The 72,089-nt window shown below is 41.8% G+C and overlaps 4 protein-coding genes across 5 annotated transcripts in view; 2 read left to right on the forward strand and 2 right to left on the reverse strand.

Moving 5' to 3' along the window:
• The first annotated feature begins 8,384 nt into the window (after positions 1-8,384).
• Positions 8,385-30,905, forward strand: LOC149302671 (ras-responsive element-binding protein 1-like). The gene is made up of 10 exons (XM_089482276.1): positions 8,385-8,513; positions 10,224-10,313; positions 10,951-11,114; positions 16,920-17,064; positions 17,503-17,639; positions 21,118-21,307; positions 22,745-25,457; positions 26,712-26,876; positions 28,852-29,592; positions 30,424-30,905. The coding sequence occupies exons 1-10, from the start codon at positions 8,400-8,402 to the stop codon at positions 30,903-30,905; spliced, it is 4,941 nt and encodes a 1,646-aa protein (XP_089338402.1). The 5' UTR covers positions 8,385-8,399.
• Positions 30,906-50,584: 19,679 nt separating this feature from the next.
• Positions 50,585-55,996, reverse strand: LOC149302672 (translocon-associated protein subunit alpha-like). Of its 2 annotated transcripts, XM_089482283.1 has the most exons (9): positions 55,924-55,996; positions 54,708-54,820; positions 53,584-53,677; positions 53,168-53,430; positions 52,865-52,941; positions 52,429-52,507; positions 52,071-52,164; positions 51,762-51,776; positions 50,585-50,652 (listed from the first exon to the last, which is right to left on the reverse strand). In XM_089482283.1, the coding sequence occupies exons 1-9, from the start codon at positions 55,994-55,996 to the stop codon at positions 50,585-50,587; spliced, it is 876 nt and encodes a 291-aa protein (XP_089338409.1). The 2 variants fall into 2 exon arrangements, with proteins under 2 accessions (XP_089338409.1, XP_089338410.1); XM_089482284.1 differs by lacking the exon at positions 51,762-51,776.
• Positions 55,997-59,887: 3,891 nt separating this feature from the next.
• On the reverse strand, positions 59,888-67,014 carry LOC149302673 (pre-mRNA-splicing factor RBM22). The gene is made up of 11 exons (XM_089482282.1): positions 66,961-67,014; positions 65,878-65,931; positions 64,935-64,964; positions 64,529-64,661; positions 63,912-64,012; positions 63,284-63,456; positions 62,423-62,623; positions 62,068-62,232; positions 61,697-61,785; positions 60,412-60,537; positions 59,888-60,015 (listed from the first exon to the last, which is right to left on the reverse strand). Exons 1-11 carry the CDS (start codon positions 67,012-67,014, stop codon positions 59,888-59,890), a joined length of 1,254 nt encoding a protein of 417 aa, XP_089338408.1.
• Positions 67,015-70,483: 3,469 nt separating this feature from the next.
• LOC149302674 (serine/threonine-protein kinase RIO1-like) overlaps positions 70,484-72,089 on the forward strand; it is an 8,144-nt gene continuing 6,538 nt past the window's right edge. Inside the window, exons 1-3 of the mRNA XM_089482333.1 lie at positions 70,484-70,772; positions 70,952-71,021; positions 71,870-71,912. Coding sequence (XP_089338459.1) covers positions 70,484-70,772; positions 70,952-71,021; positions 71,870-71,912 — 402 coding nt within the window. The remainder of the gene's footprint in view (positions 70,773-70,951; positions 71,022-71,869; positions 71,913-72,089) is intronic.

A 72,089-nucleotide genomic window follows, 5' to 3' on the forward strand; every position in this document is an offset into this window, starting at 1 on the left:
AATGTTCGCTGTTACCCTAATCTCCACTGTTTTATACTTTTCCCGATTTATTGTAATTTTCTTTTTGGGAGACAGTTCCATAGATTTGATGTCCTTGCCCTAGTTTTTGGTTTCTGGGGTTTACAAGTTTAATAGAATATTTTTTTGACAAGCCCAAGTTTTTTAAGGAAGACAGATTAATCTTCTATTTCACAATGAAATCTTTCGAAAATCCACTTATGTACATGGAAGCCATTTTACAATTATATATATTTTATATATTTTTTATTAGGTTGGTATGTGTATATAATCGGTATATAATATGGCCCAAGTTAATTTAGTGTGTCTGTGTATATCTATAAATGTATAGATTTAGATATATGGTATATGTGTGTGTATATATGTATACACACACACACACACTACCTCTGACCTATGCATGGCAATAGTTTAAGCTAGGGTACAAAATAAATTTCCCATCACTTCCTTCTCATGCGATGGTGAGGAACTTGCACGCAAGCCTAGGATACGATTATAATTATGCTATACACCATCTGAGCTGCCGAGGAATTCTAGGTAGGGCTTGGCACACAAACCCTGCCTCCCTGTATGTTGAGCTAAACACCTCCGATGACACATATAAACGGAATGTATGCACAATGAACACACAGTGTAGCATCTCTTGGATTTTCTAACTGAGATGTTTAGGTACTTTTTTTAAAACCATCTGTTTTCAGAGATTCGCATATAATGTTTCTTTTTCTTCTTGTACCAGTATTTTTAGCTTCATCCAGCTTGGTTTCCATCCAGTGTCCAAATTGTGCTTATCTATGTGGCTTGGCTATGTCGGCTATAAATTAAAATGTATGCATTAGAAAGGCTATTAACATAAACCGGACAATGGACCAGAACCCCAATGTGTCATAGACAGGAAATGGGGCTAAGGGCGCATCTTGTGAAACCATCACTCCCGATGTCACCAGGGATTTCTACATATCACACCTCCTTTTCCATGATATCGTTATTTATTTTAAAGGGAAAAATAGTTGTAGGATTTGTTCCAAAATAGCAGAGTGGACAACAGGAGATTTTTCAAAGTAAAACTTGGATGCTAAGGAGGCATGGCTGCCGTAGTTTAACTGTAGAAGACGACTTAACTGGCAGATGAAGACTGTTCTGCACTTGGGGAGGGAAGGATACAGAACATTAAATGCTTCAATTCCAGGGCCTGCCGTGTTGGCCAAGAAAACAGCTTCTTGGGCATTCCTAAAGCTGAAAGGCTTGTTTACGAAAGTGTGTAATCTTACACTTAGAGCCAGAGTAACCAATAGCCTAAAAGTGCTATTATTTGGATGAGCATGCCCATACCATAAACTATCTTATTGTAATGGATGTTAACAGTAATTAATGGTGCCTATTTGTGTAACTCTGTAGGTAGTACATGTATAGTACTAACGTGCTTTTTGTGTGAAGCTAACTTGTTAAAGAAGATGTACAGTTTTGTAAGCTTTTAGGACCACTGATGTCCTGAAAGCTCATGTAACTTAACAGTTATTATCTTAGACTAAAGACTCTGTTTCATATACAAATGTATACATGATATAGGAACATATTACTGTTGTGTACATATCCAGTTTACAGCTACCACGTTAGGGTTAGCCGACAGGTAGCTCTCCAGCTGCGTGTTTTACCACCCATGATAGTTGAGCAACAAAACAAATGGTTTGTGTTTCGCAAAGGTGAACAACCTGCTGGGGGATTTAGTAAATGGCATGCCATGGATTACTAGACATTGTGCAAAACTGAGGTGTTAACACCAACAGCAGCTGGGGAACTTCAACATTTAACTGGTGAAAGAAGACTGCTAACGGAGTACGGTGATGGGAAATAAACATTGAAAAGGATTACACAGATTTAAATCACTTTTTACTGTAGGAGTTAGATAAATTAATTAGATAATTTGTGTCTTTGAACATCTCTTTTCGTTCCCATGTATTCCTATGACCTTTTGGATTCCAGATCCTATAGTAGATACGTTTTCAAGATTTCAAAAACACTATCCTGCCCCATTAAGACAAAAAAATGCTCATGTCTTATAAAGAGGTTAGCTCAAAGGCCCCAAAACATCTTACAGCTGCTAGGTTCTCCAACCCGATAAGGTTAAGTGACCCTAAGTTTCCTGACCTCTGTGAGTGCTCAGAACATCAAGTTGCTGAAGGGGCTTCTGGGAAGATGCTTCGCTTGGGCAGTTTTCCAGTTTAATATTTAAACCAGCTGAAAAGACCACTTTAGCCAAGAGCGGCACCCCCGATGGCAGCAGGAAATACAGCTCCAAATTGCTACACCATCATCAGTAGGTAGTCCTCATCACATTGCATGCATCCATGCCTAAATTGCTGTTCTCCTTTTAATCTATACGGTATGTGATAATGTCCAACCAAGATTTAGAATATTTGGAGGTAAATTAAGCAGGTGCTTTCATGATCTTTATATATTTTTCCCCATCCTAATAATACACTGTGTGACCTAGTAAAATGGCTTTGCCTTCTACTTCTCACTTAAGGTGATTGTAATTACGTGCAGCATTCTGACAGATAATAGGCCAGTACGAACCCTGTAAAGACTGGTCTTCATCCTGATTGGCTGGATTACAGGGTGTTAATCTCCCCAGAGTGCACTGGTTTTCACACATTCCATAATTGAACACCGCATAGAGCAGCTCAGTCAAGGAAAGACCTATTTCAAGAAAACAGTTCTGATGACATGCCTTAAAATAAACTTCACACGCTTACCTTGAAGTGACCTTTTTGACCTACACTACGTTTATATTTGTGCCAAAGAAACTGTATTCTTACTTGGTAGCTCTTGCTGATGGCTATTTTTGACACTTCTTAAGCAGCTTTAAGGTTTTTTTGCTTAACTTTATTTCCTGAAAGAATTATGTTTTGTTTCTAGGTTTTGGTAATTCACCTAGCACCCCCTAGTATACAATTATTAGCTTTTTATCTTTTTTTTTTTTTTTTTTAATTTATTTATTTTTTTAGGAACTGTAAAGGTACATTGTTCAAAACATCTTGGAGAACTAACACAGTTCTTCTGTGAATTTAGGCAGCCCCGGTTACATTGTGTTTAAATGTCTATTTTAGAAAACATTCTTGCTTTACGGCATTTTTTTCACACCTGCCTAACACTTTTGCACAGTACTGTGTGTGTGATATAATGTATACGCAGTTAACTTTTAAACAGATGCTGTGACTGTGTACAGGTGGGGTGTGCCTTTTTTGTGTGCTAGTATTGTAAAATTAATACTAAACGTACAAGGAGAGAGGTGTCCCTATCAGAGTGGCATGTCTGCTAAGGATACACAATAAACAGAGCATCTGCAGAGCTAGCAGTGGGTTTACGGTACCTATTGCTCCATCCCACTTGTAATCATTAGCTCTCTGTTAAGTATGTAAGGCAAAGTACATTTGATGGCGTGCCCTCCCTGCTTCACCCTCCTCCCCCCTCACCTTCGTATTATCACTTTTTTTTTTTTTTTTTTGCCATGATGCTTTTGTCTGCTCTGAACTTTTTTCTCCAGCCTGAGTTTATAGAAGGAGGTGTTGGTGTGAATTCGCCCTCAACAGTATCTATACAGTTTTCTTAGGCCTAATTGACGGTCAACCATTGTTATGCCTTTTTTTTTTTTTTTGGCACACTTAACATTGGGTGATACTCATTGTTTTAAATGTGTCGCTTTCTGGAAGGAAATCCTACTTTCTTTTTTTTTTTGTTCTCTGTTGCGCTTTCATATATCCTACGGAAAAAAGAAAATGTGATGCAAAATACGCCTTTCATATTTTTATATTCTGCGGCAGCTGGATTAAAAAATATTTTTTATTAAACAAAGTGCTCTTAACGATACCCATTGAGTTTAGAAATGAAATCTATGGCCGCAAACGCACACATTCCTCCAGCCCAGCTATGGGGAGGTTTAGTGAGTCCATCAAGAAGCACGGACCTACTGCATACCTCTGTCACCAGTTTATTCACTCTTCTTCTAGCTTTCTCTAAACCAACCAAACAAACTGGAATGACGGAATTTATTTGATTTACTTGAAAGACAAAAAAACTGCTACCCCTCCTATAAAAAATATTATATATAAATCATCACTATATTGTTTCAAGCAGAATATTTTGATGGTGATCAATCTAGCTTTTTTGTTTTTCTTGTACTTTATCTTACACAATGTGTTCTACTATATGTATTTATTCTGTTTGTAGCACAACATTCAAGACCAAGCATGTTCCTTTATGGTCTGTTAGCCATATTGTTGTTATGTACATCTGGAATACAGGCCGCTTCCTTTGAAACGACACATTGCTATCGCCTTTTCCCTTTGCAGCACCAACAAGGGTTTAACGTTGTGATAGAATCCTTCATTTTTAACTAACATCTTTTTACTCCCCCACCTTCTTTTTGCACCTCCCTCTCTTTCCACTACCCTTCACAAAGAAAGCAAGTTTTGTGAGGCGTGATACATTTCGAGGACCACATCAGCTCCAGGAGATGAAAGGAGAAGCCATGGGTATGCCATTTCCTGTGTGTTTTCACACAAACACACCATGTCTGCTCCCATCAGCTCTCGGACTGATGCTTCATTGAAATAGTCCTCCGAACCAGATAAGGGGGGAAAAAAATACAATTGTAAATAGTGTTGTTACCCAACACACATGATGCATGCCATGACTTTCTCATTGATTATTATCAGGACCGAGAGATTCTTAGTGGACAGTTTGACTGTATCCTCCCTTCTTTTTGTACTTTACTTAGTAATGTGTTCTCTCAGCCTTAAGCCATCATATGCCAAACACGTAGGGTGGCAACGTGTGAAGTTAAAGGCAACCAACACAACTGTGTGTATCGATTGCCATTTCTTTTTTATTAGCGGCCTATATTAAATCAATCTCCGGTGGAAAAACGCATATAAAATAAACATGTTGGGAAAAGATGCCTCTAGGAAGATCCAACGTTGGCCAGCACAGTAATGAGGTGCAAAACAGTTTTCTATCTACTTGGATCCTGACCATCTCTGTATCTTTTTTATGTTATGAAATGCTCATAGCTATATTGTTGGAACACATTGTGCTGTGTCCATTGAGCTATGTAGTGTTATTACACAGAGGTATTTTCTTTCTGTTGAGGAACTGCAATATGTTGTGTGTTCTACCCCTCCTCTTCAATACATGCTAAATACCCTCATTCGGGCAGCAGCAAATGATTGCTTTCCTGGCTGCCTGAGCTGCACAAAATATACAAAGTAAGGCCTCTGCTTTCTGTTGTCTCCTTTCCCTGCATGCCGTGGCCCTTCTGGAGAAGGTTTAAAAAGGATGCTGCCAGCAAACTTCTCTACTGGGCCCTGTCAGCCTTAGAACTTGCAGCAGGCTGGGAGCAGTTTGGTGGTTGAAGGTCAGTTGGGATATACTTCCTGAGTAACTTCCTTAGTTAATTATGTGATCTGCTTTGTAGAAGTTTCACATTGATAATTCACTGTCCATAAGTGTCTCTTGGTAAGACGCACAGATGAGACGTTGGTGCTACACATAGATTGCTGGAAGAGAAGCTGTACACGGAGAATACGTTTGCACGCAGTAAGCTTCACATGCTGTGATGCGGGTGTGACCCATTAAACTAATTAATATGTACCTAGATGGACTTTTTTTGTATTTGTGGTTCTAGCCTGAAATGAAGGTAGTGTTTTTTGGGGGGTTTTTTCCCTTAACACAAGTAACCCAATGTGCGAGTGTTGCCAACTAGTTTGTCAGTAATTCTTCTTCAATACAAGGAGACCATGCTTGCCACAATGAAACATGTGGTCTTTCCTCAATAATTAAAAAAAAAAAAAAAGTTTTTAAAGCGCTTTTTTAATTAGCTTTTCTTAAATGACTAATGGCTTCCCATTTTGGTATAACTTAGCGTGTCATGGCTTTACATTTTTATGTAATCATAGAGATGATCAACTCCTGATTAATACAGTGATACCCAGTGTCCTCATGGTAGCAGGAGGTTTTCCATGCAGACATAAATAACCCTACTCTATGGATGCACAAGAAGAAAAGTGTAAGAATGTAAGCGTGTGTGTGTGTAGTGTTTTGTGTTTTTTGTTTTTTTCCTTTTGATGTCTTTTTTTTGTTTGTTTTTAATGCTGGTCCTCACGTGTCGGCTAGAAACTTGCTGCTTTGTGAAAGACTGAACATGTAGCCATTTTCAGCTTTAAGTGGAGCTGTGTGCACAAACTCAGCAGGGAGTCTCTGGCACGGAATCAGTTAATCTTTCATTAAACAGATACACAGGAGAAAGGCACCTTTGTCAGCTGCTAAAAATGCTGCGGACAAGTGAAAACAAAAGGCCCCGTGTCATCACAGCTTGGTTAATTGGCACCCTTGTGTACGGGAACCAGGATGTTTAATTCTTACTTTGCCTCACTGACTCCCCCTGGGCACTTGCTCAGGACTTTAACCATTTGTTTGCCAGAGATGCAGGAGCCATTGGCAGCTCAGGAATTACACATATATAACTATTCTTTGTGCGGCACATCCCTTCTTTCTCCACTATCCTCTCCATTCTCGGCTCCAAATACTTCTTCCCACTGAAGGCACAGTTTCCACAGTTCCAAAGGGCAGATGTACTTTATATGTGCGCGCATTGGTTTCATCTTCTCCATGACTCAGAGCTGTGGCTGAATTTAGTCAGGCACCACTTCCCTTCTCGCTCCTCCCATCTTCACTAGCCCTCCCTGCATCCTCTTCTTTTCTGCCGTGTTCTTTTAAAGTTGCAGCACTAACATGATGTGTGTGATCTATTGCTTAGCGTATAGCAAACCATAAAGAAAACCAGAAACACCGAATTGAATAAAGACGAGCCCTTGTGTTGCTTCCCTTCTTGAAACATTATGCAATGCTCATATGTTGTGTAATTTTTTTGCATTGCATATGCATATTATGGAAATTTAAGTGGAAGTCAGTGCCGTATGATCAAGACTTCTTCATCAAGTGTTTGCGATGAGGAGGTCCATTTGCTATGCACGGTAACCACCCAACCTCCTCTCGTTACCAAAAAATAAAATGAGTAGTCTCTAATGTGGTTGGCTTTGCAGTAAGCTGATGTGCTGCACATCTCTAATGTATTTGAGGAGCATAGGATCTGTGGTATAGCACGGAGAAAAGCAAGAGACGATTATGTTGAGAACAGTCTGCTCTGGATGCTGCACTCCGTCACATTCTCTCTTTAATAAGGAAATCCAGCCAATAAATGTTTTCCTGTTCTTCCTGAATGGGAGGCAACACACTGGTTGTAGCTGCAGTGGCTTCTTACTTACAGCTCTCGGAATGTAGAACCTTAACTACTTCAACGTTTTTTACTTTCTATAGTTTACAACATTTGTTGGTTTGGAAGCCAAGTGAAGTGCGTACCCTCTGGCGTATTTGGGAAGCGGGACATTTAATGTTGTATTAAACCTGACAACGCAATAGGACACTCGAGAGCGGACTGCCGTACTCCCCTGCATGCTGACTTTAAACCATGTCTTTTTATACGTACAGTCGGTACTATGTATAGTTCACTTGTGTTCTTCACCTCCCCCAGCTGGTTGCATTGAAGTGTTGCTGCAAATGCTAGTAGCAACATTTCCCAAAGTATGCTGTCTGCTTCCTCTTACCACAATGTTATTGGATAGGAACGTTGGCACAGAGAGGGGGACTTCAGATTATAGATATATGGATGTATAAAAATGTGGTGTTCCTTTTTTTTAGGCAAAGTTAATATTTTGACAAGGGTTTCAGTATCCAAATTTTGTAAGCGTGTGAAATACTTTTGTTTTATAAACCTGTAAGTTGTGACACTTATTAATGTACCGGTATTTCAATTTCCAGTGAAAGGTTGTGCCCCTAATGATCCCTCATTAGACCTCGCCAAGAGTACACTGGGAAAGAAAAGCACCGAGCAAGTTGCACAGCCCACTACCGGTCACATGGCTAAGGAAAATGGAGGTAATACATCTTGCACATTAATCCATACATGGCTAAATGTATGTACTGGAAAGTCTGTGGGGTCTGTTCACTAAGAGTACATGAGTGATGTACCAGGAATAATGGTTCTGATGCTGCACTCCATTATAAATGGAACATGGACCTTTTTTGGGACCAGCTTGGCCCATCCAGCAACAGAAACTTGTTGGATGCCTCTCTAATTCAGATTCTGGCAGACTCCATAGAAATTTGATGGCTACGGTTTAACTTCTGTGAACTTTGCGCTGAAAGTGTTGCACCCTTTTTTCGTCTTTTTGACAGAGAAAGAGCCAGTGAGTGCTAACGAACCACTCAAACCAGTTAGCCTTGTCAACGGGTCAGAAGTTGATGACTTGTCGTCTGTTAATGCAATGATGTCAGCAGTAATGAATCCAACGAGTGTTTCTGAAAATGTCGGGAGCCTTCAACACACTAAGTCGCCAGCAAAGTCTCCTGCTCCCAACCGGATTGGCAGAAGAAATCAGGTAAGAAACCTATGGTAAAGCGCGGCACACCATAAGATCCACACTGACATATACTATATACATCATCGCATCTATTTCATTTTACCCACACGTTATACAAACATAAGTCACAAGATGCATACCAAATTGTGGCAAGAATGATATAACAAAAAGGCAGACCTTGCTTGAGATTCCCCAATGTTTCAATAGCACCTGGTACCTTTCTCAGGGGATGGATCTGAAACTGGTGGTAAGCATACTTTCTGAAGTCCTGCAAAAAGTGGTGAATGATAACGTGTAATAAACTTCCCTTCAAATATCACATTCCACTAGACTTGCGAAGAAAGGTAATTTGGAGTCCTCCAAACTAACTAATATTGTTATGTTTGTATTTATTTAAACAAGCTTATTTTACATCCTGAGAGAGGAGTATTTTATCCCTCTGTGATCTATACAAGTGACTATTAAAGTTCTGTAAAACATAAGACATCACGATACTCCCAGCATTCTGTCTTCTATGTGCCGTCTTCACGCTATATATTGATATGTGACGCCGGTCACCTATATGTAGCTTTTACGAACTAGTAAACCAGAATTGTATGATGCGCTCAGCATCATTTATGGTCACCTCTGCTCCAGTCGCTGAACGCGATGACTCGACGTTAATCTTTCGAACATAAGAGGTCGTTTTGTTTTTATTTTCTTGGTGTCTGCGTGTGAAAAACTACATGGCGTATTTTCCATTGATGGCAACTTTTTACCTTTGTGTTTGCGTTTCTGCTTGTATCAGAAGCCTGGGTTGCATAATTGTTTTTATTTGCACTTTTCATTTGCTTTTCTAGGCCTGCCTCTAAAAAAGTGTTGCTATATTTGAACACATGTTACAGATCACACTATATTGGTTGGTTAAACGCCGCCTGTGTGTGACACACCACTGGGACAGGGGCTTTAATCCGTCCCTGTGCTCTGGAGGGAGCACTGGCACGTAATGCTTGACATTATGGTATGCAGTCTACTCTGTGCTGGTATTAGGGAAAGTTTGGAGCATGGTTAATGATAAACCCTAGAGCAAACAGTCCTTTGCTGTAGCAGGGCTCGTATTATGTGCAGATTCTGCACTTCAAGGTGAACTAGCAATCACTCACGTTACCAACTGTGTTATCGCCTTTTTTAATATGCTGTTGTTAAGCCAATGGTTTGCCAATAAATGCATAAATCTTTTTCTGTAATTGTGTATTATAAAGAGTATCAATATACAAGCTTAACACGTTTTATGATTTACCCTGAAAACATCTTATGTGTATGTGGGGTCATTGTAGCTTTTAAAAAGATGGTACCATAGATGGGTGAAATGTTCCTCTATGGAACCTCACTGCTGGCCTGGACCTTCCCAGTTATAGATATGGTCACAAACCATAATGCATTTTTTTTCCTCAGTCCAGTCCTCGTAGACGGCTCCATAGGTTGGGGGCACATTACATTTAACCAGAAATGACTGATGAATAAGTTGGAGCCTTAGTTGGTTTACGTAGCAAACTGAAATGAACACATTTTAAGACATAACAAAGATACCGATGGTACCATCATCTATTTTAGAGTCAATAGAATATTTAAGAGGAGGACATGTCACTTTAAGCAGATTCATATTTCATATGATGAATTTATTTAAATGCATAGATTTGCTAGGAATGGATTGTTTAACAGCTCATTTTTGTGTGTTCTTTGTAATAGGAATGCAAAGAAGAGAAATCTTCATACACCTGTCCCTTGTGCGACAAGATTTGCAATTCCCAGCACCAGCTGACTATGCACATCCGCCAGGTACTGACCTTCTGCATTCATATTACCTACTAACAATGTAAACTCTCTAGAGTGCACAATGAATAGTCTTATCCATGATTGGTGAGGATTTCTCATGGAGAAAAAAAATCCATTACAAAATGGAAGTCATTGCAATAACTTTCTCCAGCTGGTAATATCATTTAAAGCATAGAAGCCATATACTTCATGGAAAAAGTAATACATTTTTCATCATTTCCTGCTTTTGGGTTTGGAAAGAATGTCTCTCCGAGTGCCGTAAAGGAGTTCCTCTTTGTTTTTGTACATCTTTGTGTTTTATATATATTTAAACAAATGGCATATACAGTAAATGTCCTTTGTTATGTCTTTTATACCACAGTTTGTAGCCTTTAACATATATCAGGGACTCGATTCTTCATGTAAAAAGACTAATTAACAAAACACATTTTAAAGTGTTGGGATCTTATATCTGATTCTGAGCTCTACCTTCCCTCATGTCTATGCAAACAGGGAGGAATATTTCTGCTTGCCTACAAACTCACTGTTCAGTGAATAAACCTCATAGTCTCCAAAGATGTTATAATGGAGTACTTATAACTTGAAGCTCACAATGCCATATGGAAAATGTATATTGATTGGCGATTGTTTCTTTTTGTAGCATAACACGGACACTGGAGGGACGGACCATAGCTGCAGTATTTGTGGGAAGTCTCTGAGTTCAGCCAGCTCCTTGGACCGCCATATGCTTGTCCATTCTGGAGAAAGACCATACAAATGCACAATGTGTGGGCAGTCCTTTACCACCAATGGAAACATGCACCGGTGAGTGACACTTAATAGTTAACTAAGGAGAGTTCCAGGAACATGTTCCACCGTACTAGATAACAGCAGGTTTCTAGCTGGCTGGAAATGGATAAACTGGAAAGTGTTACTTTTTATTCTGCTATGGAACGGAATACTTAACCCACTTTAAAACAAAACAGAAAAGTGTTTTGATGTTCAGGTTGCTAAGTATTAATGCAATGATGATATTGGCAATTCCATGTACAGAAATGAAAAGTTAGTGGAGTCTCCGTGAAGTAAGTGCCAGGTTTCTTTAATTAAGTACCAGGGAGAATACAATCCTGTGATTTATGGAAACAAATGTGGAAAGCAGCGTGATATGATGGGTGGAGCGCTGAACTTTAATTCTTCTTCTGAAAACAAAAAGAAAGGAAAACAGAATTGAAACCCAGCCTTTCAGCATTAATAACAGTCTCTTATTGTAGTGGTACAGTCCCTGCTACATCTAGCTGGTACAAAGGAAGACATAGGACAAGAAACTATAATAACGGTGGTATATCACGGGTCTATCAGCAGGCTGATGGGCTTAGATTATTACCGTATTTGCTCGATCATAAAACGACCCAGATTATAAAACGACCCCCCCCCAAATCTGAATATTAATTTAGGAAAAAAAGAGCCTGAATATAAGATGACCCTATAGGAAAAAAGTTTTACCACTAAATGTTAATTCATCTAAACTATTTTTTTTTTAATAAAAGCTATGATTGAGAAAAATATTTTGGTTTTATTTCCTTCTATTTTCCAACCTGCCCCCCAGTTATGCACATCTGCCCCAGAAATGCCTTATACCCCCTATATGCCACTGTGCCCCATGATATCCCTTTTAACCCTCTAAATGCCACTGTGCCCCATGATATGCCTTTTAACCCTATATGCCAATGTGCCCCATGATATGCCTTTTGACCCCCTATGTGCCACTCTGCTCCAGAAATGCCTTATACTCCTATATGCCACTCTGGCATTTAGAGAGAGTTAAAAGGCATATTATGGGGAAGAGTGGCATATAGGGAGGTTAAAGGCATTCAGGAGGCAGAGTGGCGTATAGAGGGTTAAAAAGGCATTTCTGGAGGCAGAGTGGCATTAAGGGGGTTAAAAGGCATTTTACAGAGAACTCTGCCTCCAGAAATGCCTTATGCCCCCCATTTAACACTCTTCCCCCCCCCCCCCCCCCAAAACTTACCGGTGCTTTTGACTTCCCTGTCATGTAGCCGGGGCAGCGTGTAGATCCCACGCACTTACGCTGCAGCCGGAAGGAGGCGTGGCTAGCAGCGCGGGTTGTCTGCGTCCATCGCGCAGACCTTCCCCGACTGTCAGAGATCAGAGAACTCTGATCTCTGACAGCCGGGGAAGGTCTGTGCGATGGACGCAGACAACCCCCGCTGCTAGCCACACCTCCTCCCTGCTGCAGCGGAAGTTGTCTACGTGAATCGCGTAGACATCTACACGCTGCCCCAGCTACACACCAGGGACTCAGAAGTACCGGTAAGTGGGGGGGGGGGGGACACAGGAGGATCCAGGTCCCCTGCAGCATTTGCTCTGAAAAAACCCTCGTCTTATAATCGAGCAAATACGGTATTTTGAAAAATGGTTTGTTTTACTGATTCATGGCGGCACTCTCCGTTTTATACATGCTGTGGTGCCGACATGAGCATCCGAACATTCAGCAGAATGCTGACTTCTGGGAATAACCAGGCAGCATTGCTGGACCATTATAGTATTTAGACATTAACAGGGCGAGGCTTAACATTCTGCAGTCAGGGCTTCCTCTTGACTCATATCACATGTGAGTCACTCGGTGATCTCTATTCAAGTAAGCAATCTATTCATGCATCATCATGTTATACCTACTATACAAAGCAGGGAGAAAGGGAACGTTGCGTTGAATAACTGGCCACCCTCAATACATCGAGCCACTGTGACCTGTGTACTTCCGCAAGCCATTATTTCCAGTGACCTTTTAGCTAAATTGTCTCCTCCTCCCCTACACAATAGGCCACATGTAATATCAGCAATTAATACCAGTCATCGGCTATAAGTGGAACCTGTGTAGATGATCATCATATGTCATTAGTCCAGCATATTACAAAATCAGGAACGCAGTATCGCTGATCAGTAATCAGTAATGGATCCAAAATGTACCTGAATAATGACTGGAACTTACCCAGTTTATATCTTATTTTAATGTGTCTTTAATTTAAAAAAGTACGGTATTATGAATTATGGGTTTTTATTACATGGCAAGTAGTAGACTGCTTCTTTTATTAAATATTTCATTATCCTGGGCATGCAACACATACTTTAATGTGGAACTAAAGTTGCAGTCAAACTTTGCGTACATTGGCCTGTTATTTTGTACATGTGAAATGTACGGGGAAATAGAATGTGTTGTACGTGCCATTTTACAGTCCGTGTCCAGAAGTGAAGGCTGGTTTGTTGCCATTCAGTATGTGGACTTCGTACAAGACATTTCTGCTGCCTCCTCTTGTCCTATTGCAGGCACTGTTCACTGTTGTCGTGAAATTATAAGGGTTGTTTTGAACACCTTTTGCTAAGCAAAAACTAGTGGTTTGCTTTGTGGCCAACTCCTTTTTTTTTTTTTTTTTTTTTTTCCTTCCCTCTTGTTTACTGTTCTTTGGTATCTTGACCCAAAAACGGGTGTCCAGACCTTGAGGTACAATCAGGCCAGCATCACTGGTTTTTCAAGCAACATGACTGAAGCTGATTAACTGTGTCTGTGTTAAAGTAGGGAAGATCAACAACCCTTCTCTAAACAAAGTTGGGCAGCTGTGGCCTTCTTCCTGCCACCAGACCATAAATCCTGTCATGTTCAGATGGTTTAGCTAGCCATGATTTGTAGTCAAACCACAGGTGGAAAGTTGCCTAGGTCTGTTCTAGAGCTCAGGAGCCATGTCCCTCCATGGGAAAGTGTCCACCATTTGGTATGATGAATGTCCTTCATCTTGATGAAGCATGACCATAACAACTACCAAAGGTGTTAAATGAGGGGAACCTGCAGTGATCAGCATCAGCATTTTCATCACTCGAGCTGTCGCGCATCTTTTGACAAACAAAAGGTCTGGGCTGGGATTTCACCTCATTTCACACACAGCACAGAGGTGGAGGGGGGAAGAGAGAAAAGACTGTGTGAAAACTTGCCTGACCTGTTTTTACTGTACAGGCTAAAACTAGCAAACAGAAGAGTATCCTGTTTCACTCCCCTTCTCTCTCCTAGCTGAAAAGGTCATTTTCTTACCTTCTAATGTGTTTAGACAAACAAGGTAGAGGATCATTGTGCACCCTAGTGTGCTGTGCTCTCCCATTAGTCCTCCTCCTTTAATTTTCCAGCTCTGTATCGTAGGGAAAAGTGCATACTGGTGTCCTGGCAATCAGCATTTCCTAATCCTTCAGTCGCTGATGGTCTGGCCTGCCAAAGGACTGCAAGACATTCCTTAGCACGCTACGGTGCTACTCCCCCAAATCGCTTGGTGCCGTTAATTACTCGAAATTGTTCCACCGCAAATGTTAGCAGATCTTATTATGCCTGTAGACTGTTCAGTCACGTTTCCCTTACTGTTTAACAGCAGTAATTACTTTGGTCTCCACCAGCCTCGCAGTAGATGTCCATATGTCTGTGTATGCAGTATTTGTATCTTATATAACACATATGGACTTAGTCCCCAGCAAGACCCAGATGGATTTTTTTGTCTCATGAAACATTTGGACCCATGTTCATTGTGTATCCTAAAGGGTCAGTCCCTGTGTGTTCCTCCTGTGAGAAGAGCCGAGGTGACCCTACACAATGCATAGTTTACTATCTACCCATTCAGCTCTTGTTGCAGGGTGTGTTGTAGTATGGATGTATATTCTCAGGATGCTCGCTATTACCCTGAGTAATTACTGCATGTCAGCATTAGTACTGACAAGAATAAAGTATAAAAATGAGAAGATATTTTTTTTTTCCTTTGTGGGAGTTGTTTGACTTTTTTCCTGACTTTTTTCCGTGAGTAAGCCTTAGTTTGCTTTTCACAAAGATCTTCATGCTTAGCTGCAGCGGGGAGGCTGATTCAGACATGTTATGCGGTTGGCTCACCTCACAAACTTGCAATGTACCAGGGCTGGATGCTTTGCATGTTTGACATTAGCTCCCCTCCAAGGTAGATCTCTTCACTCAATACTGGGTTTAATCAATCCCACGGTTGCCCAAGGGAGGAGCGTGACTCAACTCGTAGCGTAAAACTATAGAGTCTGCCTGAGGATTATTCAAATTGCAGCAAGTTACGGGAATACTGCATTCATCCATCCTTTCAAAGGCACTCTTCTTTAGTGTCTGAAGCTAATAATATATGCCTGGGGTGTTAACAACCCAAAATATTGTTGCGGCTATTCTGCTATTAAGCCCGGTACCTGGTAGACACGGGTGTATACATATCCTGTTTAGTTTGGCTTTGTGTGATTACAGCCATGTTTTAATCCTCCCTCACATTCTTGACCCTGTGGCTGCATAAATATTAATTTACGGCTCAGTAGCTTCACAGTTAAGTTCCGAAGTCAGCCGGTTGCCTTTGCACTACATGGTACGTGGCTGCCATAGTGCCAGGATGCCAGCTGAAGTTTGATACAGCCCATCACTGTAGGTTATAAGCTGCAGCTGTTTCAGCCTGTGGCATCTCCAGGGCCGTGATAAACAGCACGGTAATAATTTCAGTTACTTCTTGGGGGGGGAATCATTAATCTGCTGTACATGCCAAGGACCAGGCGAACTAACTGCAAATGCTAAGAAAGGGTCATTGTTGAAAAGTTTGCAGTAAACCTATGTGACCATCGTGACCATCATCGCTTTATTTTTCTTTTATTTCTCTTGTCATTAATTTTTTTTCTCCTGTTTATCACTGTGGATTCTGGAGCATCCCAGCAGCAAGGAGGAGTTTATGTGTGTTTCCTCATTTCAGTTCTTCTTTTGTGTCCCCTAGAGAATCTGGCAATAAAAAAAAAACATGCTAGTGGTACAACATAGGGGCACACTTAATCCTCAATTACCAAATCCCTCCTTATCCTCTTAAATGTTTACTCAGCACATTTGTCACAGGTTTTAGGATTAGGTTGTATGAATGGCGTTTGGCATCATCTTGTGTATTCTTGTGCTGTTTGGTCAGCGGTGTGGCAGACCCTTTTCTCTCCTTAAGCTTGTTTGGCCAAGCTGCCTTCATCCCCGTGAATGTGTAGGATGCCTGGGATTTGGCGAATGGAAAGCAGAAAGCCAGAGCAAAGCCAAATAAGGAGACTTGGCTGACGGAGATCTCGCATGAAATGTCTGCTTTCTGTTCGCCAGGCACTCGGCCTGCACACTCCCTTTTCTTTATCCAGATGCTGGAAGGTTGCTCAGGCTCGCTCGTCTGGACTGAAATTCACCTGAATTGTTACCGTCTTGTCCTTCCATTAGCATTCAGCAGAGGGAACAGTTAATCTGGTCCTGTTAGTGTTTTGTCTGTTTAGTTTTATTCATTGTGTGTGATGCTGTTCCATGTATTGTTACAAACTTCCCTTTTCTAGTTTCTCTCCCTTAAACAGGCCTGCCACCAATTATTATTAGCTGCGTATTTGAAAAGAGCTGAGCCATGTGCTGCTAGAACTGCTTATCAGTGATGTTTACTCTTCTTAGGACAATAAAAGTATGTTGAACTGTGGTCCTCTGATCCCTCTGGTCTTCATATGTATATACTACAGCATGCAAACATACCGACACCTGTTTTGTTAAGTACTATACGTTTAATATCTATTCAGGCATATGAAAATACACGAGAAGGACCCGAACGCCCCAGTGACTGCAAGCCCACCCTCGCCACAGAAACGGAGGAGACTGACAACCAAAAGGAAATCCATTCCTGAAACCGATACCGATAAAGAAGAGTCTCCACCAGCAAAGAAGGTCACTATACAAATGTCTTCCTCTGCAGGGGTTTCTAGTTATTTCCTGTCAAAGGATTGGAGTGTGGTAGAACTACTAATAATAGTACCTTCTGATCAATTTTGAGTAGTCCAAGTTCTTTAAGATATCAAAACATAACAGCGGCCAATTTGGTTTACGTATGTAACCTGCTTCAGAGATCTGATTTATGAGCCCAATAACTTGAAGGAAACCAAACTTAAAATCCGAGTCCACTTGTAGTCCTCTGTATTCCTGTCCTGGATGCTGTTATCTGCATAGGTAATGTGTTTAGCATGTGCTAAAATATTGTATCCAGCATGTTAGCTCAAAAAGCAAAACATGTGATAATATGATGGTTAGAGGAAGGTGTAAATTACACACAGAAGGGAGTACTTCTGTGTCATGTGAATGATGACATGTTTTTTTTTCCCCCTCAAGGTTGTGGAAGAAATTCAATCTGTGGATCCGTTGAAAAAAACAGAAGATGTTGTCCATTGCCCTCTGTGTTATAAAGAATTTACATGCAAGTCTGGTCTGGAAAGTCACATGGAAACACACCCTGAAGCCTCGCTAAAGTAAGACCATGATAATGGCTAACCTTGATAATGCTTGTTTGTATAGGTTGGAAAGCTCATTTGTGCTCCGTATAATTATTTTACTTGGTGTATGTTTCTTCCACGATGTGCTGGTAGATATTTCACTTGTGCCAATAGATTTTTGTAAGCAAGCCAGACTCTGAATAGGCAATGTTGACATGACATACCATAGTATGATGGGTAACAGATCGGACCATTTCCTTCCAACATCCAGATAGCGATCACCAGGGCCACAGTAGGCTGAGGGCTCCCTTCCTGTTATCGCTTCTACCATGTTAACAAAGCTGCCCAAACAGTAGCATAGCCAGGTGGATCTTTCCATTCCTGGAGCAACACAAGCATGTTGAGCTCGCAAGGAGAGCAGAGGGATTTATTCACCAACGCAGGAGTTTGCAGGTTCCACTCCTAGACTTCAGTATTCTTAAATTATTCATGCAAGCCCTTGCACGAGAAACATATCAGTTGGCCCTTTGCAAAAGTATATTAGAACATTTGTCAGGACAATAAAAATGCTTTAACTACATATTTTTTTTTTGTAGTAATAGCCTGTGTCCTGCCCTGTTAGATGTTAAGCTGTGGGCTTCAGTGACAGTAATATAATAATCTAAAACTGAAGCCTGTCTTGACCCTTTAGGATATGTTAATTAGCTCATGCAGACTCGGCTTCTACTACGTGTCACAGTTCTCTAGATATAAACAGTTATTAGTAAAAAGCAGAGTGATGGTTTAATGTAACAAAGTGCTGACTTGTGTGGTTTTTGACTGGTGTGTGTGTGTGTGAGGCTGGGATCTGTGGTTGTGTTGGAGCCTTGTGAGATCCCGAGTATGGGTCAGACTAAAACAGTAACACGGAGACTGGAATGTGTGTGGCAGAGTGCCCAATCTATAACCAGCAGCCTTAAAATAGGAAGCCTTAATGATATGGTTCAGCCCATCGAGCCGAGGGAAGTATGTGTGCGTACATGTGTAAATAAGTATGTATTTTTATACTGAAAGAAGACAGAACAGCCTGTTATGTGAAGTGCACGCATTTATTTCCACGCCATTATCCCCGGTATTTCTTTAGTGTTATGAAATGACACCTAATTGTAATGAAATCCCAGCCATAGCCTGCGCACGGAGAATCTGTATTTTATTATCTAATTCTGAAATACCTTTTTATAGCTAGCACAAACATATCGACAGTCCATTAAATAAACAAAGCTCTGAAGTCGCTGTGATATATGACCAGCATACACCCAATGGACTGTAGCTTGCACCCCCCTGAGAGCTTATACAATATCTGCATGTCTGGTTAGGGTAAGCAATGTGACATGTCCATCTTTCATTACTTTAAACTTTCAGAAGCTAAACAAAATGCTTCTGTTTGATGTCCTTTCACAAGGATGTGTGTGTGTGTATAATATATCCATATCCATACACGCATATAAGTGTGTATAAACTAATATATATATATATATATATATATATATATATATATATATATATATATTATTATTATTGTTAGAGGATTAAATATACTAAATGCAACACAGGTGGCAAATTGAAACCTTTAGTGAGGATACATTTACTAGACTCCAGGTAATTGGCAGCTCCCTGTTAAGCTGAGCAGGTATTGGTAATGAAATAATAGCAGGGCTCCCGAGTATTCGCCTTGCCCTACATGTTTGCTTAATGGGTGTTAGACTACGGAGCTGTGCTTCGGCAATAAAGCTAATTAGATAATTAGTTGTCTGTAAAACCACCAGGGAGCAGCAAGTGTTCCCTTCTTGTCCCAGTGGAAGATGCATGTTGTGTATATATTCTGCCATTTCATCCACTAAATACTTGAGATGCGTATGTGGAAGGTATCTAAGCTTTGGCATGTTGGCTGAGAGCCAACCAGGGTAATATTAACTTTGGATCAAGATAGCTGGGGAGGCTAACCCATGAGACTATATTTTTGTTGTTGTTCGATGTGTATAATTAAATGCAAACCATTTACAATTCTTTTTTGCCTTGTTTAGATTACATGAAATGCCAATAGTATATGGTAAATTTTTAATTCCTAAAAATAGGGCTTTAATAAACTCATGAGAACTCTTGGGTCCTTCGGTTAGTTCAATAAACATTTCTGTTTTGATAATCACAAATTAAAATACCTTACAGTATTGTTTTATGAAAATATGGGAAATCCTGCAAGACATTTAAGATGCTACAGTCCCTGTTGCCTTGTGTACTTTTGCAGCGGGCTTACAATCCTCTACATTGTCTTTGAAGAACAGTTTACAAGCGAGGTGGCAGAGTAGCTGAGTGAGAGCATGTGGAGAGCGGGCTTTGGAGTTAAATGCCCCTGTGAAAATAGCAACTCCAAATGCTTCTGGGTGATGTCTTTTCACTCGGTCTTAGTTTAGACCAGAGTTTGAAGACATGTCAACAGGTGCTGAGTGCTAGCCCGAGAGGCTTTTATTACATCCCTCTGGCTATAGCTGGGTTTGTTTTTCTTTTGTGCAAGATCTCTCGTGGTGAGAAAACTGTCTCTAGCACTTATGCTGAAGAGCAAGTTGTACACTTGGTCTTGGGGGAAGGGATAAGCGTTGATAGAGGGGCTTAAAGCAAATCTACGTCAAGAACGAGGATCTCCAATGGCTGCATTATCACCAGCATTTTGTTTCTCTGCTGCTTTAGTTCCTTTTTTATGTTTTTGTTTTTCTTCCATTCTGATGTCCATTGGATTCTCACAATGCCTCCTGTGACTTGATGGAAGCAGATCTATCTATATATATATATATATATATATATATATATATATATATATATATATATATTTATATATATATATATATATATATATATATATATATATATACACAGCTAAATTAGATGTAGCGGCCCATCCGTTGGTTAAAGTATGAGACAGGCATTCAAGGTTATCCCATGTATCATATTGTGCACAAATGCACCTGTAAGACATCATTACTTTTTTGTTTTGTATTACATGACTTACACCTTTCCTAAAAATAATCCTGTGGCCTCCCTTATCCAAAAGAACGTGTCTACATTTTTCCTTTAACCTTCTGTGCTCTGGGACACTAGCCTGTTCGGCAAGCTAACATGTCAGTGGCATGGATGGACCGTGGCTTGGTCCAGCTCTGAACTGACTAAAGCTAAACTACTGGGAAGATAAACAAGCAGTGTTTCTGAATTGAGAATCATTGCCCTAAAACATGTCCTTGGGGTTTGGAGGAGATGAAATGTTGAACCCTCAGGGTAATAGTTGAGTTCTTTTAGAAAGTTAATAACAGCCGATCGAATCAAAATGTTTAAAAGAGGTTTCTTAATGGTTTACAAATACAATTAGTGCTAATTTGTTGTATGAATTGCGGGTTATTGTCTGGTTGTATTGCAGTATGTGTGTGTGAGCACGGTGTGCCTTCTGCTGTGGATCTGATGTCTGCCCTCCTTTGCCTTTTTCCAGGTGTGACATTTGTTGTATTTCATTCCGCACCCACCGGGGCATGCTGCGCCATAATGCTGCGATCCACAGGCTGCTCCCCAGGGACTCGTCAGGAAAGCCTTTTATCCAGAATAACCCTTCCATCCCTGCTGGATTCAATGATCTGGGCTTCACTGACTTCTCTGCAAAGAAGTTTCCTATCATTTCTCAGGTAAAAGGCACAGACAACGGAGGAAAGAAATGACCTTTTTATGACCAAAGTTTGCGAAAACGTGTATTATTTACAAACTTGCTTCATTCCTTTTTATTAATGGAAAGTCTAAAATATAACGGATACATAGGTATTTTGGAGGACATAAGATTGGATACCTGTCAATTAGATATTAAATGTATTATTCAAGGCCTGGAAGAGTAGATTGTGTTGTAGGGCAGGCCAGGACACTCCACTGGGTAAGAGTAGTATGGGAGACGGTTTGTAACATAGATCATAAGCTAACATGTAAGTAGGCCTGTGAACCTCATGGTTTTGTCGGTGTTCCGGCAAACTAGGAATGGTTGGCTGGAGCTCTGTGTATATAGCCAGTGGAAAACAGAAGCTCTGTCTGTATGTCTGTATCACCATAACCATTGGACACGGCAAAGCTTCTATTTGCTTTAAACTGCATTCCACTTTGGGATCTAAATACACGTTTTCATTGCTTCTTCTGTTTGCAGCACACGTCTTTTGTATGCAGCACACGTTCTAAAAATTATAATTGGCGTGAAATTATGTTTGTCTTACATGTATACTTGTACTTTGCCCAGACCCTAATGTTGATGCAACCTTGTGGCTAAAATCCTGCACCTCATAATCCATTAGGATTTTAAGATGGCCAAATGCTATGGCAGCATGTCATTCGTGACACATGACATTAAACTGACATTTATTAAACTGGGAGGCATATGATGTGCCTCATCCTGGGAAACTCGGGCATTGATCAAGGTTATGCCTAAGTAATTATTACTAACTCCAAGAACATACTGAGAGAGCTAATCTCATGCTTTAAAGGCAGGGGAAGGATTTTGCAGAAACACATCGCATCTTGCCTTAAGCTGCTATTTAGTAAGATATAAAGGCAGGTTGTCCGCTTTATGCACTGTTTTTTGTGCAGTAGGCTTTCGGTTAGTGATGTAGAGTACCGCAGCCAGACATGCAATGCTCTTTGGGTTTCTATAGCAGTAAAGGGCTTATCATCATAATCCCTTGTGCACATGGCTTTAAATGGCATATGGAGGGGGGGAAACCCTGGTTTGCCCTTAGACCCAGGTAGTTGTTAACTCTTTCAGTTACAAAAAAAATGAGGAGCTCAGGTAACAGTCACATAGTATAAAGAATAACTGATAAGGAACAGGTTATCACTTGATTCTCCTTGCCTTCAATTATGGGTAATCGGCTTTAATACAGGAATGTGATTTCCATATCCCTACAAAACACTTTAGAAATTATGCAGCAAAATGACTTTATTGTTTGGATCTTTGTGTATTGGAACAAAGCTATATAGTGATCTATATTTTCCTTGAATATTATTTTTTATATTGTGTTAGTAAAGCAATACTGTTTTGCTCATGAATATCTGTTCTTACTAGTGTTCTTTCCTTTTGAGAATAGGTCTGGTGTGAAACGAATTTAAGGAGGTGTATCAGTGAATTTCATCGTTTCATTTGTGAAACCTGCAATAAGGCTTTCCCGATGTACTCTGCTCTGAAACTGCACATCAAGACCCATGGAGAAGGGCAGGCCAAAAGTGAGCACAAGGCAGAAAACTCAGCTGGAGAGAACCAAGAACAGAAAGCTTTCATGGCAGCTCTGGGCCTGCAGTACACCAAAGACATCAAGCCTTCTAGTCCGAACGAGAACACACCAGACTGTTTACAGGCCATAGCCCTAGAAACTCTGAAGAGTAACCTACCTCAGGAATTTGGTAGCATGAGCATGCTGAATTTATCTCCTTTAGAAGCCCCCTCTGTAAGTGGTCCTTTCTCAGTCTTGCCACCGACAAAAGAGAACCTAAAGCTGCTTAATCTGCAGCCTTTTCAAAAGGGCTTCACCATGCAACCTGACAACAGTATCGTGGTTAAACCCACCTCTGGTGAGTTGGCTGATATTCAGCAGATACTCAAGATGGCTGCTTCCGCACCCCCTCAGATAAGTCTTCCTGCTTTTGGTAAAACGCCTCCAGGCAGCACACAGTCCATATTCAAACATATGCCTCCACTAAAGCCAAAGCCACTGGTGACTCCTCGTACACTTGTTGCCACCTCTACGCCCCCTCCCCTTATTAACACTCAGCAGGCATCTCCAGGCTGCATCAGCCCTAGCCTTCCTCAGCCACCCTTGGGGATTATAAAGAACACTGTAGAATCTGCAACAAGCGCCATATTTTTGCAATCCAGGCCTGGAGTCAATGGCATCTCTTCTTCTCAGAACTCCCAAACACCAAACAATGATGCCTTGAGTCAACGAGACATAAAATCCCACCTGGAACAAGACAGTATTATGGAAGCTTATATGCCTTTAGATTTGGATTCCAAAATCAAAAAGGAAGTGGGTGAAGTGAATCTGAAATCGATCATTCCTGGAGCAAACAATAAAAAAGCTCCCCAATCAAGAAAAGACTTCCATCCTTGCCGTTTCTGTGATCAAGTGTTTTCATACTCCGGTGTTTTGAGGGCTCACATACGCACTCACCTGGGGATTTCGCCCTATCAGTGTAACATCTGTGATTATATTGCAGCTGACAAGGCTGCACTAATACGTCACCTGCGAACACACAGTGGTGAAAGACCATACGTATGTAAGATTTGCCAGTATCCTTTTACTGTCAAAGCCAACTGTGAGAGGCACTTGCGTAAGAAGCACCTTAAAGTCACCAGAAAAGACATTGAAAAGAACATTGACTATGTTTCAACAAACACAGCAGAAATGGTGGATGCACTGTGTTCTCCTGATACTGTGTGCAAATGCTGCGGGGAGGACATGAAGAATTATCGTGCTCTTCATATACACATGAGAACGCATGCCAACTTCCCAAAAAAGAAACCATTTGAGTGCAAAGACTGTGGCACAGCTTTCTCTGCCAAAAGAAACTGCATCCATCACATACTTAAGCAGCACCAACATGTGCAAGAGAAGGAGATAGAAAGTCACATCTTGATTAGAGCCTGCAGTCCTGAGCCTTCCAGGTCAGACTCCCCACTTTTGGAAGACAACACTTACCTTAAGAGGACATCTGCCACAACCTACCAAGAATCACAGAGTGGGTTTCTACCTGTGGGGTTCCCTGCATTCCCCTTAAAAGTTGAAAATACTGCCGGTTTCCCCGTGGACCTTAATGAACCCTTGGATTTCTCTCAAAAGAACAAGAACCCAGGTAGTTTCCAAGTAAAGCAGGAACCTGTCTATAGCAATTCTGTTGCCTCATTTGACTCCATGGAGCCAATTGATCTGTCCATCCCTAAACACACTAAACAGGACAAAGATGAGTCTCCAGTTACAACAAAGACCCAAGACCAAGCTCTGGTGACCATTGGGCAGAACTACAACTGTCAGCCATGCCCAATCTCCTCAAGTGCCAATGAAATTGTAGATAAATCTGTATCCATCTCACATTCCAAACCTGTGAAAAACACTTTGCATTTAACTGTACCTATCATTTCTCCTGCTGTGCTTGGCAGTGCAACAGTCCTGCGCCCTTTGAGGCCTAAACCACCACCTCTTTTGCCAAAGCCTTTGATCCCTAAAGAGTTGCCACCTCTGGCTTCAATCGCACAGATTATTTCCTCTGTATCGTCTCCCTCTGCTTTGTTAAAAAATGAAGTTACCACTCCTGCTTCTCAAGTTGCTGCCAACAACTCAGCAGCCACTGACAAATCTGGTGCCTCCAAATCCAAGATGACAATCCCTCACAAGGGACCTACAGCTCCTTGTGAAGTTCCAAGTATGGTTGGAAGCCCATCTGACACCACCACCTCAACTGCTGTAGCTGGTGAAGCAAAGAAACGAGGTCGAAAGAAAGGAACTAAAAACAAACCCAAGGTACCCACTGGTCTGGATCTTGAGTCAAGTGGTGAATTTGCAAGCATTGAAAAGATGTTGGCCACAACAGACACTAACAAATTCAGCCCTTACCTCCAGTCCACTGAAGATCTCAAAGAGGCTGCAGACCACAATGGAACTAGTGAAGATGAGAGGGATAGCGGTGAAGATAAAAGAGCAAAGAGAAATTCGTATTCCAACTCTGTGCAAAAAATCACCTGCCCGTATTGTCCTCGTGTTTTTCCGTGGGCAAGTTCCCTGCAGAGACACATGCTTACGCATACAGGTAAGATAATTTTGTTTGTCTAATCTCTTTAGAATAATTCATGTATGGCATTTTCCAGCACTAATGTTTATGTAAACTTGTAGTATGTTTACACTGTGGGTTATAAGAACTAGTTCTGGCCTTAACGTGTAAGCTCAAACAAACATTTAAAGATTGGTGGGGATCTGTTTTACTTATGCAGTAGATTAATTCAGCTATAAAAAAAATTATACAATATTTTGGTGGCTTTGCTGGTCATGCCAGTCTTAAACTGTAAGGAAGACTCCAGGAAGCCTCCAGTATTTTAGAATGGGTACATTTGTATGTGTATGTCTGTAGCATGACAGTCTTGTCACCAAACCATATATACACATATGCAATTGTAGTTTTGTGCAACTTTTGTTCCTTTTTATGTTCCATAAAGCTGACGTAGCTATATATAATAAATGTACATATATGTATGCTTTATCAACAATATATTATAGGCCTCCTGCCAGTGAAAAAAGTCACACAGGTTTTGAGGGACCCTTCTGCTTTCAGTTGCTGTTTGGCAAGGCAATTAGGGGGTTAGCAGGCCTTTCTCCACAAAGGGTTAAAAAAAAATAAAGCCCTTTCCCTGTCTGTGACTCGGTAGTCATTGACCATGTATTTTTAGGAGTCTGTTAATTTATTGATAGTGTCTGCTTATTGCCTGTGGTCTTTGTGAACAATTACATTTTGCCTTGAAATTTTCAGATGATCAGAAAGGAGAAGGCTTGAATTTTCTTGTTGTGTTTTTTTGGTTTGGTTTTTTTTAACCCTTTCCTGAAAACTTGAAGGCACAGATACCCGTGTAACTAGGCAGAGTGAGGTCACATGACAGATTGAGAGTTAGGATTGGGGCATGCGATCTGCTAATGCAGATTTAGCTGTTAATTAGCAGCAAAACGAACAACTTGAGGCAGATTAAAGCAGAGTGGGTGCTCATAATGCTGCTATTGTGTCTAGCTGAGACAAGCTCTTTTGTTTCCAAAGGATATACTGATTGCCCTCCCTTCTTTCCCCTTCGGCTGCCTCAACCCACATCACTCATGACTGTGCTGCCATGAATATAGCATAATGTTAGGACATTAGGAAACCTGGAGACGCACACATTATCTGATAAATTATTTATTTATCCTTGTAGGCCAGTTGATTCCTGCTACAGATGGTCTCAATGTTTTTGACCTGGTTGTTTGGGGAAAAAAAGTCAATCAGATAAAGCCATCTTTAAGCATATTTTTCTCCCTGCTTCAGGTCAGAAGCCCTACCCCTGCGCAAAATGCGATGCCTTCTTTTCTACCAAATCTAACTGCGAACGCCACCTGTTACGCAAACATGGAGTTGCCAACCTGTCCTTAAGAAGAAACGGTCTTATGTCCCAGTCTAAAGAAAGTGATGCTGGATCTCAGGATAGCACAGGTAGCAAATTGGGCTTGCGTAGAATCCGAGATGGGATATCATTGGGACTAGACTGAAAATGGCAGCAAACAAATATAACGCAAAAACTTTTAGAATAGTATTCTAGAACGGATCTTTGGAAGTTGGTGTCGGGGTGATGTTCTACACTTTCCATCTTTGGCATGGAAGGGCAAATGTTTGTTCTTCTTCGTTGTGCTTTGCATCATTCTCTATCCCTGCTATCAAATGATCCCACTTTTTCCCCATTGTTCTTGTCAAAAGAAAAAAAGCAATTAACCATTTAAATACCTCACAAGAAGCTGGTCTTTTTCTGCACCAGCGCGGTTTAATGATTTGCTGTCTTAGGAGTAAGACATGCATTGATTGCACATAGAGCAGGAGGCCTCTTAGATGTCCACTGAGTTTTATCTGTGTCTCTAACTTTTTGACATTTTATTACACTTTTTTTCTTTAATTGAAGATTTTTCTGCGCTCTCCTTGTGCTCAGTGATCCCCTTATTAAAAATGCAAACTTGCAGAGATAATATTTTATGCATTTCAATTTTTTTAGCTTTTTCCCAGGGGTATACCATGATGTGCCTGAGCCTATAGTAGAATATAAATGACTTGTCCCATACAACTACTACTTACAGCTCTACAATCCTCAGAGATTGATTAGGGGCACACTGGCTGTGACTCATGGGAGTTCTATGAGTCACTAAGGTATTATATGTGAATAATAGGAAAACACATACAAATACTACTTTATAGATCATTGGTGAGACCTCATTGAGAATACAGAGAAGAGCCTCTACATGTCCTTACTAACAAAAGATACGAGGCGATGTATAGAAGCCTTGGAATGTACACAAGATTGAAGGGAGATGTGGAAAATTAACATATGTTAAGGGGTTAAATAAATTTTTTTTTAAATAGAAATAGTTTTTCCCTAACTAGGGGGCCTAAGTTAAATGAGAAGATTGAAATCTCAGATTCTACAGAAAGGGGGTAGTAGATACTGGGAACAGAACATTACCAGGAAAGACTAAGGGATCATTACATTGATAGCTTTGAGGAAAGAAGAGAAAGGGGAGATGTGACAGAAACATTAACGTACTTAAAGAATTTAAAAGTATTAGAACAAGAGGCCATAGTCCTAAAGCTGGAGGTTCAGAGGTTAACTTTTATCGTAGGATTGTTTTACTTCAGCGAGAGGGTGTTAGATAAATGGAACAACCTCCCATTAAAAGTGGTAAAGGCTAATACAGTGAGGGAATTTAAACATGCATGGGATAGGCATAAAGCTATCCTGATTCCAAGAAAAGCTGAAGTCTGATGGGATAAATGTTTATCTGCTGTCATGTTCTATGTTAAGTGTATATAAACCCTTGTTTCGTACATGTTCTTGCAGCCGCACTGCCCCTGTTGTCCACAAGGGGGCAGAAAGAATCCTAACTTGTGGAAGGGGTTCAGTCTGGCTCCTGGTGCTTCAGTTGCAGTTTCTGAGCTCAGTGCTTTGTATTGCAAGCACAGTGTGTTTAGTTGGTTTCATAAAACACTTTCATGCATTTATTATATTCACAAACTTATCTTTTAAGAGGACAGTCTCTTTCAGTCAGTATCTGATGGTGTAATATTGTAGACTATATTGGTACTAGGTTGTTTTACTTATTATTATTATTATTATTATTATTATTATCTTTTATTTATATAGCGCCAACAATTTACATAGAGCTTAATACAATACATATATTCAAGGGGTGTGACAAGACGAGAATTGACCGACTAAGACAAACAGATACGTTAGGTGGAGAGAGCCCTGCTCGCAAGCTTACAATCTTGAGTTTCTTATTTTATTTGTTTACATCCTCATGTAGAAGCTAAATTAATCTCAAGAAATGTTTAAGAAAAATATGACATTCCCTTAAGTCTCTTATTCAGATGAGTTTAGTTTTTAAAAATGTGATCACTAATGGCTTCTGGTGTTTCATTACAGACAGCCAATCTGATGCTGATGCAGAGATGTCTGCTACTGAGGGTGACGCGTTAGACCTGACTTCTGGGGACAGGGATAAGGCTGAGGCCGCTCCACCCTCAGAAACCGAATGTGGATCCAAGAACGATCAAAAGGAAAGACCATCGCTAGACAATAAGGAGGAAGCCAAAGAAGACTCAAGTGAATACAAAGAACACTTGGAAGATGATACTGTGAGCAACAAGAGCCTTGATCTAAATTTCGCCAGCAAACTAATTGACTTTAAATTGTCTGCTAGCGATCAGACTGCTGGGAGCAGTAGCAATTCCTGTGATGTTTGTGGGAAAAGTTTCAAGTTCGCTGCCACACTGGGAAGGCACAAGAAGGCCCATACCTGCGAAGATAAAGGAGATGAAAAGAGTAGTGAAGATGAAGGCAAAGGTCTGTCTGATTCTCCCTGTGATCTATCTCAGCACGGTGCAGAAGGTGGGGACATGGAGGAAGAGCCAGTGGACTTGAAGGTGACTAGATCTCCTACCGAGAGCGAACATTCAGGAAATCGGAAGGTGGATGGTGAGGCAGGTTCTGCAGAAGACAGTATAGAGAAGATGGCCTTGGAAAAAAGTGATGATGACCAGGATTCCAAAGCTAACGAAACAAAGGTGTCTTCTAAAGCAGACAAAAGGAAAAAGATATGCACCGTTTGCAGTAAGCGCTTCTGGTCTTTGCAGGATTTGACGAGGCATATGAGATCCCATACTGGTAAGTGAAATGCGTGTGTGCGAACAAACACACTTATCTTAGGGCAGCTTTATCTCCCTCAATGATAAGAACTTAATGTTTTGTTATTTCAGAATTTCTAATGTGTAGAACCAACAAATTGTGTTGTTAGTATTGATTTATATTCACAGTTGCAGGTTTTTGATTAATTGCACAGCATAATGCTGATTGGTAGCATGACCTACACATTTGCCAACATACAGTTTCTTTTCCATTACTAAGATGGTATTTGCTAGACCTTGTTTCTGTGTGTTTTTTTTTTTTTAATCCTAAAAATAAAAGAAAAATGCATTTAATGTGCAATCACACTGTGTCAGTGAAATCTGAATAGCATTTCACACTAGAAAGTTACTTAGGTGCATCCTGTAAGGTTATTATGATAACTGAGTGTTTACTTTTGCTTAACCACCCCTGTGTGCTCATAAATCCCAGGAGTATCCATTCACACTCAGTGACACTAATAGTATTTATTTAAGCTTATAAAATACATGTGAATACAAGTACGTGACTATACCTTTTTGTGTGCTAATGCAAACCTTAATTTGTGTTGTTTAAGCTGTGCATTTCTCTGAATATCGATGGCAAGATGCAGATGTTGACCCCAATATTAATCCTCCTGTTTTTGTGCAACTATGTTTGGATTTTTTTTAATTACTTTTATTCGAAGAGGGAGGCTCAGTGATCTAGCTGATTAGAGAAAAAAAAGTATGTCTCGCTAAAGTGTCTCTGCCTGTGCCAACAATGTGATCTGTAGACATGTGGAAGTCGTTTAAGCTTTTTCAATTTACCATTTTTCTCCCCTTTTTTTCCTAGGTGAAAGGCCTTATAAATGCCAGACCTGCGAACGCACTTTCACTCTGAAACACAGTCTGGTGCGACATCAAAGAATCCACCAGAAAGTTAAAGATCTGAAGAGCCAGGGGAAGGAAAGTGACAAGGAAGACAGACAACTAAGGTGCGAGGAAGAGAGTGATGCCGAGTCCATGCAAAGCAGTACACATCACACATCAGAAAATGAATGTGATCCGCTACCCAGCCTGAACCAATCAGTAACCAGAAGCAGAAAAAACCAGGCGGTGAACGTGACTGGCGAGGAATCATCTCAAAAAAGTGAAACTAGTTCAGGGAGGAGCACCCCAAAACAAGTTCCAGGGTTAGATGGCATTAAAGATCCTGAAAGCTGTAAAATCTCTGATCGGAAAAGTCTCTTGGGTCTCTCGGAGTCTGAAGATCCAGCAATAAATCACATTCTTATTGCAGCGGAAGGTGCCCTTGCCCTAATGGGTGCTAAATGAGCCAGAGGTTTGTGGAACCCGACCACACGTTCTTCACCCCAAAATAAAATACCGATTTTTGTCTGATCTACCTTTTTTAAGAAGTTCCTCCAGCTACGGAAGAGTATGGCAGGCCATATCAAGTGCCATAAGCTTTCATTTGAATGCAAAAAAAACTTTATACTGGTTTTGAGTGCCTTACTACTTTATGTCTTTGGTATCATAGACTTTTTTTTAAAGAAATGTTTTTGATGATAAAATGACTTCTTTAAAACTTATTCAAACAGAACTTTTTTTCCAGTTAAGCGTTGAAATGACCGTGCCTGTGTGTAAATGCTTGCTCCTGCACATCGCTTTCTTTTCTGAAGTGGACATGTGATTGTAGGGAAGCCATACAGTAATACAGCTAATAACTGGAAGAAAACAGATTTGTGAATGGACAGTCGGGGCATACCTTATACAAGAGCACAGCTTGTGTTTCCCCTCTGACCTCCTAGTTTTAGGGTTTGTTTTCCTTTTTTGTCTTTCTCCTGAAAACATGAACTGTTATGAGTATTTCGGATATGTGGATGAAAGAAATTGGCATTTGCCGTGATCCAGGAAAAAAAAAATTCAAAATAGCTTTTGAACTTCACAACTTGATTCCACTTACAAAGGTTCCTGAATGGTGTCATTGATCAGTCTTTGTTCTACCTCGGAATTAATACACAGAGGATTCAGAGGATGGATTCTGTCAAAACCATGACTGCACCCTGCCTATCTCTCAATTCTGTTTGCTTGAATACAACATCTTACTAGTTTCTGCATTTTGCAGAACCGTTTGGGCAATATTTGCCTTCAAAATTTACCAAGTAACCTTTGTGGATCCTGGTATTAATATATATATGTATATGTATAATATATAAACTTTTTTTTTTTTTTTTTTTGCTTTTCAAATCCTAGCCTTCAGCAGTTCTCTTGCATTGCACCATTCCTACAGTACTGTAATCAACCCTGTTTTCAATTTATATAAAAAAAAAAAAAAAAGACTTGCACATAATAGGCTGACTTCAGCCCGGCTTGTGTCCGGCTGTGGAGGGAGGATGATGGTTTCTCCTAAATGTTATACCTGTGAAAAGTGTGGCCGTTAGTCGGACTGTGAAAGCAAAAAGGGTTCTGTCTTCCTGGTGATGAAAACCATGCCTCCCTTCACCTCGCTGGCACCTTGCATTTCAGCGAGAACATACTACTGGTAAAATCCGAAGCTTGTAAAAGGACTGCTCCTGAGGTATTTGGGTTGGCGCTTGAAGATATGTGTATATGTGGAGTATGTATGTGTGTATGTATAATATAATGTACACACTTAGATACACATACATGTATGGATTGTTTGTAATTTCACATGTATTCTGCTGTAGCAGTGCAATTTGCCTTTTTGATCTCTAGGCTTCTAGGCAAGTGATGGTGGGAGATAATTATGTGTAATTAAAATTGATGTTGTATTTGTGTATGTATTATTGTGTGTGCATTCATATAACATGTACACACGTGCATATATACACACATACACGTGCTGTTACTCACTGTCCTGTAATGCCGTACAATCACATACTCTATTACTGACTGTAGAATATTGCATTGGATATTTCCTAGCATGGTTTGTGTGGATCCTTTTTAATTTAACCCCATCTTTGTGTTAATCATTTTATAAACTGATTTGGCTCAAGTGAACCAGGCCATTCAAACATAGTTGTTTTTTGTTTTTTCTTTCTACAACTGAACCAGAGTTGCGCACAAATTCTGGAGCCTGGCATCGCAATTAGAAATCATTCTGATGGGGAAACTCAAAGAAAAACATCGGGCATTTTTTTTTTTTTCTCTGAATATTCTGGTTAATCCCAAGATCAAACCTATAGCTTTTGAACGGCATATCCCATCACCTCTCCACCATACACTCCCATATAGCCCCCTATGGTAAAGCAATGCTTGACAATCAAATGAGAAGGCCAGGATGGCACTGTTGCAGCTAATATGCCTTTTGTGATTAAAGCTCAGGGTGACGGGGCTGTAAGTATTGAGTAGCACAAAATGGCTAGTTCAGGTGAACAAAAATCAATCTGAACCAATGATTATTTTTTTTTTTTACAAAGTGTTCTTATTAATTAAAATTAATTCAGAGGCATCCTTGGATTTTTTAGATTTTTTTTAAATACCCCTTGAATCCCTGTTGCACATTTTTCCTTTGAACTGATATATTAATGAAATGAAGCCCAGCAGAGCAGCGGGACATCAGCTAGCAATAATCATTACTGAGTGAAAGCTTTATTTAAGTGTATTTGTATCCTGATAGATAAGGTTTGTCATTTTTTTTTTAATATATAAGCATATACATAAAGAAGATTGACTAAGAGGTGTCGCTGTTCCCACTGTCCCTTTCTGATATTAAACTGTGAATTGTATACCATGTTTAAACTCTGGGTGAATCTTAGATTGATAGCTTGCATGTTTCAACTGTTTTTTGGTTGTTTTTTTTTGTCTTTTTTTTTTTGTTTTTTTTTATTACCTTTTTCCTCTCAGGGCTTTTTGCAAAACAAATCTTATGAATTATTTTATTTGTCACATTTTTTGCATTGCAAATTAACTTCTATATATATATATATATATACTTAGAACTATTAAATCACTACAATAAGCACTTGACTGTAAATGCAATATAGCCCCCTTCTTGCAGGTGGCTGTCTTATTATAGCCAGGGCTACACAACAGTCAGATTTCTAAATTCACAATGATCTTTTTATTATTAGAATTTTCCACCTTCACTTTATGAGTCTGTACAAATGACATAACCCAAGGTGATTTTTCAGCCCATTTATGAAACAGGAATCTATAGTTTTAAAAACAAATCCTTATTTTTTTTTGTAAAGGGAACGATAAGAGTGCTGCTATGCGTTATGTACTAGTCTGCCACATGAACAGAGGATCACGTTTTGTTTGGTACCTGAACTCCTCTTTCTTATTCATCTGTACAGTACTTCCAAACTCAAAATGAAAGCTGTTCTATATCAATCTAAGCAATAAAATTGTTATATTTAAAATGAAAATAAACACTGGAGTTGATTCTTTTTTTTAATTGTCTTTTTTGTATTTTTCTTTGGATTTAAACTGGGATGAATCTGCAAAGGCATAGATATATTTGGGAGACTGTGTGAGGTTTATCCTGCAAGAAGTCCTTTAAGAACTTTAAAGAACTGCCACTGATTCAATTATGAATTGTGAAAGATAATAAAGCCCTTTGGTGACCTAAAACTGCAAAAACCCACTTTAGATAATGGACCCCATTTTTTGTCATCCTGGAATATGGTGGTAAAAAAGTCTTCTACATTGAATTAGTATTGGAAAATATCTCAAGAAAATATGTATAAACTTGCTACTAAATAGTTTTTCCTGTTTTAGACTTCTTATGCATTACAAAGCCATACCACCATATCAATGATGTTACAGATTTTGCCTATATCTCAAAATGAGTGTTTTGTACTGTTCTTCTATTGACTTGTATCTTTGGTGCCCTGCGGCAAGTAGAGCACACACGCTTACACACAGACTAACACATACTAACATGCAAACTAACTCTTAACAACCACCCAGCCTAACATTATACATTTACACAAAAAAACTCACTCCGTTATCGGGGAGTATGCTTTAGTAGGTCCTAAACTGAAGAATTCACACATTAGTAGTGTTGTAATGGTCAGTGTCTGAAAGAAAAAAGACTAATAAGATGCATGTCACTGTAATCTAAGGTAGCGATATGTTCATTTGGTCCACATGAGAAGAATGCGTAGGGGAAGGAAGGCATGGTGAGGGTGCCAAATACACCGCTGTGGAAAAGTATTTGCTTCTTTCCAGATTTCTTCTATTTTCACTTATTTGTCAGATTTAAATGATTAAACACAAAATTATAATTTCTTTCATTGAACGTAAAGTGTTTAAATCTATATCACCCATGTGAAAAATGAATTGCCCTGTAAATCTAATGGCTCGTTTACAAAAACTGGCAATTACATCGCTGTGGAGAAATGTTTGGCCCACTTTTCTTGGCAAAATTGTTTTAATTCACTCATATTGGAGGGTTTTTGGACATGAACTGCCATTTTAGGGTCATGCTCATGGGCGTAGGAACCGGGGGGGACAGATCCCCCCCAGTAACTCATGCGGGGGGGACCGATAATTAAGAAACCCCCCCCAGAGCCGTAGGAACCCCCCCAATAGAAACGCCGCAAATGCGGCCCGCGAGACCTCGAGGTGCGGCCCGCGTAAGATCGGCAGCCAGGGTAACCGATCTTACGCGGTCCGCACCTCGAGCCCTGCTACTTACCTGTGGGAGGGTCTTCTGTACTGCACAGAGGAACCGGAACCCAGCAGAGTTCACGTGACATTACATCACATCCTCTGTGCAGTACCAGAGAAAGCAGAGGGAGGCCGCGCCCTCTGCTGAAGCCTGTGAGCGGCATCGAGGAGCTGCAGTGCAGGTAAGGGGGTGGGGAGGGTGTTTGAATATGCGTGATTGAGGGAATGAATCTGTGAATGAATGAGTATATGAATTAATGAGTGTGTGTGTGTGTGATAGCATGGATGTGTAAGTGCTGGAACCTAGGCATGATGGGACTGTGATTGATGTTAGCAATCACACTCCTATCATGCCAAGTCACCCAGTACATGCTGAAACCTAGCTAGCTGCCCCCCTTGTGTATTGATGCTGCCAGCAGTATGGGGTCTGCACATCACTTACAGCCACCCTGTACCAGCATGTACTGGCTGACTTGGCATGATAGGAGTATGATTGCTCACAGCAATCACAGTCCCATCATGCCTAGGTTCCAGCATTTACTGGTTGGATGTGTAAGTGCTGGAACCTAGGCATGATGGGACTGTGATTGCTGTTAGCAATCACACTCCTATCATGCCAAGTCAGCCCGTACATGCTGAAACCTAGCTAGCTGCCCCCCTTGTGTATTGATGCTGCCAGCAGTATGGGGTCTGCACATCACTTACAGCCACCCTGTACCAGCATGTACTGGCTGACTTGGCATGATAGGAGTGTGATTGTTGTTAGCAATCACACTCCTATCATGCCAAGTCATATTGCTAATTTTTTTTGTCCAATTGTGGTGTGTTACCTACTTTTATTAAAAATGTGAGTTTTTATTATTATTTTTAAAGGTGGGGGGTCATTTTTGGTTTTGGCTAAGTGAACCATGAATGTTTTGGTCCAGAATTTTATTTTGGTTCATCCCTAGAATAAATAGAACTATTTCATTTTTAATTATCCTGAGTCCTGAATTTGTAGTCACAAAACTTTCTAGGCCCAGAAATCAGTGTGAGGAAAAGTAAACGTTTTGTGTCATTTACTTTATTTTAATCTGCATATTTTATTAAAGGCCATATTTTCTCACAGTGAAAAATGAGTGCGGCCCACGCACGTATACAATTCTGATGAAGCGGCCCACTGCAGAAAAAACTTGGACACCCCTGGGGTAGACAGTGAGAAGGGGGGGGTAGGGAGAGGGTAGCTAGTGAGAAGGGGGGGTAGGGAGGGGGTAGCTAGTGTGAAGGGGGTGGTAGGGAGAGGGTAGCTAGTGAGAAGGGGGCGATAGGGAGAGGGTAGCTAGTGAGAAGGGAGGGTAGGGAGAGGGTAGCTAGTGAGAAGGGGGGTAGGGAGAGGGTAGATAGTGTGAGAAGGGAGGCTAGGGAGGGGGGTAGATAGTAAGAAAGTGTGAGAGGGGGGAGAGGGGGTAGATAGTGTGAGAAAGTGGGGATCTGATGGGGGAAATGCTGTCCCCCCCAGATTTTTAGGGGTTCCTACGCCCATGGTCATGCTACAGCATCTCAATCTCAAGTCAGGGCTTTGACTAGGCCACTCCACAACCTTTATTTTGTTTCTTTTGAGCCATTCAGAGATGGACTTGTTTGTGTGCCTGAGTCTCTGTCCCCCTGCATATCCCAACTGCGTTTGAGCTTAGGGTCACGAACTGATGGCCGGACATTCTCCTTCAGTATTTTCTGGTAGTGAGCAGGATTCTTGATTCCATCAATTATGGCAAGTTCCACCGTGTTGTTGGTATGTTCTTATTGTGGAATGCTGTGTTAGCTTTACGTCAGATGTAACGGACCACATCTGGCACTGCCAGTATTTAAAGCACCCTGCCGGTATCGGTATATTAAAAATACCGGCGATGCAATGGCCGGTATTTTTTGCAGGGCAGACTGTCAGGGTGATTGGCATGAGGGGGAGCACCCATTAGATCACCCTCCCTCCTGCCGCTCTGTTTTTGGTGGAGGCTGAGCGCTGGGGGGAAGTGACCCCCAGCGCTCTGGAGTTAGCCTGCATCCGCAGACCGGCCGGCCTGTGCAAGCTTGCTGCCTGTGGACTCGGAGGAAAAAGCCTTACGTCCCTACTCCTGCCTGCACTGATAAAAGTAAACTAAGGTAGGTGCACGTTATGTTTCTGTGACAGGAAATATTTGGGGGGGGGGAGGTGCACATTATGTTTCTGTGACAGGAAATATTTGGGGGGGTAGGTGCACATTATGTTTCTGTGACAGGAAATATTGGGGGGAAGATAGGTGCACATTATGTTTCTGTGACAGGAAATATTGGGGGGAGGTAGGTGCACATTATGTTTCTGTGACAGGAAATATTGGGGGGAAGTTAGGTGCACATGTTTCTGTGACAGGAAATATTTTTTTGGGGGGTGAAGGTAGGTGCACATTATGTTTCTGTGACAGGAAATATTGGGGGGGTAGGTGCACATTATGTTTCTGTGACAGGAAATATTGGGGGGTAGGTGCACATTATGTTTCTGTGACAGGAAATATTGGGGGGAAGTTAGGTGCACATTATGTTTCTGTGACAGGAAATATTGGGGGGGAGGTAGGTGCACATTATGTTTCTGTGACAGGAAATATTTTTTTGGGGGGTGAGGGTAGGTGCACGTTATGTTTCTGTGACAGGAAATATTTTTTTTTGGCGGGGTAGGTGCACATTATGTTTCTGTGACAGGAAATATTGGGGGGGTAGGTGCACATTATGTTTCTGTGACAGGAAATATTTTTTGGGGGGTGAAGGTAGATGCACATTGTTTCTGTGACAAGAAATATTGGGGGGGTAGGTGCACATTATGTTTCTGTGACAGGAAATATTGGGGGGGTAGGTGCACATTATGTTTCTGTGACAGGAAATATTTTTTTGGGGGGTGAAGGTAGGTGCACATTATGTTTCTGTGACAGGAAATATTGGGGGGGTAGGTGCACATTATGTTTCTGTGACAGGAAATATTGGGGGGGTAGGTGCACATTATGTTTCTGTGACAGGAAATATTTTTTGGGGGGGTGAAGATAGGTGCACATTATGTTTCTGTGACAGGAAATATTGGGGGGGTAGGTGCACATTATGTTTCTGTGACAGGAAATATTTTTTTTGGGGGTGAAGGTAGGTGCACATTATGTTTCTGTGACAGGAAATATTTTTTTTTGGGGGGTAGGTGCACATTATGTTTCTGTGACAGGAAATATTGGGGGGGTAGGTGCACATTATGTTTCTGTGACAGGAAATATTTGGGGGGTAGGTGCACATTATGTTTCTGTGACAGAAAATATTGGGGGGGGTAGGTACACATTATGTTTCTGTGACAGGCAGTATTTGTTTATTATATATGTCACGCATATATAATTAATTATGCCAAATAGCATGGCTGGTATTTTTTGGCAAGAAAGGTGGCAACCCTATGTTTACCCCATATGTGCCCTAAACCTGGGCAACACCAGTTCAAAGGGAACTGACATCCATATATTTGCTGATTAACTTCTCCTTAATATCACTCTTTCTCTAAATGCTTTACCTAAACTAGATATCAACAGGACTGAAAGTAATATAAATGTTCGAGTATCGATCAGCTTCTTTCTAACCACACTCCCAATCAAATAGCCACTCTTTGGATGTATGACACAATGGGAGGCACGCTTGTTATAACCATCAACGTGTAGTTGTTGTATACAGTGTATCTCCTTTATTTGCTGCTTTTTCACTTAACTAACAGAACTTAACACCTAAAATGATAATGATAATGTGTTGATAAAGTGATCCTCAACAGAAAATTATTTCTGTAATTGCCAAATTAGCATGTTCCTCCTCCATTCATTGGAAAAATATTACGACGATTGAATAGAAACAATTAGTTTTAATATTTCAGAAGAATAATTCACAGACAACAATTATGAGCTTTATTATATACTTTGTAGTGTATATCTGCGTTACACGCATTTGTAACTACATAATATGCACTTATCTCTGAAGAAAGGACCATGATTGAAATATAACTTCAAAAAAATAACAGCTGAACTGGCAGTTATTTTTCATTCTTCAATATTAGACCATGCTGCCAATATATATATATATATATATATATATATATATATACCGTATTTGCTCGATTGTAAGACGACCCTGATTATAAGACGACCCCCCCCAAATCTGAATATTAATTTAGGGAAAAAAAGCCGACCCTATAGGAAAAAAGTTTTACCAGTAAATGTTAATTCATCTAAACTATTTTTTTTTAATAAAAGCTATGATTCAGAAAAATATTTTGGTTTTATTTCCTTCTATTTTCCAACCTGCCCCCCAGTTATGCACATCTGCCCCAGAAATGCCTTATACCCCCTATATGCCACTGTGCCCCATGATATGCCTTTTAACCCTCTAAATGCCACTGTGCCCCATGATATGCCTTTTAACCCTCTAAATGCCACTGTGCCCCATGATATGCCTTTTAACCCTATATGCCACTGTGCCCCATGATATGCCTTTTGACCCCCTATGTGCCACTCTGCCTCCAGAAATGCCTTATACCCCTATATGCCACTCTGGCATGTAGAGGGTTAAAAGGCATATTATGGGGAAGAGTGGCATATAGGGAGGTTTAAGGCATTCAGGAGGCAGAGTGGCGTATAGAGGGTTAAAAAGGCATTTCTGGAGGCAGAGTGGCATTAAGGGGGTTAAAAGGCATTTCACAGAGCACTCTGCCTCCAGAAATGCCTTATGCTCCCCCAGCCCCCCCTCCAAACTTACCGGTGCTTCTGACTTCCCTGTCATGTAGCCGGGCAGCGTGTAGATCCCACGCACTTACGCTGCAGCCGGAAGGAGGCGTGGCTAGCAGCGGGGGTTGTCTGCGTCCATCGCGCAGACCTTCCCCGACTGTCAGAGATCAGAGTTCCCCGCACCGGTGCCGGTGATCTCTGACAGCCGGGGAAGGTCTGCGCGATGGACTCAGACAAACCCCGCTGCTAGCCACGCCTCCTTCCTGCTGCAGCGGAAGTTGTCTACGCGAATCGCATAGACATCTACACGCTGGCCCAGCTACACACCGGGGACTCAGAAGTACCGGTAAGGGGGGGGGGGGGGCGGTGGGGGGGCGGTGGGGGGGCGGACACACAGCAGGATCCAGGTCCCCTGCAGCTGCGGGAGATCTGGATCTTAGTCGTCTCATAGTCAGACCTATTTGAGGTCTGATTATAAGACGAGGGGTATTTTTCAGAGCATTTGCTCTGAAAAAAAAGTCTTATAATCGAGCAAATACGGTGTGTATATATATATATATATATATATATATATATATATATATAAATATATGACCCTGCTGCCAAGTGCCAATATATATAGGCAAGCATTTCCTTGGGCCCCTAGCATACAATCACTCCCTCTGCTCCCACACCAAACAAAAATATTTGTCTTGCTGACTTCAGATCAGGGGAAGACTGTAAGAGTCAGTGCAGTCTTCCCTCATTCTGACCGTACTGTGATTTTGAGAGGTCCTCTCCCTTGTAATCATCCCCAGAGTCCCCTCATTCCATAAGCCCCTTCTCTCTTTTACTTCCTCCCTGTAATTTAGGTATAGATCAAATATCTAGGTGTAAACATGTAAACGGCACTTGCATGTATAGATAAACCGAATAAGACATACAAACCCTATATTTACAGGTATACATAAATAATGTATGGCATAGCAGATATAGATCAGCAGAATAACACACAAACCCAGCTTTGCATGTATAGATCAATTGAAAGTCACATGTGAACTCAGCACTGAAAGTATAGATCAAATAAACAGAATCAGACATACAAATCCTGTTTTTGCAGGTATACAATAATAATGTATGGAAACATAGCATAGCAGGTATAGATCAACACAGAAACCCATTATTGCAGGTATAGATCAACTGGAAATCACATTGTAACCTCAACAATGAAGATATAGGTCAAATAAACAACACATGGAAACAGCACTGCAGGTATTGATCAACTAAATAAGATATACAAATCCTGTATTTATAAAGACACGGAGGCTCCCATTATGCTTATCTCTTTTCTTTATTCCCTCAGCAGCAAAGAAAGAGAAAACATTTTCAAACGAAAATATATGCATACACAAATACACCAATCACAGGTATACATAAATATCCAATGAGGGCCCTCCAAAGATACCCCTCCTTCCTATATAAGCGTCTGCATCCTGAACACCTTCCTCTTTTCTTTGCTGCTCCCTCAGAGATAAGTATTACCGATTTTTTTCTGCTCTTGTATATGGTTTTTGCCTTTCATTTGCGGGTTCCCCCCCCCCTCCCTACGCCCGGGGGGCTATCCCACATCCCCGTTGGTTTTTCCTCGGTTTCCTATGTGGTGCCTACCTTTTTTGTGCGTCTTTGCCGCTCGCGGCCCTCTCTATCTGCTGTTTTGTTTTGTGTCCGGTGGTTTGTTCCTCTCTCTCCTTTAGGTTTTCGCGCATGCGCGACCTGGGTCAGACGCGCGGCGGCCATTTTTGTTGAGGTAAGTTTTCTCTCCTCTCTTGCCAGGCTTTACGTGCGGCCGTTTCGTGTCGCGGCGGCCATTTTAGTTCAGTGCCGCGCGGTTTTTGTGCTGTATTTCAGGTTCGGCTGCTCGGATTTCTGCCGTTGTTGCACGGTATTGTTTGTCTGTCCTTGTTTTTCTCCCATTCAGACTGGTTTCTTGGTTGTTATGTTCCCCAACAAAACTATTTCTTCGGCTGAATTGCCAATGATGTCTGGCCAGGTTGTTGATGACGCTCATGCTGAGGGTTCGGGCCCTAATGATTCCCAAGGGGATGCCCTCACCTCTCAGGAATTTCATTCATTGCTGGATGCCACTATGTCCAGGTCAGTTAACCAGGCCCTGCAGTCTGCTATGGGTCTTATGTCATCCAACATCTCTCAATCCATTGCTTCTGCTTTTAAGGCTGTTCAGTTCCCTACCACTACTCCTAATCCTGACCTAAGTGGACGTGGCGCTTCAGAGGGTTTTTCAGGCCGTAAGGCCTCGGCCAAGACTCACCATGTTACACATTTGACCTCCAAAACTAAGACGGACAAGGTACGCCCTGTCACTGATGACGTGGTTGCACCACGTAAGAGAGCCCACCATCGGGCAAAATCGATGCGGAAATGGAAAAAGGCACGATCCTTTTCCGATTCGCCCGACTCTGAGTCGGCTTCTGAGGAGGCGTCCGATATTTCGGATCAGGCTGAGATTTCCTCGTATGAGGATGCTGCTCCTGCGGATGAGGGAGTAGATGACCCCGGCCATCATGTTGTTGGGGAGGATGCCATTTTGGATCCTCAGGGTGAGCCCATGTTTAATCCAGATGACTTGCACAACCCCAGGTCAGCAGAGTGGTTCCCCTCACCACATGTGGCACAATATGTAGCCTCCAGGGTTCGTAAACCTTTGGATAAAGTGGCTAGGAACAAGTTGCGGGCTGAATGCCCTAGGCCGTCTGTACCAGATGACGCCTGTGCCACTCCTGAAGTTGATCCTAAGATCGCCCAATTTTTGGGGAAGACGGGCTGGAAGTCTAAGAAGGGTTTGGAGTTTTCCCTTCGGAATTGCCAGGATAAAATCCTGGATATCCTGGGCCCAGTTACTAAAGCTTTTGAGACAGTAGAGACGGCTCTCTCTGATAATGCCCCGGTGGACTTGCTGGAATTGCGTGGCTGGCTCCAACGCATTATCTGTCTGGTTGGAAACGCTAATACTGCTGTGGCTTCAGAGAGGCGCAAAGCCATTCTCCTGAAAATAGAGCCAAAGCTTGTCAATATGGCAGTGTCTGAGCCTGGCCCGCAGGCTAAAGGCTTGCTCTTTGGCGATTCTTTCGTCAAGGACCTTGGTTCGTTCGTCCATACCTTTACGGCTTTGGACAAAGCGCAGTCTAATATGCGCAAGGTGTTTCGAGGGAAGGTTTTTGGCGGGGCCAGTAGACACAGGGGCCGTCTACCGGGCCGTAACTCCAGGGGACCATATCAAGGTCCCCGTGGCCCCGGTCTTTCCAGATCCCATTTCCAGGACCACAAGCCAGCGTCCTCTGCCTTCTTCCCTCAGCGTCAGCGACCATGGCAGAACAGAGGAGCTAGAGGATCCTACCAGGGCAGGCGCCCTTATGGTGAGTGCACATCTAACCTCTTTGCCTCCCACATCTCAGGTCGGGGGCCGACTGCGTTTCTGCGTCGAGGCTTGGAGATCTTTGACAGCGGATCCTTGGGTCCTAGATACGGTGCGGGGCTATCACATAGATTTCCTTCAGACCCCGATTCAATATGTGCTTCCCGGGGTGATTCAGTTCTCGGAGACGGACAGGTCGCTGGTTTCCGAGGAGGTTCACGCTCTGTTTACAAAAGGGGCCATATGTCCCATTCCCGACGCCTCGCCAGGTTTCTTAAGCAACTTGTTTTTGGTGGCCAAAAAGGGCGGCGGTGTTCGTCCAGTGATCAACCTGCGCCCGTTGAATGCCTTCATATCCTACCAGCATTTCAAGATGGAGGGCATTCATTGTCTGCGGGACCTGTTGCAGGTGGGGGACTGGATGGTCAAACTCGATCTCCAGGATGCCTATTTGACGGTTCCTATAGCCGCGGAACATCAGGACTTCCTTCATTTCAGATGGGGGTCCCAACGGTGGAAGTTCACAAGCCTGCCGTTCGGTCTTTCGTCGGCACCCTGGTGCTTCACCAAGCTTCTGAAGCCTGTGGTGGGCAAATTGCGCGCAACCGGAGTTCGTCTAATCATTTATTTAGACGATTTGCTCATTATGTCTCAAGACGTGCGTACCCTGCAGCTTCATCTGTCGTGGACCGTATCCCTTCTACAGAACCTGGGTTTTCTGGTCAATTGGAAGAAGTCGGATCTCCATCCCTCTCAGTCTATGGAGTTTCTGGGATTCCTGATCGACTCAGTCCAAGGGTCCATGCATCTCCCGGTTTCCAAGGTGACGTCTATCAAGAGAGAAATCAGGAGGATTTTGAGACGGCCGACTATTTCCATCCGCAATCTGGCACGGATAATAGGGACTCTGTCGGCGTCGATCCAGGCCATTTTTCCCGGTCCTCTCCATTATCGGGCGTTGCAGAGGCTGAAGAACCGCTCTTTGCTGCAAGGCCTTTCTTACGACGCGATCGTTCCTATCGATTGCGAGGCGACGGAGGAGCTCTCTTGGTGGTTGACCCACATGGATGCGTGGAACGGGAGAGCGATATTCGGCACAACTCCCGACGTGGTCATAGAGTCAGATGCCAGCCGAGAAGGATGGGGAGCGAGATGCGGTCGCTCTTCTACAGGAGGCAAGTGGTCATTGGAGGAGAAGCGGCTTCATATCAATTGTCTGGAGCTTCTGGCGGGGTCTTTCGCCGTTCGGAGTTTTTTGGGAGATTCATCAAACTGCTCCGTGCTTCTTCGGCTGGACAACGTCTCGGCAGTCAGGTATATCAACCACCTGGGCGGAACACGATCTCAGGCGCTGTCGAGTCTGGCGACGGAGTTTTGGCATTTCTGCCTGGCTCACAATATCTCTGTTCAGGCGGAACATATCCCCGGACTGAGCAATCGTGTCGCCGATTGGAACTCACGCCATCTAAAGGATTCCGGCGATTGGCGCCTGCTTCACTCGGTCTTCCGTCGGATTTCGAGTCTTTGGGGACCGTTCGAGATCGACCTGTTCGCCTCACGGTTGAATACTCAACTTCCCGTTTTCTTCAGTTGGAGGCCGGACCCGGAGGCTTTGGCGTCAGATGCGTTTCTCCAGGACTGGTCGGGCCTCAAGAGTTACGCGTTCCCTCCCTTTTGCCTCCTGGCACGGACTTTGCTCCATCTTCGCCGGTGCAGTACCCTTCTGGTCCTCATTGCTCCATTGTGGACCACTCAACCATGGTTCCCCTCGCTATTGGAGATGGTCGTGGACGTTCCACGCCTGCTTCCTCACAGTCTGGATCTGGTTGTGGATTTGGAGGGGTCTCCTCATCCTCTACTTTGTCAAGGCCTTCTTCCCCTGTTGGCTTGGAAGGTTTCCGGGGACCCTGGTTTGTCCATGGTGTTTCGAGATCGACTCAGGATCTCTTGGCTGGAGCTTGGGCGCCAGGAACTAGACGGGCTTACGGTCATGCCTGGCACATGTGGGAACGTTGGTGCGTGGGACAACGTGTGGATCCCGTTTCAGCTTCTGTAACGATGGCGTTGCGTTTTCTCACGGAGTTGTTCGACAATGGTTTGGCATATCGCACCATCAACATTTATAGGTCCGCTATCTCCGCTGGACACGCGGGTTTTGCGGGGGTGCCTTTGGGGAAGCAGCCAGTTAATTGCCGTCTGCTTAAGGGTATGAGGTTGTCTCGCCCGCCTCGTCCTAGATATTCGGGCTTTTGGGATGTGACCGTTGTTCTTGAGTTTTTGATTTCATGGCCCGATAACCCTTTGCTGTCTCTTCAACAGTTATCTGCTAAGTTGGTTATGCTGTTTTGTCTTATATCCTGCAAGCGCGTGACGGACGTTCGGGCGTTGGATATTTCTTCTAGATGTTTTACCCCTGAAGGTGTTCGGTTCGACATTTCTAGACGTACCAAAACTTCTCTTACTTCTGTTTTTTATCCCTTTTTTCCTCTTCAGCCACGCCTGTGTCCTGTGGATTACCTTAAGGCGTATGAGGCGCGGACTGCTGCTTTTAGGGACGGTTCACGTCCCGAACTCTTTTTGTCTTTTCGTAAACCTCATTTGCCTGTGTCGACTACTACGTTGGCCCGGTGGGTCAAGTGGTTGTTGGATTCTGCGGGTATCGACACTTCCATTTTTGGCCCTCATTCTACTAGAGGGGCCATGGCGTCTAAGGTTGCTTCTTTGGGATGTCGGTTGGAAGATCTCCTCAAGGCGGCGGATTGGTCCAGGGAGTCTACGTTCAGGGAATTTTATTTTAAGCCTTTGACTCATTTTTCTGCTACCGTTGTTGGCCAGCTTTAAACTAGCATAATGGGAGCCTCCGTGTCTTTATAAATTGGTAGATTTTACTAGTTTATGACGTAAAGTCGTGATTTATAAAGACACGGAGGCGAGCATTATTCCCACCCTGTTTTGTTTTTCCTCTTTTAGGTTTGGGTTTGTATTCCCTCCCATTTATTTTGTGTTTTATGTACTATATGGTATTATGCGTTATTGTTATTATTATTTAATAAGGTTATTTTGTATTGCCGTTCTATCTTAGATTTTTTCCGTTTTGGCCATGTTTGTGTCTTTATGGTGGCTGTTTGTTTTGCTCACTGTTTTCGATTTCTCTTTATTTTCAGCGTGAGGTGTTCGTAAACTCCGGTTCCTGTTTGATTGCCTTTTCTCCGTCCATGTCCTGGTTGATATGACGGTTTCTTCAGTTCGTCGATGTTTTCAGTTTACTGCGACTGTTTCCTGCTCTTCGGTTCCGTTCAAAGAAAAGAGGAAGGTGTTCAGGATGCAGACGCTTATATAGGAAGGAGGGGTATCTTTGGAGGGCCCTCATTGGATATTTATGTATACCTGTGATTGGTGTATTTGTGTATGCATATATTTTCGTTTGAAAATGTTTTCTCTTTCTTTGCTGCTGAGGGAATAAAGAAAAGAGATAAGCATAATGCTCGCCTCCGTGTCTTTATAAATCACGACTTTACGTCATAAACTAGTAAAATCTACCAATTTGCAGGTATACAAAAATGATGTATGGAAAGATAGTATAGGAGATAAAGATCAATAGAATAACACAAAAATCAACTGGAATTCACAAAAAACTCATCATTAAAGGTATGGATAAAAAACACCTAAATTACAGGCATAGATCACATATTGCGCACCCCAAAGGCCAGCCTTGGCATTCACACTGCCCACATAGAGCCTGAGCAGCAACCAAATTACACACATAGGACTTGCCATCTTTGTCCCCAAACAGGCCGCCCTGTGTCATCTTTGTCCCATAAACACCCTGCTTGTGCCATCTTTGCCTTTCCACAAATCAGTTATACATCTATGATACACACAGACATTTATACACTCACTCACTAATTCACACTTTCATTCACACAATCATTTATTCTCTCACACATTCACACAAATAATTTACACATACTAATTAATGCATTTTTAGAAATCATTCAAGCTATTCATCCACACATTAATTTATTCACTCACTCATTCACACTGTGACGATTGGATGAGGAGGACCCCGGATGGCGGAGTGAGCCAGGCAAACAGGAACCAGGAGTAGCCAGGAGAGCTGGAACCGAGAATCAGGTCTGGTAACCAGTAAAGCGGGAAGCCGAATCAAATCCAGAAGAGTAGTAAAACAAGCCGAGTCAATACCAAACGATCAGAGAACAGGAACCAAATCAGTAAACAGGAGCGAAGTCAGCAAGCCGGGTCAAACGAATAAATAGTCACAATAACTCGCACAGGAAAACAGCAGAATACACCAACCAAGGGTGACCCAGAAGAGGAAGTCCAGGTTTAAACAGGGAAAGGTGGAGGCATGTCCTGCATTAAGAGGTCACCCGAGGTTATAAGAACACGTTACAGATGTAACATGTAATATTATGTTTTGACCACATTGTGGCGCTGTGCTACCTGTTTGAAGACGCCAACCGGGTATTAATTCTCTTACTCATTCACACAATACACACATTAATTCATACTCTCACTCATTCAAAAAATTAAAACACACATTAAGTCATACCCTCATTCATTCACACTTTAATTCTCTCACTCATTATGTCAATATTCTTACTACCCCTTTCTCTATCTATCCCCTCTTTTCTCATTATCTACCCCCTCTCCCCCTTCTCACTATCTACTCCCCCTTCTCCCTAGCTATCCCTCCCTTCTCACTATCTACCCCCTCTCCCACTTCTCCCTAGCTATCCCTCCCTTCTGCCTATCTACCCCATCTCCCCCCCACTTTGTTGTTCGCTTACCTTGCTGAAGCCCTGCTGTGGGAGCCTGCGGTCTCTGTCTTGTTGCTCTGCCACGATGTGTGCGGCATCATTTCTGAGTGCCGGGATATGAAGTCATATTCTGGCGCTCCAATATATCAAAATAAAAAAGCAGAGACTCAGCACTCAAATAGTAAGGTGAGTTAATTTCACACAGGCAACGTTCCGACACAGAGGTCTTTCTCAAGCCTTTCTCCTTATTCATGAGTGACCGCTTGGCGCCCCTCTCTCTCCTCCATGTCAATCAGTGCTCCCTCGTAGATACACAAAAAAAAAGGACGGAGTTTCAATTGGGGGAAGCACATCATGATGTGGTGGGGGGCATGGCCGATGCCACTGAATTGACCTCCTTTTAAATAAGGCAGTGTTCATGCTGTTTTTGAAGTAAAACAGATGATAGATAATATATCGCCACCATGATTTTTTGTTACTGATAATGAATCAAATTCATATGGTATGGAAACTGATGATCACAGCTACAACCAGGAGAGCTTTCATGTTAAAAGCACCACAAAATAGTAAATCTGGAAGCACTAATACCGGCCCTCATGGAAACCTTGATTTGTCATTATTCAAAGATGCACTTTATTGAGTCCCCTGCATCAGGGTTCAGGGATCTGAAACATGATGTATTAGCAGTATAGCCACTTAATAGGTGGCTTTTCCTAAATGTGCAGGAAGTATCAAATAATTGGATGTATGGGAAAAATCATCTTCCATGTTTTACACTTGTGTATTCTAACAATACCACACATATGGATGTTTAATGTAGCAGCAAAGATTTCCTATTTCTGTAAACTCAGTCTTCTATTGAGCAAATACAGAAATATCCATTTTTCTTATTTAGACATGTATTTATATACATACATCCATATACAAAGGCAAAGTTCTCTTTTGACCCAAGATTATACATATCCTCTTAAAACTATGTATGCAATTATGTCCTTGCAGACATTTCCTGTATTCCACCAAGCCCCTTCTCTTTTAAGGGAGCATTGAAGTAACTTCCACAAAATCACTGATCCATTAACCCCTGAACTAACAGAGCTGTTGAACACCATCTGCACTTTATTGTTGTCTTTGTGATATCACCAGTGTCTGCCTAAATAAGAAGTGATCCAGAGATCTCTCTCCTTCGTGCCACCTGGAATGGCAAGGAAAATTATTATTTTGTTTGAGAGGAACATAGTAGTGCACTCAGAATGTGGCCCTAGACTGTTCCAGTCACACATGCAAATAAGGACACATTTATTGGCATTCTGCTTCCTAAAACCATTGTCAGAGTGTATTCCGTACAGCTGCCTTCCGATATGCCTGGACACCACGACATTTGCAGAAGTTATATCATTTCAGCTGCAAAGCAGAGCTTGGCTACCCTCAACTTGTCTATCCCCCAATTTGTGTCCCCTGCTCCCTTTTAGATAATATGGATTTCTCACTCTAGGCAAGCAGGAGATAACTGCATGGTTAGGCGTGTGCACAAGATTACACATTACCACTAAGTGAAAACACAAAATGTAGGAAATAGTCTTTTTTCACCTTTATTTAAGAATGTGATGTTTTGTACATCTGTAGGCAGATTTAACGTCAATTTATCATTTCAGAAAAGTAAGCTCCTCGCTTATTGTACACGGATACCCAACCCATCAGACCCTATTTTAATGTTCTTAGCCCACAAATGTTGTGAAAAGAAAAACAAAAAACTCTGCACATATATCACACCACCCTATATTTTGCCCACCCTCGCCAAAGAAAACAGTATTGCAAACTTCTATTAGAAGTCAGCACAAATATACATTGAATCCTGTATAGTTTTTTTTTTTTAACCAAAGGCTGTCTTAGTACTACCAAGGTCTGCAGAAAACAAAAACAAGCAACATCTTTGCACTGTGGCATTAAAAAGCAGCAGAGTAGATCCACAGAACATGATTTCCACCCGTCACCATGACTTGAACTACATGAATTCAGACATTACTGGACATCCATGGCTCAGCGCTCAGTCATGCCAACATGAAGATATACCCAGCAATGCTTTCATTGAAACAGAAAGGCATGTATAAAGTGGATTAAACCATCAGAGTGGTGAAGCAATAGGCAACGTACATACAGAAACAACTTCAGGTATCAGCATCCACGATCCAGACTGTGGAATCTGCATTGCAATCTGCGGAAGATGGTCTATGCTTGTTCAAATGTCAAAAAAATACTTATGTATAAAAAAAAAAAGTTTCCCTTAGGAAAATATATATTTAATTTGCAGTCTGGGTGGGTAATAGGGATCAATTCCCTTTTAATGCTGCTAGTATGAATTTCAAGAGGTTCCCATCTTGGGCATTAGGAGGGTAAGGTTAGAGGACAGGATAAATGGCAGAGTGCAAAGTCTGTTTATTCATCAGATCCTGCTGATCTTTTCTGGGCTCGCTTGCGAGGAGATCTTCTTGGTGAAGCTTTGTCTAAACAGGGAAAAAAATGAAAAACTAATCAGATCTGCAAGCAAAAACATGCATTACATACGCACACACAGGCATAACACATACACACACCAGTTAGTTGCTACCTTTACAATTAAAAACTGGGTTTAATGTATAAAAAGACATTCTGGTAGCTGAAAATGTAATCAACAGGAATGATCCACTGGAGCTATACTTCAATAAAGCAGTGGGTGATCTGTATGCATATCTGGATGTGGGGCACATTAAAAACCAGGACTGGGCAAAACCTAGCATCAGGGAACTACAACAGCAAACAATTCCTTATATATCTGCTGTGCATTTTTAAGTCAGACGGGGTCATACAGATTTTACCAATGCTGCCACTGAAAATAGCCACACACATGACTGCATTCAGTACATTACACTGGCTTAAGACTGAATGGTTGTGTTTTTGATTGTAATACACACGTCCACTCCACCAATGCCTGCATGAAGCTCATGGCTCTCAAGCCCAACAAATAAGCTGCACACCAAGTGTAAAAACAAAGAAGTATATCAAGAGATAAAGGTTCAAGATCAGCCAAGTACATATTTGATTTCCACAGCACTGTATAACGAGTCCCATAGAGTTAAGATCATTTAACAATTTAACCCCCATAAAAAATAAAATTAATCCCTTAAGGACAATGGGCTGTCCCTAAACCCATTGAAAACAATGCATTTTGAGCCCATACATGTACGGGCTGTCATTAAGGGGTTAATGAGCTGTTTGTAGAACAGCTATGAACCAAACATAATATCACAGTACAGGTGGGAGACAGTCTGGAAAATTGTCTAGAACACTGGGAAGGGTTGAGAGATCAATAGAGGCTGAATTAAGTGCCAAGTAGCCATGGCACTGCTACAGCCAACTGGATAAAGAACCTTCAGTAGCCTAATTTGTTTAATATCTTCTGTAAGATATTCATAAAGATACCCAGTTCGAAAGTGAAGGCATCAGAAAGCATAATGCATGCAACATCTCTCAGTAACCACGGGGTTGTAGATGTATGTAATAAATGACAGAAGAGTAGTAAGTTCATCTGTGATCAGCAAACCATGCATTCAAGAGGAAAGTTAAGTTGCCTCACCTCGTCTACTTTGCACTGAAGCCGCAAAATGTAAGCAGATAAAAAGAAAGACAGCAAGAAAAGATTAGGGGTGAAAATTAATAATAATAAAAAAAAAAAAAAAAGACGGCTGGAGGGACAGCAAATAGCATTAAACTGCACATCAGAAATGTAGTTTGACGAGACGGGAATACATCTATATTTGGACATTTTTCATTTAAAGCAAAATAAGAACACCAATGAATGTGGGTGTAGGGTCATGTTACACAATTCTCAATTCTATATTGAGATGCCAAAATTACAGCAAGATATTACAAACTGGATACATACTAATCTGGCTGAGAGTCTCCGCAGGGATCCAGCTCATGTCCACATCATTTTGATTAGATGTTCCCATTTCAACTTTTTGTGCAGGTCTCTTTCGCTGCAGGAAAACAAAAATGAATAAAACACAAGCAGAAGATGGCTGACTGCCTAGTTAAAGGCTTAAATCAATATCTATTTGTGAGACTAAAGTGATCTTCTGGAAAACACAAATAGATGGGTCGATCAAATCCACTAACAATATCCATTGTTCTAAAGCTTAACATTTTACCGTAGGAAAGACTCCATTGGAGCACAAAATGAATGGGTAATTAATCAGCTGCCCTCCAAGATCATACTCGAACATCAAAAAAGCGCTGCATACCTTTCTTGTTTCCAGTAGCTGATGCAACCCAACGATCACAAGTAAGCCGAGTCCGCCAAGGAAGAGGTACATGAAAATTCTACAAATGGGGAAAAAATACAAACAAAAAGGCTTTGAGATCAACGGAAACTATGTAAAAAAAACACATCATTGTTTATCCCAAGGATAGATGGTAGATGAATGCAACAGCCTCCCATCAGAAGTGGCAGAGGCTAACATAGTAAGCGAACGTAAACATGAATGGGGTAGGCATAAAACCATCCTGAATCTAAGACAAGATAAAGGAATGATTAAGGCTCGAGTCTCATGTCAGTAAAAGTGAGCAGTAGGCTTTTTATCTGCCGTCAAATTGTATGTATGTATGTATGTATGTATGTATGTATGTATGTACATTTAAACAGTGTATTTATAAGTGATAAGGTGCTGCACAACTCACGTTTCACCATCCAGACCATCTTCCTTTTCAATGATTGTAACTGTCTGATTAAAGACAGCATCTTGGAAAGAATTCCCCTACACAGACCAAAAAAAGGATGGCACTTCAATTAACAAAGCAAGTTTATGTTTACCTACAAGATCATGCTATCCCCCTCAATGAAAACTAATTTACAGAGGAAACTGACTACATTTTCAACAATGATATCAACATTAAGTGTCAAAAAACAACAACTCAACAGTAACCAAATATATACAGGAACATGTGTGCTTACAGAGCACTAGAAATAAATGCACATCTTACGTTTACATCTTTATAGTTCAAATTGATAACCAGACCAAAGGGACGGCCTCCCATAGGTTCAGCAGGGATGAAAGAATATTCAAATGTGGCCTGTCTCTGAGGAGGGACAATGGTGTTTAATGGGAGAGCGGTGAAATTCTGGATGTAGAACTGGTAGTCTTGAGGGTAGCGGAAAGAGGCATCCAAGGATTCAATAACAAAGTCTTCTGTACCCTTGTTAGTAAAGCCCACCAAAAACTTTACAATGTCGTTAGCTGGGAAATCTGGAGAGAAACACAAAATGAAAGTTTATGAAGAAACAGATGTGATTTAACTATGTTTAGAGGGTAGGCTAAAAAAACTGGGGGAATAATACCATGGATATATTACAGCTTTACTGCACAATGAATACTTTAATCACACAGGAAATAACTTACCTTCTCCTTTAACAAACAGAATGGTGGTATCAGCATTGGGGGAGGCTTTGGGCTCACCCGAACTCAAGTCCTCTTCCTCCTCTTTTTCTTCTGTCTGAAAAAAAACCAAAACGTTAGAAAAAGTACTAATGGATAACGTTTAAGTAACAGTAGCTTTATACCAAGTGTTTGCTCAATAACCTTTTATTATTTAAAGGGATTGTTAGGATGCATGTGTCAAATATTGGATTTAGGGTCCCTGCTTCAAAAGAAAAATTACATTAACCAGTCTCTTAACCTTTGCTGTATTTGTCACTTAATGGCTCTGTTACACATACAAAAGACTTTCAAGTGGACCTTGGCAAATGTATTGTTCTTTTTTTTTTGCAAAAGATGTAGCTGGAGAGTCCAGCGATTCAATGCATATCGTACCTCTAGTCGTTAATGTTTTGGGGTGTCCCTTTTGCAAACGCATAAGGGGGGATTCCGCAGAATCCGTGCTATTTTCCACACAGGTTTAACACATCTCTCTGTGCATGTGCAATGCTTACTGTCACTGAGCTCCGGCGCTTGCCTTTGCAGACTGCTGTGCGCAGAAGGTGATCCCAACGATTTCAATGTGAGCGCTTTCTTGCTACTAATTGCCTGCTTCAGATATCAGAACAAGGAGAAAGCCAGCTGAAGTGCTTCAACTTCTACCTAAGGTAAGGGCTTTCACATGCAGTTCAAGACAGTTGGATATCCTGTCACAAAATTACTCTAGACAGGGGATTGTGGATTATGTTTATAAATGTAAAGCTAAACCAATTCTGGTGCATATTGCAATATTTAGAACATTGAGGTTTTTATTGTGACTGCTAGCCTTTTCTAATAACTATGCAGCTATATTGCTTATGGTTTTTTTTCCTCTTTACTTGCATACACATGAACAGTAGAGGCGATGGGAGCAACAAATACTACGTGCTTTGGGGTGTACATACCAGATCTCAGAGATATGGTGGTCAATGACAGGCGAGAGACTTGTGACATGCATCATAAGTCAGAAACGCATACTCAAAATCTATCATTTACAATGACGCAAGACTTCAAATTCAAACACAGATCTGTCTACCTTGACACTTTAGAGAGTTATAAATACTATTTACCAGATCTGTAGATTCATCTTCTTCCACTTCAGCCTCATCGTCATCATCCTCAACTACCGAATCATCGATTGCCTCTTCATCCTCTGTTGCATCCTGTGCAGCGACCAGGGGTCCTAAATATAAATACACAAGGTGAAAAAAATGTCTGTCACTCTTTATGTGGAAGGCACTATGTCCCAAGTAACATCAGTTTACATGGGAAAACGTAATGCTGCAGTGAAACAAAATGAACCTGAAACAATGGAAGAATCCGACATGTAAAACGAAGCAGCAAAACACATCAAACAGTTAATACGAAATGCTGGAGGATTACTTTTGGTACACAGAGTAACATTTCAAAGGCTTCCAAGAAAACATCTAAAATAAACTTGATAGTTAAGCCAACAATTTCAGTGTTTGCAAAACAGCCCAAACAATACATGAAAAATACTTATCTGACGCTTAAGTGTGACTGTACTAAACCTACACCTATGACTAGGCTTGCGCCATACTTTTATGTATCCTCAAGTTATCGTTAATTTTATATTCTTCCTCGCTACAATAGAGCTATGGAAAAAGGCTGACTCTATAAAGAAAACAGACAGGATAAAGTTTTTCCAAGTACAAAACCCAGAATAAAACAAGCTTTATTTATAAAAGTAATTCATCACATAGAATTGAAAGGACTGGGCTGTTTTGTGTGTGGGTGTCACTTATGGAATATAAACCAAGCGAAGCAGCCCCAGCACAGTAAGCTCTGTAACTGCGCTCCAATTTTTTCGTATTCTTCTATAATAATATCTCGCTAGCCCCCGTGCATGAATAAAACGTATACGTGTGCAGGTTTTATACATTCACCATATGCAGGGCAGTGTGAGGAGGAGCCATGGAATGAATGAGCAGAGGGCGCAGAGTGACACGTCAGCCAGAGGCCTGACATACACAGAGCGTATACAGACCAACACATATGGGACAGACACACACAATTGCCAACATGCAACCAGCGTTAACAACACAGAAAAACACCACGAAACGCTAATGGTATTAGGCCGATATTACGCGGTTCAATGCGTGCCTCACAGCACACTCCGCAGGCCAGTCACTCGCGGTCAAGTGAGCGGTATATATTTCCACACACAAAGCTGCAAGCAGACAATATAGACGGACACACAAAAACACCGAACCGCTCAGGCACTAAGAGCCAAGCTCATGTCGCCCGGCCTTCCCGCGCACTCACCTCTCGCATTGCCAATGAGCGTGACCGGGAAAGCCAAGAGGACGAGCAGCAATAGATTGCGGAGAGGAATCATCCTGGGAGACCGGTATGTGCCTGAGCCCGTCGAGTCCGAAAGAAATTGAAGGAGGGGTGGAGGGGACCCTTTCACCGCCTCTCGTACTCCTATCTAGGCCCCTTAGTCAATGACGACGTGATACGTATGCTCCAGGAATAGGAGGGCATTGGAGGAGCTTTGGGCGGGGACAGAGAGTAAGGCTGACGGACACCAGAGGAAGCCAACGGCTTGCTTCCGGTCTAGGGGGGAAGCGGACGTGGCTGTTCTAAGCAGCTTCTAAGGGAGAGTCCAAGATCGGGGAGGCGGTGCCTGTGAGTGAAGGAAATGCGAGTCTGCGCTAGTCCTGACTAGTCGCTCGTAGGAGGATGCCACAACGCCATAACTTTCTACGCTACGTCACTTTTCAGAGGAAGACTGCGTAAAGTGTGGATTACCGAATTGGGGACTTGTTTCCTATATTAAACCAACAGGCTTCGGAAAAGTCTGCATGCACTCATGTGTGTAGCGCCATAATCTGAGTTTACTCAATGCTGTCAGTCAGCGTATCAGTGAAAAGCCAGATCGGGGTTTATTTTATATTCTTAAATGTTATTACTTTTTTTCAGGAGATTATGCATACGAATAATAAGCATATGTGTAGTTTGACCCCCCCCAAGAGATAAACATAACAACTCTTTAGTAGGCTATACTGGCAATCTGGCACAACAACGTCCCATACTTTTAAAACCCCCACTTCTGTGGTCATTATGAAGGGTCAACTTTGGCAGGTTCCTCCATCAAGTAGGTCTGACTGAGCTGGCTTTGAATAACACATAATTTAAGCAAACTCCTGACTACAAGGAAGCTACTACTCCCTCGTTTCACCACTACTTTTGTTTCAATAACCCATATTATTGCTTTCGATTGTAAGCTCACGAGCGCGGCGCTCATAAACCAGAGACTTTGTGTAAAAGTACCATTACTCTAGATGGCAAGTTCACAGGCAGGGTTCTCAACTCCTGTTGCGTCTATGAGTTGGTGTATATTTGTTATGTGTGCGTTGACTGTCCCATTTAAATTGTACGGCAATTGTGCTCATTAAATAAGATAATTTAACTATACAATACGCAAGGCCAAGCTAGGTCTTCCTGCAGCAAATGGTCATTGGAATTGGACCTTCATAATATGTAGTGAGGGTAACTCCCCAATTAGTGAATAAATCCAATTTACAGTACCTTTGTGCTGCCACTTTAGGCCTCCAGTTACATTGTTCCACACGCAATCTTTTGTTGTATTGCAATGTTACACGTTTTAAACATCATACACTGGGTGTTAGACATGTCAACATAGTCTGTACATTGCGTTGCTTTCATAGCTTATTAAATATTAATATCTAATAATAATATTAATATTAGATATTAAATACCTGCCAGTACTTCAAATGCTACCATCTAGTTTGTGACATACCCTTCTTTATGGATGTGCACTGGAAAATATAGTTTTTTTAATACGGTATATTCTGGTTAGCACAAGTGATCTTGTCATCCACAAATGTCTAGAGGAATCCACCATGGGTAAATCTGTTTCTGATTGTGCTAGTGCAACTTTCCTCATGGACATCAGATGTGACTCTTCTACAAAGTCTACTTCTGATGGTTTGTCAGTTATCTTCTATGAAGTACTCTTTCAATGCTGCTTTTGTTTCAGATGAGATGCAGTTTTACTTTATGTTAAGTAAAACATTCTGTGATCCAACCACTTCCTATACTTAATTGTTTAATAGAAGAACACCTTAAGCTTCCTCAACCAAGTGGCCTAAATGCCACAAAAATGAGGCCTTTAAGAACCAGTTGAATGCACATTTGACACACATACCCTTTTACTGTAATGAGGCTCGACTATGTGGGGCCACAATGAGCCCACAATATACCCCACCCCCCACACACACATTGAGGGAGTAGCAGCCTGCTGAAAAAGAGAACATCTGTAAATGTCAACTGGTGGCTGGGAGAGTCACAATAACAGGCCATAAGCAAGTGAGCGCACCATGTTAAATCGTGATATTTTGGTGCAAATAATTTTGTACAACTGTGATGTAAATACAGGGCTGATACATAATCGTGGCTATCCTGGCTTATGAACATATGTGTATTTTGATCCGCCTCATTTTGGGATAAAAGCCTAAGCTCATTTAGCGAGTGTAATCATAACTTTTAACATTACCTGCCTGGTGTGTAGGAGGATATTAAGTGAAATGAGTTCTGCTGTTTTTCTAACAGAAAAACTATCCTATCCACATTTTAGTACTATATTAGGGGCAACAATCTCATATCCGTCTCTTTTGTGCAGGGCTCTTGCTATCTTCAGGGCCACTTTTAATACCGATAGGACATTCAGTGGCCCCGTTGCATTCCTGCTTACCCCTCCTTACAGTTGCGATTGGGGTTGTTGCAGGCTCAAGGAGTAGTTGCTATGGTCCCCCAGGCTCTGGCTATCTTGACTAGTGCTGCTCTACTTTGTCAGACTTTCAAGTGATTGTTGGCCTCTGTGGGGAATTTAAAAGTCTCCTACATGACCATGTCCTCTATTCATGTTTTTATTTAAACAATGTGAATTTACTCTGTTGTATTTTGGTCTTCATGATGGCTGCGTGGTCCATTTTCCCCATTCCATTCTCCCAAGCTCCAGTGCTGTGCGCAGGGTCCTGTTTAGACCCCATGCATGTGCAGAACGTGCAGCAGAGCAAGACAAGCCATGGGGCAGACTACTATGATAGGAAAAATAATTACTTTGTCCCCAATAGACATTGAAGTTGCAGATATTCATGCACCTTTTGCCTTCACAGAGGGTTAGCATAAATAAATATTTTTTTTTAAGCCAGCGTCAGGTATGGAGATAGTTGGTTCAAAAGCAACCACACAATTATAGCAGGCCAGCCATTTAAGATCCATGTGTTAACAGTCTTTTGGTAATTAGTGAGGAATATAGACCCAGAGCTGAGAGTGAATATGGGCACATCTATGGTATACACAAAGGTGTTTACAGATGAAATACTAGATTTCTGTTGGTAAATACCATCACAAAGATTTATAATAGTGAATTGTAAAATGCAGGATTTGGGAACTTTAGCTTTTGATTTAAGGTAGATCACTCATGATCATCTTCTTATTGAGTCCCACAAACTCCTAGGGCCAATTTTGAATACTTGAATAATACAGCATGTGTTCTTTTTCTATCACATTTATTTGAGGTAGGTCACCTTTTTTTTTTAGTTTAGGAGACACTTTCCAATTTAACATACACTTGTAATTCTTCATACAAATATGAAACAGATTGCCACAATATAACAATGTAAGACAGCTCCCAAAAGATGTGTAAGGCGAAAAATAAAATCCATTTATAAAACCATGCTCCAAATAATAAAGTGTCGATATCCTGGCCACCGTAATTTTTCTCTCTAGAAAATGTGTATGTAAATTAGTTATACTCTGCTAATGTTTCTGCAACCGAAATATACAAAAAAAATTCTTAAAACAAAACAAAAGGATGCCTGCAATCTGTAGCTTATGGTATAGTACAATCTAAAAGGAGATTACTTGTGCCAGAGAAAGGAATCTTAAGATCTATGGCAAGGTCGTGTTGGTTTTAATCACAATACAGAAATTACAGTGTTTTGATAAGTTATTAAAATAAAAAAAAACCCAAACAGTAAAAACGCTTTCAAAATGGTTCTTGATTTTTGTTCCACATGACTTTTCTAAAAGGCATTATCCTCCATGGCATTCATTTCTGCTACCAGAAGGTTCTTTAGCAAATAACGGGCTTCCCACAAACTGCGGCTCAGTAAAAAAGAAAAAGTCTCTTGGCTCATGATGCCAGAGGTCATGCCAATGAATAATCTATTTGACCAGGGTTGGGGCTTTGTTTCGGTCAGCCACTGGTATGTTTGCCTGAATGTGCTCCCATTCTTTGAGGGTCTTGAGATGGATAGTGGATGTGGCCTGGGGCACGTAGGAAAGGTGGTGGCGCCATTGGAGGGAACATGTGTGGGCCATATCCTGAAGGAGAAAGAAATAGAATTCAGTCAAAGAAAAGCTACAAAACGTATACTAAATTGCACTGCGTTGTAAGAAACCTACAAGGACTCCATGTTAGTTTTCTGGCTGGAGCAGAGTGGGGTCATGTAAGGTCATACTGTGGAAATACTGAGCTCACTAGCACAGTGTGCGAGGAATGAAAGGCTCCTGACAAGGTTATGGTGTGATGAGATTGAGAATGCGAGTGTGCATTTGTGTTTGTAGGTCTGCAGCATGTTTTATGTTTACAACACAGTGACACATTCACATGTATAAAATGTGAGGGTAATTCAAGCTATTAAATAACACTTCATTTTTTCCTGCTGCCATTAAGAGCAAGCAGTCTATGAGGCACCTTAAGGACGCGAGGTACGTTACCTGGTGGTGGACCCCCCATGCCAGGAGGAGGCGGCAGTGCAATGTTTACCAATGCAGCGGACCCGTTAGGAGGGAGGTTAAAATAGTTAGCAGACGATTCCTCTTCTGTTGGTGGGGGAGGCAAAGCTGTGAAATAAAAAGAGTAAGACAGACATAAGCATCCTTACTTCTGCATAAAACCACTTTTGTTAAAAAGGAAGTTCCAGGGAAAATAATGTCAAGGTATCACTTTTGTTTAATACAGGTAACTGTGTGTTTGTGGAGATGGTTGAAGAGCACACTTAGGCTCCCAAGACATCCTTGTGTATATATTTTTCCTGCACATTTATTTGGCTAAGGAAATGTAGGGATACAAGTTTGTCATCCACACATTGTGACTCAGTTTAATGCTCTTGTCATTACCTTCCTAGATTTTCCCCAAGTACCTGATACTTTCCCCCCTGACATAGATTGACCAGAGGTCTCCTTTAATTTGAAAATTTACCGTATTTGCTCGATTATAAGACGAGGTTTTTTTCAGAGCAAATGCTCTGAAAAATACCCCTCTTCTTATAATCGGGGTCGTCTTATAATCAGACCTCAAAGTCTGACTATGAGACGACTAAGATCCAGATCCCCCTGTCTCAACCCCCCGCCCCACTTACTGGTACTTCAGAGTCCCTGGTGCGTAGCTGGGGCAGCGTGTAGATGTTTACGCGATTCGCGTAGACAACTTCCGCTGCAGCCGGAAGGAGGTGTGGCTAGCAGCGGGGGTTGTCCTCTAAGTGTCAGAGTGGCATATAGGGTTAAAAGGCATATCATGGGGCACAGTGGCATATAGGGTTAAAAGGCATATCATGGGGCACAGTGGCATTTAGAGGGTTAAAAGGCATATCATGGGGCACAGTGGCATATAGGGGGTATAAGGCATTTCTGGGGCAGATGTGCATAACTGGGGGGCAGGTTGGAAAATAGAAGGAAATAAAACCAAAATATTTTTCTCAATCATAGCTTTTATTAAAAAAAATAGTTTAGAGGAATTAACATTTACTGGTAAAACTTTTTTCCTATAGGGCCATCTTATATTCAGGCTTTTTCCCCTAAATGAATTAAGATTTGGGGGGTCGTCTTATAATCGAGTAAATACGGTAGATTGCATCATTGTACTCTATGGTGCATTTGTCAAAGCAGTCACCATATGAATGAGACATTTACATACTATAAACCAATCATGTTCAGTCATAAGTCTTCTTTTAAAAGCATCAAAATGCAGCGGCATTATAGAAAAGGTATGAATAGAACTGACCTCCCGGCAGACCAGGGACTGGCTCCAGTGTCATGCCAGAGTCGTTGGTGCCATCTCGCTCTCTTTCCTTCCCTCGGGCTGCCTGAGATCTGAAAAGGTAAAATGGTTTGTCATTCCTAATGCAAGCTAAGCAAGTCTACAAACGCCATTTGGGGTTATTTCAGTTTTTAAACCAATGCTGCAGTTACAGTTGTAAGAAAATGCTATACCAAAGCAGTGAAGTCCATTTTGGTTTATTCCAATATTTGTTAAGAAACATTTTAACCAAGAACGAGAAAAAGCCCCCCACCGAAATGGAGATACTGAATGCCCTTAACATCTAGACTGACAAAAACACAAGACACAAACACAGGATTTACACGAGTGCTCACCTTCCCCATTTGACATTAAGCCGTCGTCCATTAACAATTAACTTGTTGAATGACTTCTCTGCTGCCATCTCTGCCGCTTGTCTTGTTGCAAACTGAATGAAGGCGCATTGCTGTCTCTGAACTACCGTAATTGTCCTGATTTCACCAAACTGGTAGAAGTGATTCCTATCGGAATGAGAAGAGATAAAAAATAAAGTCTGTGTTTAAATCCCCGCAAATTATGTGAACAGGTACATAAAATATTAATACCCGCTGACACATAGGTTTGTAAAACTTTACCAACTTAAAAGGCATAGAATAAAAAAGGGTGTAAACTGATGATGATCAGCCAATATTTACAATGAAACACACTCACCTAAGCTCTGCCTCGGTGATGGTATCTCCCAAACCTCCCACATAAAGGGTGGTAATGGTCTTGTCTTCTGGAGTGTCTAGACGAGGCATAGTGGAGGCCCTTTTCAAAAGTTTGTCTGCCACGGGGTCATTGATGCCATAGTAACGATCTTTAATATTCTGGTCGGCTAGAGGGTCATCAGGATCAGTGGGCTTTTCATGCCTGAAAAAGTATGAACATAATGAAGAACACGATAAAGCTCAGCATGATTATTACCGCATTTGCTCAATTATAAGACAACCCCCCAAACTTTGAATATTAATTTAGGAAAAAGAAAGTCTGAATAAAAGACAACCCTATAAGAAAAAAGTTTTTCTAGTAAATATAGTTTACATGTGAATTCATATTTCATATTTAATTAAAAAAACAAACAGATTTTTGTTTTTATTTCCTTTTACTTGCCACTCTGCCCCCCGTTATGCACATCTGCCCCACAGCTTGCCACTCTGCCCCCCCCCAGATATGCCTTTACCCCCCTATATGCCACTCTGCCTTTTCAGACTCCCTGGTGTCTAGTGGGGGCAGCCGGTGGACGTCTGGGCGATGAGCGTAGACAACCTCTGCTGCTGCCGGCACTTAGGACACCGGAAACGCCGGCGCTCCATCATAGAAGCCCCCAGAGGAAGTGCCGGCAGCAGCGGAGGTTACCAGACAGGAGGATCCAGGTCCCCTGCAGCGCTGCGGGGGATCTGGATCTTAGTCTTATAGTGAGACCTCTATTTGAGGTCTGATTATAAGACGGCATTTACTCTGAAAAACCTAGTCTTATAATTGAGCAAATACCGTATATTCCATATGAGCTTATGTGGATTAGACCGCTACCTGTATGGACATTCCTCTCCTCTCTTGCACTCTCCTTTCACCCAGAAAGAGCAAATGTGCGGCCTGTTGCGCTTGTAGTAAGGAGTGGTACGTGCCAATTTCAACAGCATGTCACTGCTGGATGTGGCTTTCCCCAACGCACCAACTGGACGAGTCCCATCAGAATTGGAAATCTGTAAGAAAAGAAAATAGTATGTATCACTAGTGGCAACACGTGAAGAGTTTGTAAATGTAAGGCTTAATATCGGCATTTAACATACCCTGTTTTGTTTGACATTGAGATACGTTATAAGAAAGGACATTTTATACTGTAGAGTATGCTGCACACTCAATAGATTTTAGTGAAAGACATTCTCCCTTGGACACTGATCAAGTACTCGTAATAGTAAATGTACGAGCTCTGCTAAAGCCTTATTTGTCTAAACTGATGTTAATGGAATAAGGGCAAAGAAAGCCTCTTTAAGTAACAAATACGGGTTTGCAGCCCATAGCAGCAAACACACCTCTGTGTACATGCCTTAACAGGTAAACATGTACGTATTCCACTTAGATGCACTAGAAATTCAGCAGCCTCTCAATTCTTCAGATTTGGTGCAACAGAGTAGTAAATTACTACCCAATCACTTACCTCTCTCTCCATATTCTGGGTGTAGTACTCTTTATTGACATCAGATCTTGGCATTTCATCTTTTAGTGACATCCCTGTATCGCGCACCTGAATTGGCAAGCCTACAAGGAAAAACAAAAACACAATGTGGCATGATGTACATATCGACTGCTATATATGAAATGTTTTGACACTGCAGTTTAGTGTTAAATAGCTATATAGCATTAGAGGGCTGCTCAAAACCGAGACATTTAGGAGCCAGAAATTTCTATCTTTCAAGCCACTGAAGTGATACAGGTTGAGATTTGAGCTCAAAAGTCATTACGTTTTTAGGACACTAAATATTTGATTTGACTGCATGAATAATTTGATATAATGAGAATGCTACAGATTAGAAACTGGTGGTTTGAGACAATACATGTATCGCATGGTGATATCTGTTCTTCACAGATTTGACTCCTTAAAGGTAAATATCTTATATTGCGTGTCCAGTTAGATTTTCTCAACAAGATAAATACCCTTCTATGTAATAAGCCTATACACAAGAATGGTGTTTTAATGACTGACCATAAGCAATGTTCGGCTAGCTTTTCCTTAATACAAGCCGCTTTATAGAGTAGTTTTTAGGAGTCACCTACCATATTCCAGGTCCAAAAGGCAGGTCTGGCAAACATTCTTAAGTTTGCTACAAGTCTGGCACACCTCGGTCTTCTTAAAGCGCATGCGCACGCCAGGACACCAGCGGAATACCGTAAACGGACGGGCACAAATCTGGAAAGAACCAAGATGGACCATAAACATTGGTTTGTACCGTACATTGGTTATTTACGGTTAAAACATCACAGTAAACATTATGCAGCTATCGGTAGGAACAATTATACCGCTTACATATCCTACCAATATTATAACCAGTAATCCTCCATTTTAGTGAAATTAAAATTACTGTCTAGACTGAGAGCGTGATTAAAAATCAGAAGAAAGCAATCAAACCACATCTAACATTACCATTAAAAATAAAGTATCATTATGCACCCCACACCTTACCTTGCACTCCTTGCCATATTTCTCTTTGGTCTAAAGGGGGGAAAAAAGGAAATATTAATGTACAATGCAGATCCAAATACTCATCTACAGTATTTCACCTACCCATTGTTATGTTATATATTCTTCATAATGAAAAGGAAGACTAAAACATTCATAAAATAAACATGAAGGGGCCACAGAAATGTATCAGTTTATATTACTTCAAACACCAGCATCCCAGGGATCACTCAAAACAATGAATGCATATGAAAGTACTTTGTAAATGCCTCCATATCCATTGTTAAAAGCTGAAATTAACTTTTCAACCAATCAGTGGCACCCACTGAAATAAGCAGGAGTGCTTTCTGTTAGCGGGGGTCACATTAGACCCAGATCGTTCATTGAGACGGGCTGGAGACGGCTCTGAGTATATCACGGGGCAGGAGATGCCTTTTGCCAAACATCTCCTGCACGACAAATCCCTGGTGGGTGGGCTAATTATTATTAGGGGATTTAAAAGGTACCTCTCAGCTATCATATGATGACTGGGGTGTCCCTTTAACAATAATTTACATTTTAAATGGCTCAGAGACCTAAAAATGATCTCTACAGCTGATCTGCTGCAGATGCGCTATAAAATGCCATTTTTTGTTTCCACTTTGAGATTCTAATGCACATTTGAGCGGTCGAGTGGTCTTATCACCAAAGACCACCCTTTTCTGTTTAATGGCATGTTAGTGTGCTTAGCAGACCAACATAACACGAGCACAGATGGGTCTCACGCAGACGTTCCATTCTTACCTAGTGAGAGGTTATAGGACAGAACCCTACACCTAAAGGAGAATGAAAAGCCTGAATGTTCATTCACAGAACAGCAGGGCAACTTGGTAGAGACCCCAGAATATTAAAACATGGAGTATTCTGTCTACCCCTTGAAGGAGCGTAGGACAAAGTCACTACTTACCATTCTGATATATGGATTCTCCCCCAAACATGTCTGACACAGAATTGGGAAATCCTACATGAAAAAAAGAAGTTGTATTACAAAAGCACAGAAAAACAATGTATATTCAGATTGGAGGCATACAAATTATAATTAAACCAGACAACCGCAAACAGACCTAGGAAATCTGTGAATCCTTTCCTGAAAACAATTAGTTTAACTGATGCATACAATTTTCTAACCAAATACATAATTTCAAATATTACTTGAAAAATAATTAAAAAATCCCAAAGCCTTTTCTCCCTTCCCTGTACGATTACGATTTGAGAGGGACATAGCATATTAGAGAGCGACTTTAAGCCATATTAGAGAAACATAGCAAAATGCTAATAGTAATAATTACAACAACAATAATAAACAGTACATAGAACTGCTGGTTTGGATCTGCCAAACTGTTGGCAAAAATGTGTTTGTTTCCTGTAGATTTGCTATTATTGGTATTAATCCATACAGAGCGATAATCTGTTTGTATCCAGCAACTTTACTTATATTACACATACGTGTTATACGATTGCCCAATGTGCTGCATTGTTTAACCTTCGTATGCCTTTGGATATATGTATTTATTTTTTTAATTAACCTAAACTTGCAAAAAACTTACAAGGAAGGAACCACGAAAACGATACATAAATCACTTAACCAAGCAAATGTATTGCACTTCGAGATTTCGGCAGCACTGCTACCCCTGCTGTAATTGTGACTTTTTGGGGTAAATTCATAGCTCATACGCCTGTAGGTTACTTTCTACTTTAACCCAAGAAAGCCTACAGGTGATTTTGGATCTGGTTTTCAGTGCCTAGTTAGTTACACTGTACTTCCGCTGTTTCGCACGGTTTCCGGTTTGTACAATAGTTTTAATGTTACATTGGCTTAAAGGCAGATTCAGAATCACTCACTCCATTTACTCTGTATCGATAGGATGGGGCCTGGCCGGGTTTCACCAGAATCGGAGGCCTGATCGCACGACGGTAATCTCGCAAACCAGCCGATTCCGAACTCCAAAAGCCGGACAAATAGGACTGGCCGACGGCCCAGAACACTTACCGCATCCTCCCAGTTCTGTCGGTTGTACGTGTTGGATCCCAAAGACGTCGCCATTCTTCCTCAGACAACCGCCAGTAAACCGTACAGCCTAGTTTTCCGGACGCACATGCGCAGAGGAATGCGTAATCCACGGGCCGCGCTGATTGCGATTTTGCGACTGCGCGTAATAATGGGCGGGGCTAACGCGGACACATTCTTGCGCATGCGTATTGGAATGGTCGTGCTAACTTGGCCGTAGTCTGCTGAAAAAGCAATCTAGCGATCACTGGAACGCGGTGTTGGTCATTTGTTTCCAAAAGAAAGCAGATGGTTCAACAGCACCATGACAAAAGCCCCGATAGTTCACTTATATGTATAAAGTATAATCCATGCACTACTAAACTTGTGATCAGTAATAACGTGTTCCCTTATAGAAAAAATGTTCCCACCGTTTGTCTCCATGGCACTTGGTAGACAGCAGCCGCAGCACTGCGGTGTTTACTTAACATGGCGTTTCTGAGCCTTTTATATTATCATCTATAGACTGGGATTGGGTTTGTGGGAAATAACCTAATGGCAAAATACAAATGATCTCACAAATCTCATGTGAAGGCACAGTTAACTAAGTGACTCTATGACAACTATGACATTTTATCATGGGAGGGTCAGGACAGGCAACGTTTCTACCTAGCTAATACAGTGACCACATATTTCCAGGACATACACGTCCCATGTTGCTGAGTAACCCATGTGAAGCGCAGGCCTTCAGTATGTAGGATGTATGATTCTCTCCTGTGAGTTTATTCATTCCGCATGCAGCAGAGAACACGTTACATGTGCTGGTTAGAAATGAATGTGGCCATCGTACCTGGGAACTTCTGAGGTCTGGCTAGCCTTGCGGAACGGTGCCAGAACTCCCCGCTGATGTCAGTGGGCGGTCCTGCTGATGTTGGGGGCGTTCTCTCCGACGCCAATGGGTGTTTACCGCTGGCTTTGTGAGAAACACCCCCATTTAAAGGGGAAATTGCAGAAGTGGGGCGTGTCAAGACCTCACAATTCAGTGGATTCAGGTGTCCACGCAGAGAAGCAGTGCTTCTGGAGTCACCGGGTGAAACCCAGTCTTCTCATCTATTGTAGCCACCTTAATTACTGTCCCGCTGACGTCGGGGGCATTCCCGCTGATGTCAATGGGCATTCTCACCAATGTCAGTGGGCGTTCCCCATTTAAAGCTCCCCCAACCTGGAGGATTCCGATGGCGCTTCTCCAGGCCAAACCCAGAGAGTTCCTAGGTATATACCGTATTGGCTCGAATATAGGCCGCACTTTTTTCCCCCCACTTTAAGTCTTTAAAGTGGGGGTGCGGCCTATATTTGGGGTCTAGCGCCCGACGCCCGGGACATGCAGTTCCGGGCATCGGGCAGGCAGCAGGGTTAGGATACAGATCCCCCGCAGCGGTGCAGGGGATCTGCATCCTACTCTCTGATACGCTCAGACAGCCTCCCCTGCCATCACTTCCCACGGGGGGAGTCCCGGCAAGGGAGATTGTTAAAGCACATCGTGCAGACGTGCCGGCAGCGGAGGTTGTTTACGCGCATTGCCGCAGCCGGTGAATGTCCGCACGATGCGTTTTACCTCTGCCCCCAAGACTTACCAGAGCAGACTCCTGGGTGTTTTGCGGGGCCAGCGGGGGACATCTACGCAATACGCGTATACAACTTCCAGTGCCGGCACTCAGCAGATGTTCTATACGCGTATTGCGTAGATGTCCCCCGCCGGCCCCGCAAGACACCCGGGAGTCTGCTCTGGTAAGTCGGGGGGGGGGGGGGCAGAGTGGCAGCATATCTCGGGGGGGGAGGAGGAGGACAGTGGCAGCATATCTCGGGGGGGGGGGAGGACAGTGGCAGCATATCTCGGGGGGGGGAGGAGGAGGACAGTGGCAGCATATCTCGGGGGGGGAGAGTGGCAGCATATCTCGGGGGGGCAGAGTGGCAGCATGTCTATTTAAAAAAACTTTTTCTTTTAAAAAGCACCAAACTTTTAGTGTGCGGCCCATATACGGGGGCGGCCTATATCCGAGCCAATACGGTATGTTAGAAGTATATAGAATTTCCCTGACTCCTTATCATATTGCTTTGTAGTAAAAAAAAAATAGAATGCCTCAGTCTCAACCACCCAGCCAGACCCTGTGACTAATGAACGTCTATGGAGAAAATTACTTCATTAGCTTTGCCATAAAGAATCATCTCAGTGTGGGGTTTAAACAGTGAACGTAACCTAAAATATGACCTCAAACATTGATGAAAGCCACATTTATTTGAACAAAATGAGATGACACATATTTCCTTTTCATGGGGCTCCCCCTTTAACAATATCAGTATAAATCTGGAGGAGCTGTAATATTGAGACCATTTTGAAGTTAACAGCTAGTTAGTAAATTCGCCCTGCTTTCACACACCTACTGGTTCACAGTTAAACAAGCGAGCCTTTTTCGAACTACAGCTACCATCATGCCCCGCGCATGGTCTAATGCATGATGGGAACCGTAGTCCAAACAACTGGAGCAGGCTCTGAGGGCCGTATCTGTACCAGAGCCTGTACTGTAGTATTCCAAGATGGCTACCGAGCCGGCTGAGTTGGACAGGTGAGCCCTGCTATATTTCCGTGATGATGGGCGGGCTGCTGGTGTTTGGTACGGGGACTGGTGGACACTCGGGGGTCTGTAGCCCCCGGGCTTTAGTATGGAAAGCCGCTGCTTCGCTCTGGATTAATGATTATGGCTCGATGTGTTAGCGAGCGGCTGCCATGTGTCACCATTACATGGAAATGGTATATAGTCACATGCTTGGCGATCGCTGTTACCTATAGAAACATGTATGTTAAATGTATTTGTTTCGCACTGACATGGTCTGCATTGAAGTTCTATACTGCAAATAAACCCACCTGATCGCTATACAGGCACTTCGTTAGCTGCACGCATCGAGCATTAGTAAATAGCTTCTCTGGATGTAAATATAGAAGCCCAGTCCGCATGCATAGCCAGCCTACCCATACCCCTGGGATCACATTTCATGACGGTAGACATTATATATATATATATATATATATATATATATATATATATATATATATCGCCAGCAGATTCCGTAGCGCTGTTACAACAGAGTCTGTAGAGTTAAGCTTTTTTAAGTTCGAAAATGAGCTAAATGGCACATTGGGATTTTTGCTTCAAAGTTTTCCTTTATTTAAAAGAAGTTAATCAGTATATATTATAATTTATTGTTTTATATGGCGCCTGCATATTCCGCAGTGCTGTACAATGGCTAAACAATTAGAGCGTAAGTAACATGACTTATAGAGATAAGCGGTAAGGATGGCCCTGCCCGCGGGAGCTTACAATCTAGAAGGCAGTATACTAGTATACGTAGTTTCAGGCAATGGTTGCGCTTCGGTTATAAAAGCCCCCCCATGTTCCTATAATGTACGATGTTTGTTTCTGGGAACTTTCCCAATTACCCTTCTAAATGTTTTGTGTATAGTGATGAGATGGAGAGTTACGATGCCTTCATTATGAAGAAAGAGCAGCTGTCTATCCACGAGTCTGGCGAGCACGAAGAAGATGATGATGATGAAGAAGAAGAAGATGATGATGATGACGACGATGACGGCGGCTATATATACTGGGAAGGAACCGGTGCAAATCTTACCAAACTCTATTCTGGTACTAGAGGGTGTAATCCACAGGCCAACAAGCAGGAAACACACAAGTCTTCAGCTAAAGCCTATGTTGCCACAGACAAAGTGTTGCAGAAATACGAAAATAAGATTAATTTAGGTGAGTTTATCGGTAGCCGGGCTAAGGCTTATGAGATCGCGATGCGCATGTATGACACCATCTCTTGTTGTGCTTTTTTTTTTTTATGTGATTATATATAATCAGAACCTACGCAATGCAGGTTTTAGGTTGAAAGAAAAAAAAAAAACTATGTGAAACCGTTTTTTTTTCTTCATCAGGTCGACTGAACCTTTCTGACTGCGTAATGAATAAAGTCACTGAAAAATCCCGGCAAAAGGAGGCAGACACGTATGTAAATATTACCTTGACAATATATAAACCTTTTTCTCTTAACGGTAAAAGCGATGAGGCCAACATAAATTACTCTGGTTGCTATTGTTCTGTATTACAGTTTGGGATTGTACTGTATTTGTAAGACAAGGTTTTTTCAGAGTATTCAAGGTTGTTTTAGACTAAGATCCTGATCTCCCGCAGCGCTGCAGGGGACCTGAATCCTCCTGTCTGTCAGCCGATGAACATCCGCACAATGCGTGCAGACAGCCTCCGCTGCTGCTGACGCTTCTGCCTGGCCTTCCGTGACAGAGTGCCGGCGTGACATGATCTTCCGGCGCTCATTCCTAGAAGTCCCGGTGGAAGTGCCGGGCATTGTACAGATGTTTACTGGCTGCCCCCTCTAGACACCAGGGAGTCTGAAGCACAGGGGCAAGTTTGGGGGTGCAGAGTGGCATATGGGGGTATAAGGCATATCTGGGGGCAGAGTGGTAAGCCTGGGGTCAGATGTGCATAACTAGGGGAGCAGGTTGGCAAAAAAAAAAGGAAATAAAACAAGAAATACCTTTTTCTCAATATTCAAATTTTGGGGGGTGATCTTATAATTGAGCAAATACGGTACTTTAAACCCCCCCCCCCCCCCCCCACAACAATGAACAGAACACATTAAATGAGAGAACTGAAAAGGTTAATCTTTTGGTATTAACAGCATTGCATGGCTAGTAATCGAATCTGTTACGTTACCTTAACGTTACCCTACGTTAGGAAAACTAACTCACCTTACCGTCTACAGTAACGTTTGCAAAAAAAAAAAATGTTTAGCATTATTGCAGAGTATGATTCATCGCATTATGTCTTATTTTCAGATATCGAGTTAAAGATAAGTCTGACCGAGCGACCGTGGAACAGGTATTCTTAATTAATGTTTTGTTGCTTGTGAAGTTACCGTCCGTAGCCGCCCTTGCAGAGGCCATCGACAGGTTCCCGTCGTAAAAATTAGCAATCACTACTGAAAACACAAGAATATTATTTAGTTTATATGGCGCCATCAGCTTCTGTGCGCTGTACAAAGGATAGACAGAACAT

This window comes from Sceloporus occidentalis, unplaced genomic scaffold (genome assembly GCF_023333645.1).
Source record: "Sceloporus occidentalis isolate IW3139 unplaced genomic scaffold, rSceOcc1.0.p SCAF_18, whole genome shotgun sequence".
Lineage (NCBI taxonomy): Eukaryota > Metazoa > Chordata > Lepidosauria > Squamata > Phrynosomatidae > Sceloporus > Sceloporus occidentalis.

Bases quoted from the DNA above. Each gene is read 5' to 3' on its own strand.
- LOC149302673 (XM_089482282.1), bottom strand. From the start codon at position 67,014: ATGGCGACGTCTTTGGGATCCAACACGTACAACCGACAGAACTGGGAG. The intron at 64,013-64,528 runs GTAGGTGACTCC...TTTTCCTTGTAG, and splicing joins CCTTTTGGACCTGGAATATG to GCTTGCCAATTCAGGTGCGC. The intron at 60,016-60,411 runs GTAACGTACCTC...TTTCTCCTTCAG, and splicing joins CATGGGGGGTCCACCACCAG to GATATGGCCCACACATGTTC.
- LOC149302671 (XM_089482276.1), top strand. From the start codon at position 8,400: ATGATGTCAGCAGTAATGAATCCAACGAGTGTTTCTGAAAATGTCGGG. The intron at 17,640-21,117 runs GTAAGACCATGA...GCCTTTTTCCAG, and splicing joins CACCCTGAAGCCTCGCTAAA to GTGTGACATTTGTTGTATTT. The intron at 26,877-28,851 runs GTAGCAAATTGG...GTTTCATTACAG, and splicing joins TGGATCTCAGGATAGCACAG to ACAGCCAATCTGATGCTGAT.
- LOC149302672 (XM_089482283.1), bottom strand. From the start codon at position 55,996: ATGATTCCTCTCCGCAATCTATTGCTGCTCGTCCTCTTGGCTTTCCCG. The intron at 53,431-53,583 runs GTAAGTTATTTC...GTTTCTCTCCAG, and splicing joins TCTGTTTGTTAAAGGAGAAG to ATTTCCCAGCTAACGACATT. The intron at 52,165-52,428 runs GTATGCAGCGCT...GTTTTCCTGCAG, and splicing joins AGCTACTGGAAACAAGAAAG to CGAAAGAGACCTGCACAAAA.